Consider the following 71,190-nt stretch of genomic DNA (forward strand, 5'->3'; position numbering starts at 1 on the left):
TTTGTTTGCATATCGCACATCTGTACGAACATCTACGGGAGCAACTCCTTTCTCTCTGGTTTATGGAATGGAAGCTGTGCTACCTATCGAAGTTGAGATCCCTTCTCTACGAGTCTTAATGGAATCAAAGTTAGAAGAAGCAGAATGGGTACAAGCTCGATATGATCAGCTGAACCTCATTGAAGAAAAGCGTCTCAGGGCAATTTGTCACGGGCAGATGTACCAAAAAAGAATGATAGCAGCCCATGACAAGAAGGTACGACCAAGAGAATTCCATGAAGGAGAACTCGTGCTGAGAAAAATTCTCCCAATACAAAAAGATCTGCGAGGGAAATGGGCACCAAACTGGGAAGGACCGTACGTCGTAAAGAAGGCATTCTCAGGAGGAGCTTTGATCCTTACCGAGATGGATGGGAAAGAGTTGTCGAATCCAATGATTCAGATGCTGTGAAAAAATATTATGCTTAAGATGAAAACCCGAAAAGGACATCTTAAAAAAAAAAAAAGGGATCAAGGCGAAAACCCGAAAAGGGCGTATTGATTAGTACAAAAAGATTAGGATGAAAACCCGAGAGGGCGTCCTAATGAAACAAACCTGGCGGTCGAACGATAGATCAAGCAGTGAGGCTACAGTATTTGAAGCATTTCTGAAAGCTCAAAATCTTTTACACAAGAAGCCGCGCTCGAAAAGATTTTTGATTGAGGAACGAGGAAGAGTTCATGTGTTGAATATCTAGAGCATTTGTATCCGTTGAATACGATCCTTTCTTTCTTTTTGACATTTTTTACTCTCATTGTTTAACTTGCTTTGTTTGCCACATTTGAAATAGATGAATATGAAATATCATTTTTGTCCCTATCTGACCTTTTTCATGCATCTCATTATTTACATGATAAATAGTGAAATGACATACTCTAAACAAAAGAAAGATTAAGCATTACCTGGATGAAAATTTGATAAGCACAAGAGTCTCAAAGTAAGAACAAAGTTCAATCGAGGCGGAAGAGTGATATCGAAAATCTGATTATTCATGAAGCTTGAGGACGGATACATAGCACGAAGAGAAAGTCAAGAATCAAAGCAATGAACACGGATCATCAAAAATCGTGACGAAAAGGGATATATGACAAACATGCCTAAAGCTCATATCATAATCATGTAGGCATAAATGCATTTAAGATAAACATGTGCATATCATGATAACATCATGCATGACATTTATAGGTATGCCAGTAGAGCAAGAAGATGTGATGATAGCTGAAAAGACACATGAGTTCCTCCAGGATGACATGTTTTGGTAATCTAATGTTTTATTTCATTCCAAAGATCAACTCATATTGCGAGAGGTGAGTTGAGCCTCGAGGCACGCCGAGGTAATTTCAATTTATTTTTTCAATTTCGCTCTTCAAAAAAATCAACTCATATTGCGAGAGGTGAGTTGAGCCTCGAGAACGCGAGGTATTTTCAATTCTGTTTTCAAAAAATCAACTCATATTGCGAGAGGTGAGTTAAGCCTCGAGTAGTGAGGTATTTTCAATTTCTGTTTTTCAATTTCTGCTCTTCAAAAAAATCAACTCATATTGCGAGAGTTAAGTTGAGCTTCAGGGCACGCTGAGGTAATTTCAATTTATGTTTTTCAATTTCTTCTCTTCAAAAAAAAATCAACTCATATTGCGAGAGGTGAGTTGAGCCTCAGGGCACGCTGAGGTATTTTCAATTTCTGTTTTGAAGCACGCTGAGGTATTTTCAATTTCTGCTCTTCAAAAAAATCAACTCATATTGCGAGAGGTGAGTTGAGCCTCAGGGTACGCTGAGGTATTTTCGATTTCTGCTTTCCAATTTCTGCTCTTCAAAAAAATCAACTCATATTGCGAGAGGTGAGTTGAGCCTCAGGGCACGCTGAGGTATTTTCAATTTTTGTTTTTTCAATTTATGCTTTTCAAATTCTGCTTTTTAAAAAATCAACTCATATTACTAGAGGTGAGTTGAGCCTTAGGTCACATGTCGAGGTATTTTCAAAATCTGTTTTTCAAATTAAGTTTAAAAAAAACCAACTCATATGGCGAGAGGTGAGTTGAGCCTTAGCTCACGTGCTGAGCTATTTCTGTTTTAATGTCTGTTTTCAGAAAAAAAGCCAATTCATATTGTGAGAAATGAGTTGAGCTCAGGATCACATGCCAAGTAAAGAATAAAGATTGGAGCTGATTGAAGACACAAGATTTTTGTTTCTTCAAACTTTTCGTTGGAGCTGATTGAAGATATTAGATCTTACCTTTCTGAAGTCGGAGAAGAAAACACCACAAAACCTTGTCCCACTAAAGCGATAGAAGAATGGATTGAAGTTGTAGATCTTATCTTTCTGAAGTTACAGTGAAGCGGGTTGAAGCCACAAATCTCATATCCTTGAAGTTACATTGGAACAGATTGAAGCTACAAGGCATATCTCCGAATTTGCAGTGGATTGAACCAAAGCTACAAGATGCGATGGACTGGAAAAAGACTACCTGGATGAGAAGAGCACCAAAGAAGTCCATACTTAGCAAGACCGGGCAAAATTGGCCTTTCTTTGTATCTTTGCTCTATTCTCGTTACACGATAATAAGCAAAGAGGGACAGCAGTTGTAGGCCAATTTTAGCCCATTTACATCAAAACCCAATTTAGCCTTACCTAACCCACTAAAATTAAACCCAAAACCCAAAATATTAACTACCCAAAGCCCAATTTACATCAGAACCCCAATGGCCCAAACCCTAAGCCCAAATCAAAATAAAAAAATCCTAGCCCACAACTTAAACTTTTCTCAACTAAATCTTAGCCTTTTCCACCACCAACTCCACTAGCCACTCCTTTTCCACCACCAACTCCACTAGCCACACATTTTCCACCACCAAATCCACTAGCCACACTTGCTCCATTACCTACTCCACTAACCACACTTGCTCCACCACCACTTGTACCTACAAATGAAGACATAAACAATAAAAAATATTTTGTAAATGGCTATATAAGCCTTCTCATATTTTGTATATGGGGATTTTTTTGGAGAGTTTTGAGAGAAAGTTATTGTAAAGGATTTTTGGAGAGGTTTCTTTTTAAAGTAATCAAGGAGAAGAGTTATTGTGAAGGCTAGTTTTTGGAGAAGCTAGTTTTTTTTGAAGATTAATCAAAGATCAAAGCAAAAGAGGTTTCTTTGTCTATTCTCATTTTAAGTTCTTTGTTTACTTATTGTTTTCCTTTCAATCTTATTTTGTTTCTTTTATACGAAAGTAAAAAAAAAAATAAAAGGAGGAAGCTTACCCATTTTTACCGAAAAAGTTTTTTTGAAGTCCGGCTGCCGTGTACGGTGGCGCCGGCGGCGGTCCGGCGACCGGACGATGGCCGACCTTGTGGCCGAAAATCACCCACTCTCTCCCTCTCTTTTTTTTTGTTATTATTATATTTCTTAATATTATATTATATATATTCTTTTAATATATTAGGTATATTTTAAATTCTATATTACGTATATATATATTTTATACTATTTTATTTATATATCTTTAATATTATATTATTTATATATATAAATTTTTTTCCTACATGTTATCTTATGTATATATCTTAACTATATTATGTATGTATTTTAACACTATATTATGTACATATTTTTAATATTATCACGTATTTATTTTTATATATGTACATATTGATGTAGTATTATTAATAGTATTTTTTAAAAACATCATTATTATTTCTAATATATATATTATGTACATCTTTTTATTTCTATTTTATTTTTATTTGTCAATATTAATTATTATTATTCTAATATTTTGATATTTTAATATTTTATATTTTATATATTTTATTATTCATATCATTGTTCACATTTTTGACAATAATATTCTTGGATTTTTTTACTATCATTTTAAAAACTTTTTACATTTTAATTTTAAAAATAAGGCAATGTACCAATTTTAACATTAAGTCATCAATTTCATCGCTATGTTGGGTGAAATTAATCGGCTCGTGTTAAAAGCGGACGTCCTTCTAAAAACAAAAAAACTTGCAACTTCTCATTTTCTTCAATCGGATCACACTTAAATGTCAAATTGAATTCGTATTTTGAAAATCAAGACAACATGTGTTTAATAAGATACCAATTTTGGGCGTCGCGAGGTGCTAATACCTTCCTCGCACGTAACCGACTCCCGAACCTTAAATTTTCTCTGGATTTTAACGTAGACTTAAACTCAGCCTTTTATTTGTTTTAATAAGAGATCTAATAGGTGTCCGATCACACCTAGGAAAAAAGATCGGTGGCGACTCCCTGTTTATTTCAAAAATCAAACGTCAAAATTCAAACTTTTTTTCAATAAATTACCACAATTAGCGACCAAGCTAAGCTAAAATTTTTACGTCGCTACATATATATATATATATATATATATATATATATATATATTACTTCATTACAATAGATATTGTTGAGTTGGGTTGGGAGTCAACTCAATGCAGTATTTGAGTTTAGTGTTTATGGGTCGGGTTGGGTCGAGTTTAAGTATGATATTAGTTTATTTTATGTTTGTTTAAGTCTGGTTCGGCCCGAAATATGAGTTTAAAATTTTGTCTAAATCCACTCATATTTGTAAAATATTAACTCAAGCCTAATTTAGACCTATCCATATTATAATTTAAATATTTTTAAAAATATTTATATTATATTATATTATATTATATTAATATTAATATTAATATTAATAATTTTATTTTTATTTATTGAATTTTTATATATTCATCTTAACATTATTTTAATGCTTACATTAGAGTAGTTTTTATATTTAGTATAAGTTTTTTTAATGTGTTATAAATTATATAAAATATAAAATGACATTGTCGAAACCATTTTTAAAATTTAAAGAAAAACGGGGAATCGACTTTTTGAAAATAAAAGGTGGAGCCGCCACCAATCTTTTTTGTTTAGGTGTGATTGGATCACCAAGAATTTTGGTCATTTTAATAAAACATTTTGGTTTACCAAAACAACGATTTTGGTCTACGAAATTTTGAGAAAACAGGTTCGGGAGTCGGTTACGTATGAGGAAGGATTAGCACTCTCATTACGCCCAAAATCGGTACCAAATTAATTAAATACTATCCTTATGTTTGAGATTTAAAAGAGTTTTTGAAATGTGATTTCTTTTGAAGCATTTGAATGGCTCGAGTTGGTTGTCAAAATTCTCTTGTTTCGGAGGAATGCAGCATCACATCCAGCACGATAGGACACGATCCTTTATACCCCCGAAAACAACGATAAATTTTGACTTCCGAAAGTTTAGACGTTGAAAATTACAAAAGGATGCCCAATTATTAAGTCCAACAAAAAATCGAAACCCAGCACGGTAGGGCACGATTTCTCGAATTTCCAAACTTTGAACATTGTCTTATTTTAGAATTTAGAAAACGTGAGTGAATTTCTAAAGGGATATTCGATTGTTTTGAACAAACGGGAAATTGCAACCCAGCACGATAGGGCACGATCCCCCAAATTGCCAAACATTAAACGTTGCCTTCGTTTTAAAGAATTTTTAAAGACATGAGTGAAATTCCAAAGGAATACTCGATTATTTTGAACAAACGGGAAATTGCAACCCAGCACGATAGGGCACGATTCTCCGAATTGCCAAACATAGAACATTGCCTTCGTTTTAAAGAATTTTTAAATGAATAATTATAAAACTAGCTTAAAACATATTAATTTGACTTGAAATAGAATAGAATAATTAGTTAAAATTTTTTTTTAAGAAAGAAGTTGAAAATCATAATGCGACATTTGTAGACTAAAGGAAAAATAGAACTTGAGGTAATATGCACACATAAAATACAATGCCAATTGACAAACTAATAACTAAGCATAACTGATCAAAAAAAATATAATCAAACTCGCAAGCATGGATGACAAACAATTAATATAACAAATAAAACAATAAATAAATGATATACAACAATGTATGGCACCATATAAATCAATCCACAAAACATGTACAAAACAAAATAGAATTTAGAAGTTGATGTGGTATAAGATATTTTCCAACATAATGATGAATTAATGAACACATAACTTATAATATATGAATTGAAGAATTTAAAATAATTTGTAAAAATAAACTAGAGATATACATACAAAATTGTTAAAATACGTGTTATAAAATAAATATTTTAAAATCAAATAATGTACAAGGTGTCAAAATAAAAAGTACATACAATAAAGGAGAACTTAATAATATATAAACATGAATGGGTGGCCAAGATGCATGATAAAATAGAATTTTAGAAAATACACACAATAGATTTACAATACATTTGCTTAAATAGATTAAGAAATAATTATTTGTAAGAAAAACTTGTACTTAATAATATATTTAAGATTAAATTAATTTTATTATAAATTATATATGATAGATTAAAGAAAATACTTATATATAAAGAAAACTATATGTACAAAATGCATGGGTTTAGTAATGTATATAGATTAAACATAGGCATCAATAAATATATATACATATATAATAATAATTTAAAAGATATATTATGTAGGATTATGTAATACAATATAAGAAAATTTAAAAAATATATATATATAAAATAATATAAGATTAATAATATGCATAAAATAAGATTAACTTTATTATAAAGTGTATATATATATATATATATATATATATATATATGATAGTGTATAAAAAGAAGCATTACAATAGTGATTTTACAATCATGAAAATAACTTAAAATGTAAATAATAAGTAAACAAGGATCAAAAAGATGTTGAATGTATCTAAAAAAAAAAGGTGATAATGAACCACAAAATAAATAAATAAAAAAGGGAAACTCAATTAAAATAGAATTAAAATGGAAGGGACAAATTATAAATGTAATAAACTGTTAAAAAATAAAAAAAAAACCAGCGTACAACATGTGTGAATGCGCAGGGACCAAATCTGGAAATAATCCAAACCCCAAAACGCAGCGCTGAAGCACAGACCAAAGTGCAAATAAGCGCAAGTTACAGGGATAATTTAAAAAAAAAAAAAGAAATACAAATGTAAACTGATTGAAATGCAGCGCAAAAGGGGGAGGGCCAATCTTGCAAATAACCCATCACCGTAAAAAACACGCGGGTCCTGAGGGTATTCGGGAACGGATCGGGTCGGGGCTTTTATCAAACGACGTCGTTTTTGAACCATTTAGATTGGTTGAAACGATGCCGTTTTTGTTTCCTTAAAAAAGCCAAATCATGCCTTCATTCAGCCAAATCTCTTATGCAACCCTAGCCTTTTCTTTCTTCCTTTTAGCCGAACCCTAAGTCCCCTTCTCAAGCATCAAACCGCCATCAAGAACGGCGCCTCGTGCTTCTGGCTTCGACTTGTCGCTCTTTGGCTTCAAAATCCCCCATTTAGCTTCGATTTCGACGAAGCAAGAGAGGATCAACAGCGGATTTGCAAGGTCAGGTCTCGTTTTCCCTTTTCTTTTGTTTTTAAATGCAAAAAATGAGAAAGAAAAAATGAAGGAACGCAATAGATCCAGAGACTCAAAACAGAAATCACCTTTCTTTGCTTTTTTCTATTTGATCGTTTCGTATGCGTAGTGTGTCTATATTTCGTAACCCCTTACAAAGATTAAAAATCTTGGCTTTATAGCCGGAAAGAAAGAAAGAAAAAAAGTAGATAAAAAATACAATATTTGTTCTTTGAAGAAAAAAAGTAGATAAAAAATACAATATTTGTTCTTTGTTTTGCTGTGCGTTCATCCTTTTTGCAGGTACAGGTGTGCGTGGCGAGAGTACGGGGTGTGCTGGCGTACGGAGCGCAGGCGTGGCTGCTGAAATGCTGGAGCGTACGGAGGTGTTGTCTGGTTGCGGCGCAAGCATTAGGCTAGGGTTTGCCTTGGCTGAGATTTGGTTTAGGCATTGGGCCTATTGGGCCATCAGGGTTTTGGGTTAGGGATTTGTAATTGGGCTAGTTATTTTTTTGGGTTTTGTTATGTAATTGGACATTTAATGGACAATTTTGGTTTTTTTGTTTCTTTATTTGGTCTTGATGTGAACCCGGGCAAATTGGCATGCTTACAGACATAATATAAAATATTATAAACTTAAAATCGGGTCGTGCTAAGCTTGAGGCCTAAATGTTCAAGCCCGGGCCCGACCCATATTTTAAATGGGTTATTTTTCCTCAAACCTTCTCAAATTTCAAGCGGGCTTTCGGACCTAGAAAAATAGCCCGATCCATGAAAGTATATTTGAGTCCTACTTAATACTCCTGTATGGGTTTGGTTTGCTTAATTTTCACTTTTCTTATTTGTCCTTTGTCTCATTTGGTCATTCACAACTTTTTTTTTGGTTAAATCATCGTTTGGGGTCTAAACTTATAAATATTATCATATTGGGATTTTTTTAGTTCAAATTAGGCTCTGAACTTGGCAATTATTTCCGTATTGGGGCATGAACTAGACAATTATTCCCACACTGACACTTGAACTTTTTTTTTGTCCAAATTAGTCTTTGAACTTGGCAATTGTTCTCATATTTTAGCCTAAACTGGGCAATTATTCCCACATTGGGGCATAAACTTTAAGGTTTTCAAAGACTAACTTTGATAAAAAAAGTTCAAGCATTGATGTGTGAATAATTGCCAAGTTCAGGGCCTAACTTGAATGAAAAAAATTTAAGCCTCAATGTTGGAACAATTGTTGAGTTCAAAGTTTAACTTTGATAAAAAAGAATTCACACCCTAATGTGAGAAAAATTGTCAAGTTCAGATCCAAAAACACTTCTAAAAACACTCTTTCTAACACATAGTGTTCAAATGAATCATTGTATGATGGAAGTAGTTGTTTTTAAGAAAAATCCATGTCAATGTTTTAACTGAAATAGTTAACGGTGCTACCTATTTAGACTAACTAAGCATTATAATCAACCACACTAGATCACTTCGAATTAATGTGCTATATGACAAATAAAAAAAACTATAATTAATGTGAATTTTGAAAAAAAAAAGCTATCATTGTTAGTAAAAATATCATGAAGGTCATATATTAAGAGTTAAATTGCATTTTATCATTTCTACTAAAAAAATAGACAAATTAATCCTTCTACGTTAGATCAAAGAGCAAACCGGTCATTCTAGTAGAAAGTCCATTCGTTTTTACTATTAAGTGTAAGGTGACTAATGGAGCAACAAGACATTGACGCTTGGCATTTCACATGTACCTCGTGTTAACAAAGAGAGGCTAGTTTAAGCAAAAAGGATGAAAATTTTAATATGGATGGACTAATTCAAGCAACTAGAAAGTAATACATAATCACGTAACAATAGATATAAATATAATTTTTAACAGAATGACCAATTTACTCTTTAATTCTTGAACAGCAGATTCTAAAAAACATCGAATCATAAAACATCATCTCTTGAAGTTTCAATTGCATGGTGATTGGCTAACAATCACTTACAAAGCCGAGTTGTTTGACTAAATTATTATGTAGATGTGTTTTTCAATCTCAGCCGCAAATTATTATGTATTATTTAAAATAGAGTGCCTACTTTTCTTTTGTTTGATTGCATAATATCACATGGAATTTACAAGAATCGACTTATTGTAATATTTTCATTTTTCTTTAGTGATAAGTAATTGGGTATTAAAATTATGATTTAAAATTGACATTTCTTGGACGGTTGTTATTAAATATCAAGATTAGACACTCTCTAGAACTTATAATATACAATTTGGTTAAGTAAGTTTGGAGGTTGTCACTTTTTAAGTGTCTACTTAATCGAGTCACACTTATTCATATGCCATTAATTAAGAAGTTTGAATGAACAGTGCGGTACGTTTTGTTTATTTTTTGTTTTACACTACAGTATAGTTACGATTGATTTTTCACTAATCGCAGATAAATACACCGTCCATTCAAATTCACTCTGAAATAATACATATTTTTATATAATTTAACATGATGAGTAATTTTTTTTTTAAAATGTTTGTATTGTGTTGTTAAAAAAATGGTAATCAAAATTTCTGATTGATTTATTTGAAGTTGTCTTTTGGGCGAAATTCTATGATACATTAAAAAATGTTCATTAAAATTTCTAATTATTTTTTTTGAAATGTAACAAATAATCACAAGTATCAAACTATTACAAATGAATTGTTCGAGTGACCATCAAGTAGAATCTAAATTATTACAACACAAATGAACTAAATACTGGTATAATCCAAACTGTAACTGACAATTACACACACATTTCAATTAATGCTACCCTACCCAGGCCTAATTTTTTTCCTAGATTTTCATGGCTAAAAAAAAAAAAAAAAATCTTTTATTGTGTTTTTCTTTTATATTTTTATAAGATTATTATTTGATATATTTGCAGTGAAATATTTTGAGTTAAAAATTATCATATATATTTTATTTTTAAAATATTAATTAAGGACATATATAATGAATTTTTAATTTTACTAGTGAAATTTTTTAAAAATTTTATCATTAATATACCAAATAATTATTTTTAAATATTATATATAAAATTATAATAATAACTACTAAAAAAGAAAGTAACATGGTATCTGTATTTTTTTAATATAAAACTTATATTTGACAAAAGTTATATATTTTGGTACTTAAAGGTACTAACATTAACTTTTTAATTTATGTTTTAAAGTTAATTTGAAGATTCATAGTTAGCTAATAATATTACCAATTATCTATGATCAAATAAAAAAGGCTAAAATTGAATTTAATCACATCTATTGTACTGTATTTGACAAATTAAGTGTAAAATTAAACAAATTCACAATTAAAACTAAATTTATTCTATTAAATAAAATCATGAAAAATTTAAACCTAATAATATCAGTAATTAACTTTCATAAAATTACTTCTAAAATCCATATTAAATACTAAAAGATACCAAAATATATAGCTTTTTGTAAAATACATATATCGGAGACTTCAAATAATACAAGTATCACATTAAAAAATAACAAATACCGAATGATGTATTAAACGTTTATTTCTCCATTGAAAATAAAATAAAAGATAAGTTTGTACTGAAATTAAACTGTTTTTATGTTTAAAATATTTTAAACATTATTATCATGAATATAAAAAATTAATTTTTAAAAAGAATTTGCTAGAAGAAGTATAGATGCAATCATAAATAATATATTTTAAATAATTATAATTAGAATCAAATTAGTAGAAAATACGTATGCAATTAAAAGCCACATTATACTTACATATGATGGTTATATCAAAATTTCAAAATCTCGATTTCAATCAAGTCTTCATTGAATATAAAATTTGAATTTTAATAACTCAAGTTTGTTATAATATTAAACACAATTTTTTTGGTCGATTGAACCTTAGTTTAGTAGGTGTTACTGGAGTCGCAACAATTACAAGAGTGTAAGTTTGAGTGTACTTAAGTATGTAAAAATATACTTTTGTGTATAAAAAAATACAGTTTGTTTGGTCACATAAGCCTATCATCCAACCAAATAGAATCCTATCCAAACTAGAAAAATTAAAGCTAATTTTGGGTTTATATACTATTCGATATCTGAATTTGACATCAATGTCTAATTTGATACCTGAGTTTAGTTTTAATATTTATTTTAGTACCTAAGTTTTTCCAATTTGATATTTTAATTTTTTCTCCCAATTAAATATCTGAGTTTGATTTTAATGTTCAATTTAGTCACTAAATTTTTTTATCCTAATTAAGTACTTATATTTTTTTAACAGAGTACACGTGTCAAATATTCATTAGATCACATGATGCAATTTAATATAAATACTAAATTTAACGTTGAAACTAAACTCAAATACCAAATTAAAAAAAAAAAAAAAACTCAAAACTAATAATTTTCAAACAAACAATTAATTTCAATTCCATCCCTTTCCATTTATGTTCATTTATTGCCTAAAAGATAAAAAAAAGCTTCAACATTTTATGAAGAGAATGGTTTGCAGCCGTTAAGATCACACAATCACTGGGTCCTCATTCCACGTGTCACAATCATGCCCTTCTAAGTTTCAAAATTCTAATTTTTTAAAATGCTAAAAAAGGAATAATTTCTAGTGTATCCATGTTTGACACGTGGCAGGTAATCATTTACCTGAAACTCTCCCTCCTCGCTGTCATATGTGGATGACCGTTACCTCAGGTAAAACGTATTTCCCGAAAATTCCAAAAAATAATTATTTCACAGCCTGTCACTCACCAATGCCTTCCAAATAAAAATATTCCAATTTTAGTATTTAATTTAATTTGGGTTTAATTATCACTTAAATGTAATTATTTAATATTTTATTTTATATTTAAATTAATTAAAATAGCTTAAAATAATATATAAAAATATCTATATTATTATTTAAACTATTTATTGAATTAGTGTTATGAGCGAGTTAGATATTAATAATATTACAAAAATTGTTTCACCTGCATTGTTTGTATATATATTGATAATATCGTTGATTAAGTTAGTGTCACAAGTTAACTCGATATTAACTCAAGAAAATAACAATACCATTTAGGAGGTCGAAATTAAATTGAACTTTTTTGTGAGGTTAAAATGTAATTTTTTTAATATGATGTATTCATTTATTTAAAATTTTCACTCATAATTAGAAATAATTTTATTATTTAAAATATTATATTCTAAATACACACGTGGATTTTATAAAATATTTTTTAAAAATTGATTTACCGAACATCTAGCACCTTCAATAGCCACAGTTATTTTAACCGGTAACGGGCTATTCCCGGTGACCAAGGACCACTCCTTCCAAATATAAGTAAGGCCTTAAGCTGAGAAGTGGAAAACCAGAAATACTCTTGTATCATCACTCTCCCACCCCGACCGCTTGATTTTGATCAGACGGTAATCATGCCGATCAGAAACATAGCCGTTGGCCGGCCTGAAGAAGCTACTCATCCAGATGCTCTTAAAGCAGCTTTAGCTGAGTTCATATCAACGTTAATCTTCGTTTTTGCTGGATCTGGTTCAGGCATGGCTTTTAATAAGCTGACCGACGGCGGTGCAACAACTCCGGCTGGTCTCGTTGCCGCCTCTCTAGCTCACGGATTTGCGCTTTTCGTCGCTGTCTCAGTCGGTGCTAACATCTCCGGTGGCCATGTGAATCCCGCCGTTACATTCGGTGCTTTCGTTGGCGGGAACATTACTCTTTTACGTGGTATCCTTTATTGGATTGCTCAACTCCTTGGCTCAACCGTCGCTTGCCTGTTACTTAAGTTCGCCACTAGTGGCCTGGTAAAATTTATCATAGCTACCTTTCCCTCCAAATCCTACGCCATTTCGTTACTATTTAATAGTTTAGGGTTAATTACATCATATGCTCTCAAACTATGGGTTAAATTCTAATTTAGTCCTTAAATTTCAGAATACACAAACTAAAGTATTGTTTCGATCAGGACTTCTCGTTAGATCTGACATTTTCAGAAATATTTATTAGTTCAATCTTCGCTCGTGAAAATAAAATATATGTTAGTTTTTCTCTTCGACGAGCATCTCTAGAATGATCATTGTTATCGATAGTAAATACACTAATTTCAAAAAAATAAAATAAATTTGAGATGATATTTTGACAACTAAATCAACAAAAAGACTTAATCAGATTTCAAATTAAAATATGATTTCAATCAGTTTCTTTTACTGATTCAGTCATTATCTTTCGCAAAATACCAGTTCGTATTTATTAATTCATTTGCGTTTTGTTATGGTGCTTCGCAGGGAGTACCAGCTTTCGGACTATCATCCGGCGTGGGAGCATTAAACGCGTTCGTTTTCGAGATCGTGATGACTTTCGGACTGGTGTACACCGTTTACGCCACAGCCGTCGATCCTAAACGAGGCAACTTGGGAGTGATCGCACCGTTGGCGATCGGTTTAATCGTGGGAGCCAATATTTTAGCTGGTGGGGCATTCGACGGAGCCTCAATGAACCCAGCCGTTTCATTTGGACCAGCCTTGGTTAGCTGGTCCTGGGAAAACCACTGGGTGTATTGGGCTGGACCACTTATTGGTGGTGGGCTCGCTGGTCTCGTCTATGAGTTCATCTTCATTAACCAGACCCATGAACAACTCCCCAATTATTAGTCAATAAAATTTCCGGTGTATTTAATTTTTGTTCAGCTTTCTTTTGTGTTTAATTTGTGGCCGTTGATCTTGTTTACTTTTATTATTATAATCTTCTATCAATGATCATCGTGCATGGCTGATGGTATTTTCAATTTGGAAAAAAACTGGTATTTGAGTGATAATATTTATTTATGAAAAAAAAAAAACCTTGGCCGTAAATGTTTTAATTTGTGTTGGTCGTTTCTTTTTTTTTAAAGATATATATTTTTCATTTTAATTTAATTACATTTATAAAATCATAAAAATATTAAAAATATTAATTTTGTTAACTAATGAATGATATTTTTAAACAATAATTAACTCGATTTCAATTTAACTTTATCTAATCCTTTAAATTAATCCTTAATTAAATCCTTTTATGATGAATGCTCTTGAAGGCTGTAGAAGCTACATAATATCACACATACCTTATATGATGACCAAGTACACCATATTACCTTTTTTTTATTTTATTATAATTTAAGATAAGCTACAAAATAGTCAAGCATATTTTAAATTATATTTTGGTCATTAAATTTTAATTTATTATGTTTTAATCGTTAATGTTATTAATTTATAACATTTTAATTATTGTATCGTGATATGATATTTGTGGTGTAATAAAAGTTTGATGTGACACAAATTATGTCGTTAAATGCTGACATATCATCATGTAATCACCGTATAATAAAAACATGTTTTTTTAAATGAACTTTTTTCTGATTTTTTTCTTTAATTCTATTTTTATATTTTTTTTTCCTTATTCTCATCGGTGTTCTCTTATCTCTCGAACTCTCCCTCTCTCAAAGCTACATTCATGATCATTGGTCGCTCGCTTCGGTGCTGTCATCGACGTTGCCTCTAGTGAAGATACACTAAATGCTCCCTTGACCGCTTCTCCACAAATCCCGATCCAGTTTTCTTCAAAACATACTAAAATCGTTAGATATAAAACCGAACTTTTGGACTATCCAAGCCTAAATCTCCATCATCTGTTGTTAGATTGACTCGAATTTTTTATATGTGCTCTTCACCGATGCCTTCTTCACTATCGGGATCAGCAAGCAAGTTGTCAAAGTACCTCAAACCCCTTGACCTGAATCTGACCCCTTTTTTTGCTTCGTTGTTCTCTTCTATTTTTTTGACACCTTTTTCTTTGTTGCAAGTTTGATCTTTGACTCAATGTGGTGTTTTTGTGTTTATTAATTGTTGTTTGTTTCGGGGGGTTTTGGTTGATTTAAATATAGATGATGTTGTTGGGGTTTGCTGTGAGTGGTGCTAATAATCTCTTGAACTAGTGATAAGAATAATTTTTGTAAATATGAGAGTTTAGGTTTAATACTAAGTAAACCCATTTCACACATCCAATTAAAAGGAGATTAGGAGTAGTGGTGAAGGTGACATTGTTGGAGAGGTTGCTCGTATTGAATAGTGGGGAATTTTGTTGCAAATTCAAGTTGGACTTCGTGACTGTCCCTGTGACGAAGCTGTCATTGTTTTGTTTCCATCTTGTTTGGTTTGATAGATTACGAGGGACTTATTGAATTCATTTTTTTTATAGCTCCAAGATAAAAATTAAGATTTATTTTTAAATTTATATTTAATCACTTTGAATCATATCCATTAAAAATGTAGATGAAGCTTGAGTGAGGAAGTGTGTTTCGAGAGGGTGAGTTGGAAGAGACAAGAGAACCATAAAAAGAATGGAAAGAACAGGAAAAAAAAAAAGGCAAAATAAGAAAAAGGAAATGAAATAAAAAGGGGAAAAAGTTCATTTTTTTTCTTAAAATTGTATTTAAATTATGTGGTGATACGTGAATGACATGTTAATATTTAATGATATAATTTATGTCACTTTAAACTTCCGTTACTCCACTAACGTCAGATAACGATACTGTAATAAAATATTACAAATCAATAATATTAATGATTAAAACATAATAAATTAAAATTTAATAATTGAAATATAATTTAAATAATACATAGCGATTATTTTTATAATTTACCCTATAACTTTAATCATTGCTGAGCAAAATCAATACAATTGTGGATTGATGTTAAGTGTGTCCCACATAATGGTGAGCATTGAGGACATAGAGATTCTTTGGGTCTCAATAATGAGAGGACAAATGCAACAAGGCACGTGAAAGCTTCAGAAAAATCTGGACCGATGCCCCATTTTACTGAATTCACTTTGTTACCAGAGAAGAGGACCCAATTTTGTTTGTCACATTGCTGCCATTTCCATGCCACTTTTTGGGGTGACTTGTTTTCAAACCCGTAAAGCTGAGAGAACTATAATCACTAATTCAACTTTTACTATCACTCTGTTAAATTATTTGGATTTTTATTACTATAGGTTGAAAGATTAGTCTGTATTGCTGTTGGTGCAATAATTAAAAATGTGAATTCGAGCACGTTTTAGTTTAAGTTTGAGGAACGATAGATAATAGTAGAAATTGTATCAAAAAGGTTATAAAGTGTATTAAGGGTCTGTTTTTTTAAGAGAAATATTCGAAGTGTCATTTGTTGAATAGTAGGTTGAAACCCCAACAATGGTAGGTATTATTCTTGTGGTGGGGGATTTGTCTCCTACCTCTACAGAGAGCCTTGTAGGGTTTAAAGAGGGAGAGTACTTTGATTGGTAGAGATATAAAGATATGACCTACCAATTTAGTGCATAATATTAATTTTGTAGTCACATGTGTGTAGGGGGATTTGAATCAGTTGGTCTATATGCCATGCATATGTGATTACATAATTAATGTTGCGCACAATATTGACATATCTCCGGTGAGCCTTGTAGATTGTATCTCTCTATCTCTACCCCCAATATATAGGTGGTTTTTTTAATTAATGTTATGCACTATATTAACACCTCCCCTGTGAGCCTTGCAAGTTGTATCGCTATATCTTATAAACTAAGACGCTTTCTCTCTATGACCCTACTACAAGACTCAAGGCAAATGTAGGAGACAAAAGCTTGACATCAAGACAATACCTTTCATTATTGGGGGTTTAATAAACTATCCAACAGATAACACTTCAAAGATTTCTCTTAAAAGAAACAACCTCCTCAATAAGATTTTAAATTACCGTAAAATTAACCATTAAAAAGTATGAAAATTTAACTTCCTAATTTTTTCTATGTCATGACAAGTCATCATGTTTAATTTCCTTACCATTTATGATTTTATCTATTCACTTTAAAAGTAAATGCATAACCATTAAATTGTTCATTTTTGTAAATGTGAATTTAATTTATTCCTAATCTTATAATATCGAGACTCACAAAATAATTTAACCCCCTCATGCTTTGCATCTTTCCTAACACGAAACCCATATTTTAATTTTACATTTTATATTTAAGATTTGCTGTAGCCTCCTTTCAATAACCTATATTCTTTCTTTAAAAGTGCAAAATATTTTACCATTATACCAATTTTTAAAAACTATTATAACACAAAAATATACATAATTATACTCTTTGACACCTACCAATACAATTTAGAGGTGTGCATGGGCCGGACCAAACCTAGACAAAATTTTAGGCCCATTTTCTAGGCTCGGGCCTGGCCTGAAAATGGGCCTAAAATTTTCTAAACTCAACAAAATAAAATTATTAAGCCCAGAGCTGGCCCGACCGACCCATATTAATTTTTTTTAGCATATTTCATTAAATAAAAAATTTTAAAATATAATAAATCAAATATATTTAAAAACATAAAAAAATATTAAAACAAGAAACAAATAAAAAATGAGATTACAATAATTCTTAAAACAATACACAAATTGAAAATATAAAAAAAAAGTGTTATATTAAAATTGAAAATAAAATTTAAATATGATTAAAAATAAAAAAATATATTTAGTATATAATTTGGGCCGGACAGAGCCGAGCTCGAGCCAAAAAAGGTTTACCCAAGGCTCGGCCCATTTTCTAAACTGGACTCATTTTTTTGCCCAAACCCATATTTCGGGCCAATATTTTTACCCGAACCCTCCCATTTTTCGGGCGACCCTTTAGGTCAGGCCGGGTAACTCGACCCATGCACACCTCTAGTCCTATTTTTAGTGCCTAATAAAGTAAACAATCTTTATCTCCTAACCCTAAAAGCTTTAAAGTAGCCTTTAGGGACATTTGACACCTTGGTATAGGACCCCTTTTGATTCCTTTTTTTAATTACTTGAAGCAAATGGGTGGGATATGGTATAAAGGTGACATTAAATTGGGAAGGGCCATTGTCCTTGAAAAGGATGATCAGGGTGGATTATGGAGCCTAGTGTACATAAAAAATTTCATATAGTATGGTGTGGCTGTTACAAAATAAATGTCTTTTATCACACAATGTTGTTGGGACACTTTCAATGAAGGATAGGCCATTGTTCCTCAAGTTTTAAATATTTAACAATATGTACACAATAATGGTACCTAAAAAGGTATATGTATTTATATATATAATGCCGAAAGTTAATGGGAGAAAAAGACAACTTCATTTGAGGTGACCCTTACTCTATTTTCACATGGAGTGATGACCCAATGACTTGGATTTGTGAGGGAGTGATATTGAATTTAGCTTTGGGAAGCTGGGATGAAATTGTAGTGCAAAGGTAGAAGTTAGAGTTGTAATATTATTTGAAGAGGTAATTATGAACCTGAAATAAATGAGTTTTCATGGATCATAAAATAAATATGAAGATAAAAAAAAATCAGTTTATTTGTATATTTATGTAGATTGGGAATCAACTCATATAAACAACGAATAAGAAAAATTCTTCTAAAGAGGATAAAAATTACGGGCAAAGGAGGCTTCGCTATTACTAAAATTTGTATTGTAAGGTGAAAAGAAAAGAAATATAAATAAGCTAATTGAACCTTAACTCAATTGTTAATATTGTTATTGTAAAAATGAGGACGTGAATTCAAGCGCGTTTGAATTACATATTTTCTTTCGATGAGGAGATTATGAGTAGAAATAAATATTATAAAAAATTATTTAATTAGAATTTAATATTCAAATATACCAACATTTATATAGCATATAAGATACGTAAAATGATGTAGTATATACAAAGTTTCATATTTTCAGCTGTTGGGACTATGAAGTTCCATCTCTCGTTCATTGTGTGGCTGCACTGGTCTTGCATTTTGTTCTGCATACTGAAAAAAAAAAAAAGAAAAAAAAAGAAGAAGTTAGAATTGCTTTGTGAATTTCAAATTTCAAATAATGTTCATCATGGTTTAAGTTAAATTCATGCACACGTACATCATGAACAGCCTCTCGAATTGTATGTACTTGTTCCTTCGAAACAGTTGCTATCTGGTATTATAGGATCGCATTTTCAGACAATAAATTAAAAAGGAAAACCAAACATGACTAAAAAACGCTTTAAAACATGACAAGTCATTATTTCTTAAGATTGTACACCCTTAACTAATAGGCTAAACTCGTGGGTCCAATTTGCTTCTTATTCAATGGTCGAATCAATTAAATCATCAATTTTCAGTTTGATTGATTTGATTAGTTTGTCTAATTCAACCATCAATTTAATTGATTGTATTCACAAATCAATTAATATTTTATCTTATTTCAAATCAATATATCAATAGATTTTCAATCTAACTAATTTGATCAACTAATTCAACCTAACTCTCGAAACAATACTTTTACCTTCTTGTTAATAATCCAAATGACATTTTCAGTGCAAGGAGGGACAGTCAAAGAACCAATGTATCTATAATATTCCACGCCATCAATTTCTATAAGGTTTGGATCAGTCACCCCCATTGATCTTTGTTGGACCTCATCAGTCATATCTGTAATGTTGCTTATGAGCTGCAAAATTTTTCATAATCAAATTAATGATAAAATCATATTTCCATCATCTACTAATTCTCTATAATCATCATGGAAAATTTTTTTTCACCTTGCATAGGAAATCATTAGGTGAACCATCTTCGTAAAGTAGTGCAGAAACAGCTAATCCGCTCTTCACATTAGGGTCCGCGGCTTTATGCACCATATGTGCCTCCAAGGCATACCTGATTATACATATATATATATATCAACGATATGAACTTTGTGAATTATATAAAAATTAGGCCACATTATCACATAAAAAATATATTTTCTCTAAAACAATTTAAGTGATGATATAGCACAATATTAAAATGTTACATTATCACAAGGACCAAAATTGAATTTTTTTAAATCAAATTTAAAGATTAATATAGAAAAAAAAATTCATAAACAAAGTATGGGAAAGTTGCCAATTAAGGGATGTGACCTTTTGCCATTAATGGTATGTTCAGAAGGTGAGTGCCAATGAACTTGTAGGAGAACATATTCGATTCCATCGATTGTAATTGAACCTGCTTTATGATCCGGCCATTGAAGCTACATATTCAAAGAACAAAATTGAAAAAAAAATATTTCACAAAGTTTTATTAATTCTCTATTATAATTAATGCTATGCTTTAGTTCAAATCAAATAATTAATTAAATTTCTTTTAAAATGATAAATTGGTAGAAAATAATATTTTGATATGTATAATTTCACAGCTAAAAGTATCAATGGAGGCCCCCAAAATTTAACAAATTAATTCAAAAAGTAAACTAATCATTCATTTTTACTGCTAAAGACCAATCTCTATATGTTAGAATGAGTTATACATGGCACATTACGCGCAACTGTTTAGTTATTCTATCAACTAGACCAGTTTTTAACAATAGGAATGGATGAAATGTTTAACATAAAAAACCAGTTTGCTTTTTGATCTAACATATATATAGGCTAATATTCTTATTTTTGTTTTTTTGAGTGAAGGAGGTAAAATGCAATCTAATTCCTTTACCTAATTTTACATTATAAATGACATAGGAAATATAGTGAATAAATCCTTAAAACGAATATAATAGGGACTAAAACCAGAATTTGACCGTTTTTAGAAACATGGAAACAATGATATATATAGTTTATCGTGTGTGTGTGTGTTGGATTGTTGAATTTGTTACCGAAATATCATGGCCTCTGTTTTTGATAATTGATTCTGCAGGCTTGTAATTCTTCTCTATCTTTACAGATTTCGTTATTATTTTCACTCTATCATTTGTTAAATCGATTGGAGACTGTATGGCACCATTTTTGCAAGCAGCCCATTCTTTCTTAAGATCTCCCCAATGATGTGGCCCTTTCGCACCATTCTCATTGTAATCGAATTCCCTCTCATCCTCTGCAATTCATTTCATTCTCACACACATATATATATATACAATGTATGCAATCCAGAAAAAGAAAAGAAGAAGATAAATGTAGTATGTTTTTGACATTACCTACTTCTTCGTCGTTGTGGGCAACAGAAGCAGAGAAGCAGAGAAACAGAACTGAAAATCTGAGAAAAAGTGGAATGAAAATGGGTTGTTTTTGGCCCTTCATGCTTGATCTTTTTGAGCCTAAAAAACCCATTGATTCTCTAAAAATGTTGGGTGAGATGGTTTGTGGGGAATGATTATGGAGGATATTTATAGTTTTCTTCGGAAAATAACAGAAGGTGAGATTTCCTAGGAGTTTCAAGGTAACCAATTATTGTTATTGATTTAAGTGGACCTCAACGAAGATAACAAAAACATTTGCCAAAAAGATACACATGGTTGTTACCATGGCCAAAGATAAAAAATTTATAAGGGTAAAATTAAATTGTATAATTTTACGATAATAAAAATATAATTTTATCATATTAATATCTATAATTTTATAATTTTAAAGGATTAGATCAAATTTTTATCATTTTAGAAGGGTCAAAGTGTAATTTTATCTTTATCAATTTATTTTTTTAAATTTTAAAAGGACCTAAATAGAAAATTTTCCACTTACTATTAATAGAGAAACTTTAAATAAGGCAAGAGGTTGTTTGATTTTGTTTTTATTTTATTCAATTTTATTTAAATACAAAGGCAATTATAGAGGTAGAGATTGAATTTTAAATGTTTATGTCAATCAACTTGAAATTTAATTAAGTTATTATAGTGAACCAGTGGAATGATAGAGTTTTTATTTTAATTTACCACAATGGGGCATGAGTAAATACAATACAATAGACCCGTAAATTTTAATATAAATATAAAAATTAGAATTTAAAATTGTTCCAATCTAGCTAAATCTTTAAAAGTCAATTATCCAAATTCGCTCAATTCAAACTTGAAAATGATTAAAACCAGGAACAACTTGAACTTAAAATTGACTTGAATGGACTTCAAAATTTGTTCCATCTATTCATAGGAAAAAAATCTAGTTGCTCAATGATGTGCTATAATTTTACATATGCAATTAGGCCATTTTTATGCTTACTTTAACTTGTATTTAAATGGAATTGAGTCTTTTAGTTGTTGGTAATTAGAGACGTTGCATTTAGCATTAGTTGCGTTTTTATGTCGTTTTTAGTGTTTTTAGGACTATTCTAGTTTTATGTAAAAAATGGTACTTATGTCGTGCTTAAATTGGTTATGTAGGAGAGCTAGGAGGATCATGATAAGCAAGGCTTGAGATATTTTGGTGAAACAAGACAATGTCTCAACTTGATATAACACCTCTAATTTGAATCCGTCGCCGGAACAGGGTTACGAAGCATTACCAAAGGTTACAGAACAAATAATAGACATTTCACATCATACAGTGTTCATATCAGAAATCAATCATAAAGTCCCTTATAAGAGCCCTCGAGGCCCAAAATACGCGCTAGAATCGAGTCGAGACTAAACCGGGAACTTAGAGAACTTTTTTGTAAAACTTCAAAATTTTTCCTAGGTGCAGGGGACATACGCCCGTGTGCTAGTCCGTGTGAACATTTTAATTTACATTAATTAGGTGCAGGGGCCACACGGCCAAGTCACACGCCCTTATGCTAGGTCGTGTGCCACACACGGCTGAGACACATGCTCGTGTCTCTGCTCGTGTGAAAATACCTGAGCATTTTGTTTTGCAATTTTAAAGATGCAGGGGACACACGGCCGAACCACACGCCCGTGTGTCCCACACGCCCGTGTGTCCCACACGCCCGTGTGTCACACACGGCTGAGACACGCCCGTTTGGACAAAAATAGGCCATTTCCAAGGCCACATTTCTCACCCAATTTGTCTTGTACCTACATCAACACTTTAACACATTCACCAACCAATTCAAAACATTTAAACCAAGCCAAAGCCAAGTCTTATGCATGACATATCATATATATTCAAATATCCAACTTTGCTTTTTTCCGAACAAACCAACTTACCAAATTGATCAAATATTCATTTAAACATGTTTATACCTAATATACTAATCCAAACACACACATTCCAAACATAATGTAATCTCTTATATATACATTAAAACATGCCATCACTAGCCATTCTAATGGCTAATTACAACCAAAAATTTCATTTGTCAACATTGGTCTATTAACCTATACATGCCATTATACCTAAAGGAAATGTTGCTACTTATACCGAATGAGCCGATGGACGGTGTGATGTAACTCCGACCAAGTTCCAACCTTTATGAGCTTCTGAGTACTATAAAACAGAAGAAATAAAATAGAGTAAGCATTTAATGCTTAGTAAGTTTGTATAACGGGAAATTAACTTACTATTCATTTACGTTTAAGGTAAGCATACAAACACATTCCAAACAACTTGCCTAAAAGCCTAAGCACATAATTTCACCAAACATGTTAGTTATTTATTTCACATGAATATCAAGAACTTATATGAGCTCATAACATATCAATTTCCATGTATTTTATGTATATGCGGGTAATGATTCATTTTGAATTCATATGTTCTCATGTCAAGAATTTCACCTGTTGAATCATTTGAAATCTCGATGGATACATGGGTAGTACACATAAAGTGTACAATGCCGTAAATCTTTTAATTCATATTTAGGAATGCTCATACGAGTACATAAACAGACAGCTCACTCTCAAGCCATATAACAGGAAGCTCATGTGAGCCATGTAACAAGAAGCTTATCCGGGCCATATAACAGGAAGCTCTGAAGAGCCATATTCAGGAAGCTCATTCGAGCCTATAATAGGTAGCTCCGAAGAGCCATTAATCGGGGAGCTCCAGATAGCCATATATCGAGAAGTTCAAGTGAGCCATATAGGGAAGCTCACAAAGAGCCTTTAATTGGTAAGCTCGCGAAGAGCCATATATCGGGACGCTCATAAGAGCTGCGGTGTGTCCACAACACATGTAAGATCACAACCGATTAGGATGCTCCAAAGAGCTATTAATGGGAAGCTCGTAAGAACAATATAATGGGAAACTTGAGAGGGCTTATAACGGGACGCTCTTTCGAGCTATGGTGTGTTCGCAACATATGCTAGATGACAACCAATCGAGAACTTTGTATCCAATCGAATTTCATTCATTCAAACGAGACATAATATTTGTCGGATATTTCCAGATATGTAATCAAATTTCATATACATGGCCATTACACAATTTGCATGTTCAACATTCAATTCAAATATATAATTGTACACAATTTAGTTACACGAACTTACCTCGATAATTGTTCGTGTTCATAAGCTACTAATTCGATACTTTTTATTTTTCTTGATCCAATTCTAAACTAGGTCTATCCGAATCTATATGAGTAAATTTAACTCAATTTAATGCAATTCACATTCAATTCAATCCAATTCACGTCTTAGGAAAAATTACCATTTTGCCTCTATACTTTCAATTAATGACGATTTCGTCCCTAGGCTCAAAAAATGAAATTCATGAAATTTAATTCTTGTTACAAGCTTAGCCGATTTTTACATATAACATTTACAGCCCATGTATTTCAAAAATTCAGAATTTTTTCATGAATTTTACATCTTCTCAATTTAGTCCCTAAATTATAATTTCATCAAAATTCATTTTACAAAAGTTATTTATCTATAAAAAATCCTTTCATTTTCTACCATAAATTTCATAATTCATCTATATTTATCTATGTAAAAACCCTAGTATCTTGATAATTTTGCAAATTAATCCCCGAGATAGCTAAATTAAGCTACTACGATCTCGGAAATGTAAAAATCATTAAAAACAGTACAAGAATTCATACCTAATCAAGCCAAAACAACTTTCTTGAACTCAAGTCTCTATGGATTGGGTTTCCATGTCTTATTTTAGGAAATATGATATAAAATGATGATATTTTATTAATTTAATCATTTATCATCTTTTATTTTTCATCTTTCCAATTTAATCCTTTTGCTTTTCTTAATTTCCCATGATGACTAATAATCCTTATCCACTAACTCCACTAAATGGTCTATTTTCCATATAAGGACCTCTAATTTTGAATTCCATAGCTATTTGATCCTTTTAGCTACTAGAACTTAACTTTTGCATTTTATGCAATTTGGTCATTTTTATCGAATTAGACATAAAATCAGTAAAATTTCTTTACGAAATTTTCATGCAATATTTTAATCATAATGCAAATCATGAAATAATATTAAAATAAATTTTCTTTCGGACTCAGATTTGTGGTCCCGAAACCAATCTTCTAATTTCACTAAAAACAGGCTGTTACACTTGACATTGGTCAATATTGCAACTTAAGTTACTTTTTTGGAATGCTAGGAGATCCTCAGATTGAACGTCATGACATTGACGGAGATGAGGTCGCGACTTGAAAGATTGTCGAAAATGAGGAGTTGATTTTCAAGCCTGACATCACAACATGATTTGATCGAAGGTGTGATATTGAGTGGCCATAACTTGAAGGAGACATGGATAGAGAGTTAAGTCACGACGTGGAAAGCATTGAATTCTTGAATTTGGGCCGCAATGTTGTGACATTATGCTCCATGAAGTCGTGACATCGATACCAAAGATTAACCAATGAGGAGTCTTTCGAAAATGTCACAACGTTGTGAGGATGGGGGTCGCAATGTGTAATAGGGAAAAAATAGCCATTTAATATCTTTTAGCCTCCTACTATAGATATATGGTTTGTATCAGAATTAAAGGGTTTTTGGAGAAAAAGGGAGAAACTTTTAAAGACTTTTGAGAATTAAAAAGAATAGAACAATTTCTGAAGTTTGTTGAGGTTTTCATTTTCAACTCTTTCTTGTGGATGGCAATGTGATTATGGATATCAAAGCAAGCTCTAGCTCTGATTGTGGATTCTTCTTTATGAATGAGCAATTCCAAACTCTTTTCTTTGATTCATTTCCATTCTTTTAATGTTTTGAATGGTTGCATGTGCTTTGAATATCATGATGTGATGGAAATATTTGATGGTTGATTGGGATGGTAGTTGTTAATTGTAGTTGAGATGCATGTCTGATGGTTGTTTGATTGTATTAATATGCTTAGTAAGCTAGAATTGGTGGCTCTAGTTGAAAAAATGGGTAGATAAGATCAAACAGAGAGTCTATTGTGTAAAATCTTAATACAATCATACCAAATAGTGAGACTGAGAGGTGAACTATTAACTAGGTGAAAACACGAGGAGATCCTAGGTGATAATTATTAAGAGTGATTGAGATTGAGAGGAGATTTCCATTTAGGAATGGAAATCAAGACAATCTTACATGTATGTTAGCTCAATTAATAATTGCACTAATAATCCTTAAATCAAGTTAGTAATTGGCTAGCTAGTAAGTTCATAGCAATCCATTAATCCCTGTGGAGATGATCTTTGGAATGCTTACAAGAGTATTTCATTGAAAAAATACTACTATATTACTATTTGACACCATTATGCTTGTGAATATTCCATGTTGAAAAGTGAGAAATATGTGTTTTAGAAGTGAAAAGTACATAACCTTCGTTAATAATATTCTCTCATTTTCTTTTGTTTTTAATTTTAGTCCATTTATCATAGTTTTTGTCTACACTTTTTGTGTTTTTGTTTTGTCCACTTCATTTTTTTTGAAAATAGTGGTGGTTTTAATTTTAGTTTTAAATTTTTAGTCATGTTCTGGCATATATATGAGATTTGTCAAGGTAAGGGTGTCGCCATACCTATTGAGAACCATTCTTAGAGGGCTTTAGCTTGATAGAGCACAATGATGCAATAGGTCTCTTAAGACTCTTGGTAGTGGTTTCTTTGGTGATCAGAGTTTATAGTTAAGTTGGTCTAATGATGTTAATGCTAGGATGCAATTTTCAACCTTTTGATTAAGATGATGCATTTCTAAATTCTTGCAGTGTTGCAGTTATTACCAATTTTTCTTTCTCCTTTTTTGGGATAATTCAATAGACGTGGCATTTATGCATCAATTTTGTAATGTCATATTTACCATTTGTATTATGTGTCATGTCTTTGTATTTTTATTGTTTATGGTTCCTATTAATGGAAATATTTTCTTAAAAAACAAAAGACTTGAACCCAAAATCACTTGAATTCTAAATGACCCAACTCAGAAAACTCAATTGACAACTTGAATGAACCGAACCCAAAATAACATGAACTTGAAATGACCTGAGCTAATGATAACCCAAATTCTAAATTATCCTAACTTGGACTTGTTTGAAAATTTTAGAATCAGAACTGATGAAGTTGAGATTGACCTAATCCATAATCAACTCAAACCACTCAATTAACATGTTCACAATACATTTATTTCTCACTCTTTATTTATTAAGTGTGTTAGTTGACTAAATATGAGTTTGATATGTATATTAAATATGATTTTTTTTTTTTTGCAAAAAACAATTGGTTTGGGATTTTCCAAAAAGAAGAAGGGAAGTTAAAAAGAAAAAAAAAATTCAAAAAGAAAAAAAAACATACAGATTATTTGTGAAAAATGACCAAATTTTTTCATTTGAAATTATGATTTAACGTGTCATACCATGTAACACCCCTAACCCGTATCTGTTGCCAGAATAGGGTTACGAAGCATTACCATAAATACGTAACTTAAATCATACATTTCCAATCATTTCATTAAACATAGAAAATTCCATTCATACACATATGTATCATCCTATAATCGAGCCTTTTTGGCCCTAGAAACACTTTAAAAACGATTCAAGACTAAATCGAAAACATTTGAAACATTGAGGAAAAAATTAGAAAATTTCACACTGGAGGGGTCACACGGCCATGTGACTCACAAGGTTGAGACACATGCCCGTGTCTCAGGCCGTGTCACACTCGAAATAGGGACATACGGCCTTGTCTCAACCCGTGTCCGTGCTCGTATAACTCACTGACTTGGGTCACACGGCCAAGCCACATGCCTGTGTTCCAGGCCGTGTAACTCTCGAAATGCAACCTTTAAACCAGTAGGGGACACACGACAGTGTCACATGGTCGTATGTCACACACGGCTGAGATACACGCCCGTTTCTTAGGCCGTGTGGACAAGAAATAGGCCAATTCCAAGCCATTTAGTACACACCTACAAGCCTTTTTCACATACAATCAAGCTTCAAAACATACCTAAAACATGCATAATAAGGTGAATTCAAAATGACATTTATTCATACAACTAATATGCCAATAGACAACTCAATCATAACGATCAAATATACTTAAACATATGCATAATTTAGCAATTCATCAACCATACATTTCTAACCTAATTCCATACCAATCTTACCACAATGACCATATGCCAAAATCACATTCAAACATACCAAATTGGTCATTCAAAACATAAATTCAATTGACCATTTCAACACCAACCATTAAAGCCCTCAAAATGACATAAATCTAGCCATTTCCAAATGGTTCCAACAACCAACATATATACAAACCATATTTCAATCATGCACATCTATTTAAAACGTTTCCAAAGCATACCATAACTTGACCATGTTGAGGTCAATTCATTAACTACCATTTTTGGCCATTCAAGCATGCATTAACACATTGTCAAAATAACACACATCAATAAGGCATTAAAAGTACCAAGGTTACAACAACCAAAATGACATATACATGCCAAACTCATCAACTAATATAAATCACAAGTCCACCTATACATGCCATTATAACCCTGATCAAGACATCAAAATCTACCAATATAATCGCTGGATAGTGTGATAGATCTCCGATGAGCTTCCAACCTGATCGAGCCTTCGATAATTTGTAAAGTAAGAGAAAGATTACTACGTAAGCAATGAATGCTTAGTAAGTTCGTATAAGCTTTAAATATAACATTTCATTTTAACAATGAACTTTACAAAATTGGATAAACCTTTACGAATGTCATAAGATTAATAAAGCCTATATAACACCATCAAACTCATAAGCTAGCATAATTGTTCAAAATACATATGAAATCAATCGTATATATATATATAAACATAACATTTAATTCATCATTGATACCATATGATCATGTTTCATTCCTTTTGCTTATTTGACGTTTCCAATACCAAGAGTTTAATATAAGCCTATTCAAGCATCATCAAACTCACATGTTAGAAAATTCATTGACAATCATATAAGCTCAATTATAACACAAATTAACTTTCAAAGGATACATTACATAAGCACCACCATTTTCCTATAGTTATGAACCTTTTCATTAAGTCACTTACTGTTCTATTCCTTTTCTTACTTATCTCATTGGCATAGTACAAAATCAAAACATAAAATTTACCTTATATGTTCCTGTCATCCACAATATCATCAAGTGAATTGAAATATTCAATTCAAACTCAAATATAATACAATTCCATTAAAATTACTAAACAAGTTACCTTACCAAGATTTAAAATCAGATGAACGACTTACGGATAAGAGTACATCGTCAGTCCAACCATAACACGCTGACACTCATAAGAACTGGTCCAACTGAATCACGCCAATGCTCATAAGAGCTAGTCCAACCGTAACATGCCAATGCTCATAAGAGCTAGTCCAACCGTAACATGCCAATTCTCATAAGATCTAGTCCAATCAAATTACGCCAATGCTCATAAGAGCTAGCCCAACTGTAACACGCCAATGCTCATAAGAGCTAATCTAACCGAAACACACCAAAAAGAGAGTATAACACAAGAGTTCGCAACAAATGCTGAACCTCGGTTTACTCGAGAAATAAATATATACATCCTCCAAACCATCTCCACACCAATCCACTACAACATACCATATCACGACTGTACTCTATCCCGCGTTCAATCCAATCGGAGCAATCAAATTCAATAGCATCTCTCAAATAATAATTCATTATCAACAATTGAATATGTATTTTATATCATGTTATACTATTCAAAAATTCCTATAGATGTTAAATTTTAACCGTACGAACTTACCTGGCTAAATTGCAGAAATATCAAAGTATATGGGGCTTTTTGATAATTTTTCATTCTTCTCGATTTTCCACTTGATCTTGATCTAAATTAATAATTCCATTCAATTTATTAATTTAGATACTAAAAAAAATTATTTTATATAATTTAGTCATTTTGACATTTTTACAAAAGTACCCCTAGCATTTTACTTTTATTCAATTTAGTCGCTGAGCCTAAAATATTCAATCCAATCGGAGCAATCAAAGTCAATAGCATCTCTCAAATAATAATTCATTACCAAAAATTGAATATGTATTTTATATCATGTTATACTATTAAAAAATTCCTATAGATGTTAAATTTTAACCGTGCGAACTTACCTGGCTAAATTGCAGAAATGTCAAAGTATATGGGGCTTTTTGATAATTTTTCATTCTCCTCGATTTTTCACTTGATCTTGATATAAATTAATAATTTCATTCAATTTATTAATTTAGATACTAAAACAATTTTTTTATATAATTTAGTCATTTTTGACTTTTTACAAAAGTACCCCTAACATTTTACTTTTATTCAATTTAGTACCCCTAACATTTTATATAATTTAGTCCTTCCTTAGTTCCAATTCATGAGGGGCTAAAAGATTAGAACCCGAAATGTTCATTTCCTTCTGAACCGTAGAAAGTTTATGAATCAAGTTTATCCTACGAGTAATGATGTGGCCATAGACCGACTTATTCCAATCCTTTAGATCATCCGTGAATAGGGCTAGAGATTCTGACATAGAACCTCTAAAATCCCACCGACCTTTAACAAATTCCCCAAAAGCTGGATGTTCAGTCCACCCCGCAAGAAATCGAAACGGTCTTCCTCTAGGCAAGGTGAACTCTGGTTTTAGATTTAAGAGAAAGGGTCTATGGTCAGACTTAATCTTTGGCAAATGAGTAATCAAGCTACTTGGGAAGTTTTTAAACCAAGCTTCATTTTCCAAGGCACGGTCCAACCTTTCAAAGAGACTGCCCTGGTGCCAAGTAAAAGGAGGACCTTTAAATCTCAGGTCATGCAACTTAGACAAGTCCATGAAATCACCAAAATGAGGACATCTCTTCCCCAGTGAGAGGCCCCTTATTTTTTCATTAGAAGACAAAATTACATTGAAGTCACCGATAATCACCCACGGAATATGACCCATATAACCCTAAAAGCTTTAAAGTAGCCTTTAGGGACATTTGACACCTTGGTATAGTACCCCTTTTGAGTCTTTTTTTAATTACTTGAAGCAAATGGGAAGGATATGGTATAAAGGTGACCTTAAATTGGGAAGGGCTATTGTGCTTGAAGAGGATGATGAAGGTGGATTATGAGGCCTAGTGTACAAAAATAATCTCATATATTATGGTGTGGTTGTTACAAAATAAATGTTTGTATTACACAATGTTGTTGGGACACTTTCAATGAAGGATAGGCTATTGTTCCCTAAGTTTTAAATATTTAACAATATGCACATAATAGTGGTACCAAAACGGTATGTATTTATATATATAATGCCGAAAAATAATGGGAGAGAAAGACAACTTTATTTGAGGGTGACCCTTACTCTATTTTCACATGGAGTGATGACCTAATGGCTTAGATTTATGAGGGAGTGATAACGAATTTAGCTTTGGGAAGATGGGATGAAATTGTAGTGGAAAGGTAAAAGTTGAGTTGTAATATTATAGCAAGAGGTAATTATGAACTTGAAATAAATGGGTTTTTGTAGACTATAAAATAGATATGGAAGATAAAAAAAAATCAATCTATTTGTATATTTATGTATGTTGGGGATCAACCCGTATAAACAACGAACATAAAAAGTAAAAAAGATCGAACACACATATTTTACATGAAAAATTTCTTTAAATAGGATAAAAATTACAAGCAAAAGAAGCTTTGTCACTGCTAAAACTTGTACTATAGGGTGAAAAGAAAAGAAGAAAAGAAAAAGATTGGGTGTTCTGCTGTAAGGCTTAGATTTATTCAATCTAATTCTCATTATTTTTATTTTAAAGTACTCACTATAATTGTCACAATTAAAAGTACTATAAATAAGCTAATTAAACCTTAACTTAATTGGTAACATTGTTTTTTTTTTAACAATTAATTGGTAACATTGTTATTGTTATAAAAAATTTGAGCATGTTTGAATCACATATTTTCCTTCGATTTATGATTTGCGGAGATTATAGATAGAAATAAATATTATAAAAAATTATTTAATTAGAATTTAAAACTCAAATATACCAACATTTATATAGCATATACGAAACGTAAAATGGTGTAGTAAATACAACGTTTTAGATTTTCAGCTGTTGGGACCATGAAGTTCCATCTCTCGTTCATTGTTTGCCTGCACTGGTCTTGCATTTTGTTCTGCATACTGAAAATAAAAATAAAATTAGTTAGAATTGCTTTGGGAATTTCAAATTTCAAATAATGTTCATCATGGTTTAAGTTAAATTCATGCATACTTACATCATGAACAGCCTCTCGGATTGCATGTACTTGTTCCTTCGAAACAGTTGCTATCTGGTATTATAGGATCGCATTTTCAGACAACAAATTAAAAAAGAAAACCAAACATGACCTAAAAAACGTTTTAAAACATGACAAGTCATTATTTATTAAGATTGTACACCCTTAATTAATACGCTAAACCCTAGGGGTCCAATTTGCCTCTATATCTATAGTACTTTTACTCAATAGTCGAATTAATTAGATCATCGATTTTTAATCTGATTGATTTGACTGGTTTGTCTAATTCAACTATCAATTTAATCGATTGTATTGTTCACAAATTAGTTGATATTTTATCTTATTTAAAACTAATATATTAACATATTTTCAATCCAACTGATTTGATCAACTAATCCAATCTAACTCTCGAAAAAAAGCTTTTACCTTCTTGTTAATAATCCAAATGACATTTTCAGTGCAAGGAGGGACAGTCAAAGAACCAATGTATCTATAATACTCCACGTCATCAATTTCTATAAGGTTTGGATCAGTCACCCCCATTGATCTTTGTTGGACCACATCAATCATATCTGTAATGTTGCTTATGAGCTGCAAAATTTTTCGTAATCAAATTAATGATAAAATCATATTTCCATGATCTACTAATTCTTCATAATCATCATGGAATTTTTTTTTTTTCACCTTTTGTAGGAAATCATTAGGTAAACCATCTTCGTAAAGTAGTGCAGAAACAGCTAAACTGCTCTTCACATTAGGGTCCGCGGCTTTATGCACCATATGTGCCTCCAAGGCATACCTAATTATACATATATATGAACAATACGAACCTTGTGAGTTATACGAAAATTGTGCCACATTATCATATAAAAAAATATATTTTTTCTAAAACGATTTAAGTGATGATATAGCACAATCTTAAAATGTTACATCATCATAAGGATCAAAATTGAAATTTTTTTTATCAAATTTAAAGATTAATATGGAAAAAAAATCATAAACAAAGTATGGGAAAGTTGCCAATTAAGGGAAGTGACCTTTTGCCATTAATGGTATGTTCAGAAGGTGAGTGCCAATGAACTTGTAGGAGAACATATTCAATTCCATCGATTATAATTGAACCCGCTTTATGATCCGGCCATTGAAGCTACAAATTCAAAGAACAAAATTGAAAAAAAAAATATTTCACGAGTTATATTAATTCTCTATTATAATTAATGTTATGCTTTAGTTCAAATCAAATAATTAATTAAATTTTATTTAAAATGATAAATTGGTAGAAAATAATATTTTGATATGTATAATTTCACAGGTAAAAGTATCAATGGATGCCCCAAAATATTGACAAATTAAATCAAAAAGTAAATTGATCATTCATTTTTACTACTAAAAATTGATCTCTATATGTTAGAATGAGTTTTACATTGCACATTACGTGCAACTATTAAGTTATTCTGTCAACTAGACCAATTTTTAACAACAGGACTGGATGAATGTTTAACATAAAAAACCAGTTTGCTCTTCGATCTAATATACATAGGTCTCAATTTTTTTTTTTTGAGTAAAAGAGGTAAAATGCAATCTAACTCCTTATACAAAGGCTTTCATGATACTTTCACCTAATTTCACATTATAAATGACATAGGAAATATAGAGACTAAATCCTTAAAACGAATATAGTAGGGACTAAAACCAGAATTTGGCCATTTCTAGAAACATGGAAACAATGATATATATAGTTTATCGTGTGTGTGTGTGTGTGTTGGATTGTTGAATTTGTTACCGAAATATCATGGCCTCTGTTTTTGATAATTGATTCTGCAGGCTTGTAATTCTTCTCTAGCTTTACAGATTTCGTTATTATTTTCACTCTATCATTTGTTAAATCGATTGGGGACTGCATAGCACCATTTTTGCAAGCGGCCCATTCTGTCTTAAGATCTCCCCAATGAAGTGGCCCTTTCGAACTATTCTCCTTGTAATCGAATTCCCTCTCATCCTCTGCAATTCATTTCATTCTCATATATATATATATACAATGTATGCAATCCAGAAAAAAGAAAAGAAGAAGAAGATAAATGTACTATGTTTTTGACATTACCTACTTCTTCATCGTTGTGGGCAACAGAAGCAGAGAAGCAGAGAAACAGAACTGAAAATATGAGAAAAAGTGGAATGAAAATGGGTTGCTTTTGGCCCTTCATGCTTGATCTTTTTAAGCCTAAAAAACCCATCGATTCTCTGAAAATGTTAGGTGAGATGGTTTGTGGGGAATGATTATGGAGGATATTTATAGTTTTCTTGGGAAAATAACAGGTGAATTTTCCTTGGAGTTTCATGGTAACCAATTATTGTTATTGATTTGAGTGGACCTTAATGAACGTAAGAAAAACATTTGCCAAAAAGATATACATGGTTGTTACCATGGCCAAAGATAGAAATGTAATTTTATTATTTTAATATTTATATTTTTATAATTTTTAAAGGATTAAATCAAATTTTATTATTTTTAGAAGGGTCAAAGTACAATTTTACCTTTATTATTTTAAAATTTTTAAATTTTAGAAGGACCTAAATAGAAAAGTTTCCACTTACTATTAATAGAGAAAACTTTAAATAAGGTACGAGGTTGTTTGATTTTGTTTTTATTTTATTCAATTTTATTTTAGTACAAGCAAGCAATTATATACATAGAGATTGAATTTTAAATCTTTATGTCGATTCAGGTGTCTAATAAGTTTTTCTATTCACCTTCTTTCATTGTTTTTTTATCTTTTTCATCTTATTCTATTTATGTTTCCACTTTTCAAATTTTTTGTTAGATCAAAATTTGATTTCACTTTAAATTGTATTTGATTCTATTTAATCGGCAGAATTAAAATAGGATGTATAAACAATATCAGCTTGAAATTCAATTAAGTTATGGTAGTGAACTAGTGGCATGATAGAGTTTCTATTTTAATTTACCACAATGGGACATGAGTAAATACAATATAATAGACCTGTAAATTTTAATATAAATATAAAACTTAGATTTAAAAGTCAACTATCCGGATTTGCTCAATTCAAACTAGAAACAACTCGAACTTAAAATTGACTTGAATAGATATCAAAATTTGCTCCATATTTTCATAGAAAAAAAATTTAGTTGCTCAATGATGTGCAATAATTTTACATATGCAATTAGGCCATTTTAATGCGTACTTTAGCTTGTTTCTTTAATGAAATTGTGTCTTTTAGTTGTTAGTAATTAGAGACGTTGCATTTAGCATTAGTTGCATTTTTATGTCGTTTTTAGTGTTTTTAGTACTATTCTAGTTTTATGTAGAAAATGGTATTTTTTTCGTGCTTAAATTGGTTATGTAGGAGAGCTAGGAGGATCATGACAAGTAAGGCTTGAGAGATTTTGGTGAAACAAGACAATGTCTCGACATGACATTGGTCAATGTTGCAACTTAAGTTACTATTTTGGAATGCTAGGAGATGCTCAGATTGAATGTCACGACATTGATCGAGATGAGGTCGCAACTTGAAAGATTGTCAAAAATGAGGAGTTGATTCTCAAGCCTGACGTCACGACATGAGTTGATCGAAGGTGTGATGTTGATTGGCCATAGCTTGAAGGAGACATGGACAGAGAGTTAAGTCGCGACATGGAAAGCATTGAAGTCTCAACTTTGGGCCGCAATGTATGCTCCATGAAGTCACGAAGTCGATACCAAACATTAGCAAATGAGGAGTCTTTCGACAATGTCACAACGTTGTAGGGATGGGGGTCGCGATGTTTAATAGGGAAAAATGGCCATTTAATATTTTTTTAGCCTTCTACTATAGATATATGGTTTGTATTAGAATTAAAGGACTTCTGGAGAAAAAGGGAGAAACTTTTAAAGACTTTTGAGAATTAGAAAGAATAGAACAATTCTTGAAGTTTGTTGAGGTTTCCATTTCCAGCTCTAATTGTGGATTCTTCTTTATGACTGAGCAATTCTAAACTCTTTTCTTTGATTCTTTCCATTCTTTTAATGTTTAGAATGGTTGCATGTGCTTTGAATATCATGATGTGATGGAAATCTTTGATGGTTGATAGGGATGGTAGTTGTTAATTGTAGTTGAGATGCATGTTTGATGGTTGTTTGATTGTTTTAATATGCTTAGTAAGCTAGAATTGGTGGCTCTAGTTGCAAAAATAGGTAGATGAGATCAAGCAGAGAGTCTATCGTGTAAAACTTTAATACGATCATGTCAAATAGTGGGACCGAAAAGTGAACTATTAACTAGTTGAGAGTACGTAAGAGGAAATCTTAACTGGTAATTATTAAGTGTGATTGAGACCGAGAGGAGATTTCCATTTACGAATGAAAATCAAGACAATCTAAGCATGTATGTTAGCTTAATTAGTAATTGCATTAACAATCCTCAAATCAAGCTCAATTAGTAATTGCATTAACAGTCCTCAAATCAAGTTATTAATTAGCTAGCTAGTAAGTTGTACAACTAGTTCATAGTTATCTATCAATCCTTGTGGAGACAATCCTTGGAATGCTTACAAGAGTATTTCATTGAAAAAATACTACTATATTACAACTTGACACCATTATGCTTGCTGTTATTCCATGTTGAAAAGTGAGAAATATATGATTTATAAAATAAATGTACACGGGCTTCGTTAAAAATATTCTCTCATTTTCTTTTGTTTTTTCAATATACTTTATCATAGGTTTTTGTTTACATTTTCGTGGTTTTTGTTTTGTCCATTCTTTTTTTCTGAAGATAGTGGTGTTTTTAATTTAAGTTTTAAATTTTTAGTCATGTTCTAGGATATATATGAGATTTGTCAAGATAAGGGTGCCACCAGACCTATTAAGAACCGTTCTCTGAAGGTTTTAGCATGATAGAGCACAATGATGCAGTAGGTCTCTTAAAACTCTTGGCAGTGGTTTCTTTGGTGATCAGAGTTTATAGCTAAGTTGGTCTAATAATGGTGAGGTCAGGATGCAATTTTCATCAGTTTGATCTAGATGATGCATCTCTAAATTCTTGCAGTGTTGCGATTACTACCAACTTGTCTTTCTCCTCTTTTGGGATTATTCAATGGATGTGGCATTTGTGCATCAATTTTGTAATTTCATATTTATCATTTGCATTATGTGTCATGTCTTTGTATTCTTATTGTTCATGGCTCCTATTAATGGAAATATTTTCTTAAAAAAAGAAAAGACTTGAACCCAAAATCACTTGAATTCTAAATGACCCAACTCAAAAAACTCAACTGACAACTTGAATGAACCGAACCCAGAATAACATGAACTTGAAATGACTTGAACTAATGATAACCCGAATTCTAAATCATCCTAACTAGGAATTGTTTGAAAATTTTAGAATCAGAACTAATGAAGCCGAGATTGACCTAATCCATAGTCAACTCAACCCATTCAATTAGGTGACTATTGATGCAGTTTACCCTAATTCATTATTTAAAAAACTTTTTATTTAATTGGTTTTTTATGAGAGAAAAAAAAATAATGGAATAAAGTCTTAACTTAGTTGGCACCATTGTTATTGAAACAATTAGAAGAATGTGGATTTGAGGTCGCTTAAGTGTGTGTTTTCCTCTGATTTAAAGGTTGAAGGGGGTTTATGAGTAGAATTAAGCATTGCATCAATATATATATAAAATTAGGATAGGATATACAAATGTCTTTGTTACAATTTTTAAGAATCGAGATCAAATTACACAACGTGTAAACACTAAGTGTTAAAATTTTCAGAACCAATACCAAGTTGGCATAATGTGGGAACATTGAGGGTTAAAAGTGTTATTACAAAAATTTTGGAACTATCACGTCATGTTTCAATTAATGGCATTTAATGGAAATGGACAAAAAAATAAAATTGATAATTGAGTGATCATTTTGATGTAATTTACCCAATTCATTATTTTAAAAAACTTAAATTTATTTTATTTTCTTAGGAGAAAAAATTAATGGAATAAATTAATACCCAATTTTTAATTTTACCTAATCAAAACTCATAAAATTTTATTTTAAGCATCCTAAAACTTAATTGCTATTAACTCTTAGCATTAAGCAAATTCTTTTTGTTAAAAAGTAGCTTAAGATGAGAAGATTTTGAATATTACATTATATAGAAAAATAATTAAATTAAGGTATTAAAAGTGATATAAATAGATTGATTGAATTTTAATTTTAGTTAGTATTGTTATTATTGTATAGTAACGAAACTGCAGGTTCAAACGGACTTAACTGTATTATTTTCTATATTATCAAAAAATATATATAAGTAATATAGGATATACAAATGTATGGACATTAATATAACATAAATGATTAAAAAAATAAAAGAATTTAAGGGGAAATTTCAGTATAAGCTTCTAGATTTCATATGGGACTGTAAAGTTCTACTTCTCTTTGATTTAGTGGCTGCACTGGTCTTGCATTTTCTTCTGCTTTCTGAAAAGAAAATGGATTACAACAACAAAAATAAATGTTAGATTTGCTTAGAAATTGCTTAGAAATTGCTCATTTCAAGAAGGTTTAATGCCTATTTTTGCCCATAATGAAATTCTCACTTTAACTTTTTTACCATTTTTATTAAAAACGATTTCAATGTGAATAGGTGAAAGATTAAAGTGAGAATTTCACTACAAGTTAACGGGCAAACACATGAGAATTTTTTTAAACAGAGATGATGAAGGAGCTAACATGAGCAGAAAAATAATAGAAAATGACAACATGAGAAGAATTTCATTATAGTAAAATCCAAAACAAGTATTAATCCTTTCGAGAATGTCGACCATTCTTAAGCTTAATTGATGTTAGAATATCAAATTAATAAGCATCTTTACTTACATCATGCACAAGTTCACGGATTGCATGAACTTGCTCCTTTGAAACTTGTTTTACCTACGTAATATAGATTAAAACAATCAAATGAGTAAATTATTTTTCGTATGTTTACTTAATAATTACTTTAAACTTGAAAAAATGTTAATTTGTCGTGTTTAAGAAACGCGAGGAAAGAAAAAACCCAAAATTACTAAATTTTTTAGTTGCCGTTTACAAATTTACCTGTTTGCTGCATAATTAAACATACAAGGAGTGAAGTACTCTTTTTTTTTTTTAATATTAGAGGGACTAGTTTACTTCTAAGTTTATAGTAAAGTAACTTGTAATGTAATTTGGGCTTTCCTTAAGGGTCTATTAGATATTATACCTGCTTCTGGACTGACCAAATGACACCTTCAGTGCAAGGAGGGACAGTCAAAGAACCAATGTATCTGTAATACGCCTTGCCACCCATCCTTATATCAATATGGGTTGGATCAACAAACCCCAATGGCTTTTCATGGATTTGACCATTCGTGGCACTAATGTTGCCTAAGAGCTGTAAAAGAAAATCATAAGCAAACTTAATGATAAAAACTGTTGATGACAAAATACAGGTTTGACGGTTTATAACAGTTCACTCGAAAAACGAAAGATGGGTAAGAATTTGGGGAGTTTCTGGAGTAGCCGAGAAGAGCTATCCTTTCTCCTAGTTTTCTTTTGGGTTAAGGATGAGACCTCGTTTGGGTTAAAAGGGGTAATTTATTTAGCTCTTAAGTCTCGTCGGACAAGTGTGGAGCACAATGTAGCAGTTTGTGAGGTAGGATGCCGGTGAGGTCATCCTCAATATTGACAAGGCAAAATTTTCATAAGCAATTAATGATAAAACCTATTGATGGGGAAATACATGTTTGATAGTTGATGGTGGTTCACTCGAAGACCAAAAGCGGCATAGGTGGATAGGGTTGGAAGAGTTTTTGGAGTAGCGGAGAAGAGCTATCCTTTTCTCCTAGTTTTCTTTTATGTTGAGAATGAGGATTTGCTTTTTAGGTCTCCCAAGTCCCCTGGGACAAGTGTGGGCTGTAAAAGGCCATGCGTAGGTCATGTGTCAGTAGCCATGTAGTATTTGGCGAGGTAGGATGTTGTTAATCAAGCAAAATTTCCGTGCGTAATGATTGATTTGACGAAGTCTTTCAAGTACGAAACGATGGAAACGTACACTAGCTCCACAAATTGATTTGAATTTGGAAGGCATCATAATAATCTCATGTTTGTCTAATTATTTTGGAAATTGATGTGTTTTTGTTTACCTTCGAGAGGAAAGCATCGGGTTTACCATACTTGTAAAGTAGTCCAACAACAGCTAGATTGTGCTTCACTTTAGGGTCCTTGGCTTGGTGCATCAAATGTACCTCCAAAGCGTATCTAATTATTGTCCAAAACCATAAATACGTCAACATGGTGAGTTTGGTATAATGACATAATCTTTCCTCAATCGAATTTAAACTTTCAATGCTACAATAATAACTGTACCAACTAAATTAACCTCAGTAGACTGATATATAAACATTTTAAGTGTTTGTTTAAATGAGAAGAGAGAAAAGGGACCTTCTGCCATCAATGGCATGTTCAGAAGGAGAGTGCCAATGAGCCTGTTGAAGAAAGTATTCTGTGCCATTGATTTTGATAGAACCCGCACTCTTCAGCCAATGAATTTGCAACTATCAAAAAAAAATATATTTAATGTATTTTATATCTGTTTTACAATCCATATAATGTATATAATAACTTTCGATTTCTTACCGAAATATCGTGGCCTCGGTTCTTAACAATCAATTCTGTGGGCTTATATAACATCTCTAGCCTTCCAGGATTCTTTATTACCTTCGCCTTACGACTCAGAATATCAATTGGTGATTGAATTTTTCCAGTTTTGCAATCAGACCATTCTTTCTTAATATTTCCCCATTGACTGGGTCCTTTCCCACTTTCCTCCGAGTAACTAAATTCTTTTTCATCCTCTGTGCATTCAATTCATATCCATATATATATATATATATATATACATCAAAATGTACAATGCATGCAAATAAAAAAAACAAAACAAAAAATGTTGTTTGGTTTTGACATTACCAACTTCTTGAGCTGAAACTGAGGTGGAATGGGAGTGAAACAGGGCCGAAAAGATAAGTAAAACATGAATAAAAGCTGGTATGGTTCGGTTCTTCATGTTTTGATCTTTCAATGCCAAAAGATCAACGGTTTTCTTTTCTTTTTTGTTGGGGGAAAACAGAGTGGAGAAATTTTCTACGATTTTCTGTTCTTTTTTTCTCAGCAAAGATTCGAATTTATTAAGAAAATTTTTACGATTTTCATGCGTAACCAACCTTTATTATTAATTTGAATGGACCATAAGAAACCCACTTATTGCTGGCTGTTTTCACTAAGTTAATAAGAAATTCTATATTATTTAATTTTTTTAATTATTAATTATTAATATTTATTCTAGGTGTGCTGGAAACTTTAATTTTTGATGACACATTTTGTTAAAGAAATATTTTGATACCAATTTTGCATGGTAACGTGGCTATGTTGTCCATGTCCCTCGAAATTACTGTAATTATAATGATATTATTATAACACCTTAACACGAGTTAATATTGAGTTGAAGATGTATAACTTAAAATTATATGGTAACAATATAATTTAATGTTGAAATGGTTGATAACCTTAAATTTAAAATCACCAGATAACAAAAATTATAATGTTAATTTTAACAGAGAATTAAGTAGAAGTCGACATCTTTTGTCTTTGAGTTTGTCATAAAAACTTAGCAAAATGGCAAGGATCAAGGTAGAGGTTGAGGTCAGGGTCGGGGTGGAGGTCGATACAGAGACAAAGATAGAGGCATCCTTGTTGAAGCTATGCTGGGCTATTTGTACTTTCCGGTCCAGGTGAAGGACCTAACTTCGTAAATGTAGAGGTTTATCCTAGATTGCTCGAATAATGGATGAAGGTTTGATGCACAAAGTAGACCATTAATGTAAAATTTTTTTTATACGGTTGCACAACTTGGTTTCCTAGCTATTAGTTGTATTTATGTTATTGTACTAAATAAACATTAAAATTTGTCGATTGAGTCTTAACTCAATTGGTATGGGTATTGTTGCCAATGCAGGAGGATATGGGTTTGAGTGCTCTGAAACTCATTATCCTCCTAATTATAGGTTGGGAGAGAGACTCTGGATAGTTTTAACCATTGTGTCAAAAAGACAGACATAATCAGAAATCTATAATAGAATTATTAAAAAAATAAATATTAAAACTTGTCATAATTCATTTCCACTTATTTCATTTTACGATCATTGTGTTATTCATTTATGCTACATATTATCTATAAATTCTTTTTTTAACAATCTCATTATAGATTCTGATCATATTTGTTCTTTTTGACATAATGTCTAGAACTACCCATAGTTCCATCTCAACCGATAAATAGGAGGATAAGACTGAATTCACGTCATCCTACATTGGCAACAATGCGCATGCCAATCGAGCTAAGACTGAATTGGCATGTTATATCTAAATTCTAAAATTTATATATACACCAAAAAGAACTTGAAACTTTGAGAGTTGATATGATCCTTATGAAAATGTAATTCTCGTATCTTTTATCTACTTTTTCCTATGCATTTAAAATAAACGTGTTAGACTACGTGAATAGCTTAGTAAGTACTCAACTGAATTCAATCTTACCATTTATAACTAAATTAAATTTATAACTAATAGTTTTACTTTAACACATATAATCACTAATCAACTTTCATATTCATATATCAAAATGTTTTTCCTATGTCACAAACATAACATAAACACTTAATTCACATATTTCTTTTAACATTTAATCGAATGTATTATTGGAACCTATATATAATTAAAACATTATTTTTACTTTTACATATATGTTTTGCAGTCCTTAGTGAATCGTAGAGGAGTTAATAATTTCAATACATTGTAGGGATTTAGGCTAAACACAAACTCCTGGCCTAAAATAGAATTTTGATAACAATAATTCAAAAAAAAAAACGAGAACTCTAGTAAACATATCACATAACCCAATACTACTCTCCTAATCCTTTTCGAATCCCTGTATCACCAACCCGATTCCCATCCAAATCCCCAACCCCTCTCAACTTTGAAATCATTTTATTCTCATATATCGTATTTTCTCTGAGTTCATTAAGGCATTTATTCACATATCACTTTCATATAACATACTTGATATGTCACGCATATATCACTTTGTATCATATAACTTATTTACTTTGAATCACATAAATACATTTACTATAGTTTTATTTCACATATTCACTTTATTCACAATTCATCATAATACTTAGCATTTTAAGTTTCGATTCACAACCATTAAGCACTTTACTTTCTTACAACTGTTGGACAAAACACGTTAACGAACAAATATAAATATAAATATTTATATTAAATACAATATCTAAACAAATAATATAAACAAATATTTATATTTATGTAAAACACCGATCTAAACAAAACAAATTAAATAAATATTTATATTTATTTAAAACATCGAATCTGAAAAACAATTAAATCGATGCTCAAAGTAAGCCACTTGAGAATGATAATATTTTTTCTTTTTGACACAATGCCTAGAACTACTCATAGCCACACCCAACCCATAAATAGGAGGATAATGTGTTTCAATGCACTTGAACTCATGTCCTCCTGTGCATGCCAATCGAGCTAAGACTGAATCGACATATTATATCTAAATTCTGAAATTTAGATATGAGACCTTTATAACGGTATACCATATGCTCAAAATAAATTAATGAGTGATAAATGAGAAATTGATGCTCAAAGTAAGCCATTTGTAAATATTTGTTGAGGAAAAGAAAATTTTAAATCCCACATTGGTTAAATACCAAGTGTGAGATATGTACATATATAAGAACGTAATTGAAAATTATTAAATGACTAAGCTTGAAACTCTAACTCGCACGTAAGTAAGCTTAAAACTCTAACTCGCACGTAAGGGGGTGCAATCCAAACCTGCTAAGGTTGGGGGCATGCTCACACGACATGGGGTGTTTGGTTGAGCCATTTGGTTCACCATATTATGGGATAATAGTAGACTTTAGTGGGCTTTATTTTGTGGGCCTTAAACTGACCTTTAGACCTCTTAGTAGGGCCATTGATATTTCTCCCCAACAAAAAGCAAATGAATAAACAAGATAATTTTGATTATTTATAGGTTACCATATCTATAAATAGTGGTGGAGTCAGAATTAAAATGTATATTTTTACGATAGTAAACATATAATTTTATTATTTTAATAGTCTATATCTTTATAATTTTAAAAATATTAAATCAAATTTTTATCATTTTTAAGGACCAAAATATACTAATTTAAAATTTTATAAATTATACAAGACTTAAATTAAAATTTTACCATTTTGAAATCATAGAACCTAAGTTTCAACTATGCTCGGCCACTGTCTACAAGGGTCTCCAGATTGATAGATAAATTATGATGCTAGTCTTATCCCACATTTCACCATGGCGAATCATTTTCACCAACTATTACTAAAAAGTTTATATTTAACATGACACCCATATAAAATCTTATTTTAATCAATTTATGCCTTATGAATTATGATTGGGCAGTTCCAAAGGCAAAAACATATGACAATATTTTTTGTCTAAACAAAATACAAATTATTAAGTAGAGATTGAAAATTATTACTTGTTCCCTAAGTTAGATGAAGATACACTAATTACCCTAAATTTTATTTATTAATTAAGTCTTAACTATAAAATAAATTCTTACTACATTTATTGGAGGTGCGCTTAGAGACTCAGAGGTAAATTGGCTATATAAATACTCGATGATATTTAGTAAGGATACTATTTTTAAAGTAGAGTCAAGAGAGATTTTGAAAGAATTTCTCATAGCTTGAGAAAAGGGATTTAGACAGGTAGAGGTCGAATATGATAATGTATTACTAGTGGACTTGCTTTTGGCTGGTGGGGGAGATAATAGCAATTTAGTCAAGTTACATTTGTTGCTTAAGAGAAGGAGGTGAAAAGTAAGAATTTACCATATACCGGTGAATTATAATGGGGTTACCGATCAAATGACTAAGTATACTGCAACCAGAAGTTCAAGTTTACAGGTATTCAACAATCCCCTAATTACGGCGAAAGGCTTATTGTTTGTTAATCGAATTGTATCGATGTCGAGTTAGATTTTAACTAGTTAATATTTTCGCTTTATGGTATTCCTTTCTTCCGAAAAAAAAAATTCAGCCTTTATTGATTACTTATTGTTATACTATTTTTGTATTTCCATTCTTATTTATTCACTAATTTTCAATATAATTAGCTATAGGAGTATATTTAAACTATATATAAAAGTCCAATAATGCTGTTTATCTTTTGGATAAAATTTACTGACTATATCTTGACTTAGATTGTCCATAAAAGAAGAAGAAGAAGAAGAATGCTTATATAATTACAAAAAAAGTAGAGTATTATAATGTATATCTGACATGCAAACATTGAAATAGTGTAATAATTTTCAAAGTTATGGACCTCACCCTGCCAAATATTAATCAAAAGAGTCAATAAAGTAATCTTTCAGTGGTCCCTCATGTATTTTTCTTTAAACAAGTGGGTCCATTTACTAAATAATTTTATAAAACACAAAATCATGTCTCCAGTCCATTCTTTAAAAAATGGGTATAATTCATTCTTTACAAAAATAAGATTAAATGCCTACCTTGAATACATAGTTGGTTTAAGATTCATATTTAAAATTTGTGATTGTTTTTCTTAATGATGTCGCCTTTAAAGTTTAAATTTATAATTTTTTCATGAATGTAGTATGTCTTATTATTATATTTAATATTTATTGGCATATTTAAATCTTATTTGTAAAATTATTCTTTTCATTAAAATAATAAGATAAAACTCGAACAACAAATGTAATTAATACTATTTAAACTTAAACTATATCAAAACGATAAATACTTTTGACGATCGTGCTATCACATAGAGTTTAACATCTATTTGTGGTTTTAGTTCTACTTGAGTGGTTGCTTTACATATTGATGAGGAAAAGAATATGAAAACAGCTTGTTTATCAAAAAAACAATAATAATATTCAAAGGAAGAATTTCGTTATCCATGATTTGATAGTATTCGGTGCTTTGCCAGTTTTTTGGATTTTACTTTTTTTTTCTTTTTCTGAATAAAACAATGTATATTACATCAACCACTTTGACAAATTTATCACAAGGCATATATATGGGTGAAACTCCACATCAGCTATAATTTAATTCGAATGATTTTAATTTTTATATTTTTCGAATTTTAAAATTTTAGTCTTGATAAAATGATAACGATTAAATTTATTTGATTAGATTTTATTAATAATCTCGTATTATGCTTAAAATTGTAGATTTTGTCATTCTTAGTCGTTATATTTTTGAATTTTTAAAATTTCAGTTTTAGTGTAAACAATAGTTGTTAAATTTATTAACTAATTTTTTAAGTACTATATGAAAATAGTAAACTAGTATAACATTACACATATGATAATAAATCTGCCACATCAAAATTTAAAATAATAAATTTTAATAAATTTAATAATTATCATTTAATTTTAATTAAAATTTAAAAATTTAAAAATCTAAATTAAAATATAAAGACTAAACTTACAATTTATACTTGACAACTAACACCAAAATGTAATCATTATAAGTTACAATTAAATTAATTAATATATAGTTTAAAAAGTATAGATAGATGCATGTTAGACCTATTTCCTATGTTGGATATAGCTTTTGACTTTTGGATAAACGAGTGCTTAAATTCTTTTATATAGTCTTCACTTGGATTAATGCTTGCTATATCAATGCTATTGAGCACCCCCAAGCAATTACAAAGCCGAAAGAAGAAAATATATATTAGGTATCGAATTAAGTTTTAGCTTGATTAATATTAGTGTTGTTGTTAGTATAGAAGGGTGTTGATTCAAGACGTTAAAATATATTATCCTCATATTTAAGGGGTTGGAAAGTGACTATAAATAATTTTAAATATCATTTAAAAAATAAATATGATAAAATTTATAATATTATGATAGTGAAGTAAAACTTCTATTAAAATATAGATTTTATTTATATTATTTTAAAAAAAGTAAAATAAGATTTTGTAAATATCCAGCAGCCATTAGGGCCGCAATGGTGGCTAACGCCGCTGCTTTTCCTCCCAAGTTGTACAATCTCTTTCTATGTTAGTAGGGAATTAAAAAGTAAAGTGTGAAAAATTTAGTTTTTATTTTTTTTTAAATTCAATTTTAATTGTTAACATTATTAGAAAAATTTATTAAAATTGTTCATCTGAAATTTTAAAATAAAAAAAATATTCTATTTTGTTTCTTTTGGGTTACTTTTTCTTGTTTTATTAAATGTTTTCATAGTGGTATTTTGGTGGATAAATTTCGTTAGGTGATAATAAGTGAAAACCTGTGTGTAAGTAAAGTTTGTTTTGCTTTGCAATAGTCTACTCTATTTGCTCTAAAAGCGGTGACATCTAGCATTGTCATTGTTAACCAGAGTTCAGTATTAGCACAATTTAACTGTGGCGGGGGCTAAGATGCTATTATTAGTGATTGATCACGATGGTGCATTTCTAGTAGTTTTTCGGTATTGCTAATTTAATTATCCTTATTGTGTATATATCTCTCTTCCACATGGACACAACATCCAACTATTAGAATAATGTGAATAAGCTATTACTAGCGGTTAATTATGATGATGTATTTTTTTATCAGACATTTTTTTTTGCTTATACTTAGTGAACTGTATCGTCAACATAATTTATTAACACGTTAATTTTTATGTTTCATTTTAAAAACTTTTACAAATGATTTACCACTAAACTAATAGATTGTTGGTAGAACTTGGGTTTAACTTAAATTGATAGTAGGGTTTCATAAGTTTAAAATTGAGGAATGAGTTGCACTTTCTTGAGGGATACATAAAAATAAATAATAACAAAAAGTATGAGAAAAATGGCAGTTAACAGTTAGATCCATTCATGTTTTGTTTTATTAAATTGAAGAGAGATTGATAACGTGGCATTAGTTATGTTTGTTTATTTGTCCCCATGAATGTCCATAAAAAGAAGAGCATTGAATAGGCAATGCCAATGCCCAATGCCCTTTTGGACAGACCCGGATTCATCGCTGACCACGCCTCTCTTCTATTTTTTATTCTTTAATTTTAACCTACATAAATCATTATTTGGGTTTAAACTTATTTCTAAGTTGATACTTGATACTTGAATTTGATAAATATTTTTATATTATGGTTTAAATTTGGTAATTATTTTCATACTGAAACTTGAATTTTAGGGTTTTAAGGAAATAATAAGGACTAACTTAAAAAAGAATTCAAGTCTCAATATGAAAATAATTGTCAAGTTCAACGCCTAACTTGAAAAAAAAAAGTATGATAAGGATATCCAATTGAGCTAACTTTTAATAAAAATTGTTGATTATATTTATTGAAAATGTTGATTAAAATATTAATTTTTAATAATGTTAGTGCTAATTGCTGGTGTTTATGTAAGCAATTTAACACCAAAGTTTGATAAGGAAACCCAATTGAGCAAACTTTTTAGTTTTCATAAAATATGATAACTAGATTCTAATAAACTGAAGTAAAGAGAGTATTAAGAAGTACACATAGACTGTTACGCAGGTAAACTTGACTATAGGTCGGATCGGGTCACTACAAAAATGGGCCTAAAATTTCACTCAAGCCCAACCAAAAAAAAAATACTAAACTTGAGTTCAACTTACTTGTATTAAATTTTTTTATTTTACTTTTTATATAAAACAAATTTTAAAAATATAATAAATTAAATACACTAAAAATATTAAAATAAATGTTTCCTAACAAATTGAAAATATATTAAAAAAAAGTTTTTATACTTATATAATATCCAAATAATAACAATAAATAGTAGCAATACAATAGCAAAATGTCAGCAAAACAACCTAAAAATGCCAACAAACAACAACAAAACAACATTAAACAATAGCAAAAAGAATTTACGTAAATTCAAACCAAGTCAAACCCGGGCCAAAAATCTTACCCAAGGCCCAACCTGTTTAGAAAACGAGTATTATTTTTTTTTGTTCAAACCCATTTTTCGAGCCTATATTTTATCCAAACCCTTTCAATTTTTGGACGGACCTTCAAACCTGAACAAATGACCTGACCCATTATCAGATTTACATGTCAGTTACCATGCCAACATCATTAAAAAATTAATATTTTAATCAGAATTTTTATTAAATATAATTTTTATTTTTATTTTAATATAATATCTAAACCACAACCGAAATTAATTGACTGTATATTTTTCCGCAAACAATTTTTTTTTTTGTTGTTGTAAAGTCTAGATTCTAGAATCTATGCTAGTCAATTTTATTAGAATGTTCTTTTTTCTTCAATGGAAATTTCAATAGGATCTTTTCTTTATCCATTTTCTCAAATTTGGCACATCATTAATGTTGCACTCTTTAGGGTCAGATATGCAAAAATATCATATTTTGATGGACATTGTAGTGTGTGCATATATATGATCAACATGTAAAATGTTCAAAATAGCCGAAAATATATAATAATAAAAAATTTCAAACTATTTAGAGATAAATATTAAATTTATACATAATTTTTTGTCTAATGTATAATTTGATATCTGAATTTTGATTTGGTACAATTATATATATGGAACTTGAATTATGGTTCATATGTATACATAAAATTTGATTTTATTCAATTGTACACACTCAAAGAAATTAATACATACATTTATTTTTATATTGGATTAATATAATTGTTTGATGATGCAATATATCAATGTAAATGGTGTTAGTTCGATATTATTGTTAATGATTTGTAAAAACTGAATCAAGTCAAAATTTTGTGTATAAAATCATAAAAAATCAAAGTTCATGTATAATATTACATATCGGATTAAAGTTCATGCATAGTTTTTATATTTAACCTAACTATTTAACTACTCTCGACTCTTGTTTAATGTGTTGTAGTACTTTATTGTTAAGAGAACGGTCTCTTTTGAAGGAAACTTCATCCTAATAAATAAAATGCCGAAATTTGAAGAATTCATGTGTCCTAATCTTAAATGAGGCAATTTCGAAAATTCTAACACATGCATTATGTGAATGTCAATGTTACACATGTCAGATGGAAATTTATACTATGGTAGATTGTTAGCTGTCCTTCAAGTATTGTTCCACACTTCATACTCTACAACATCTGAAACAACTTTGAGCTCAGAAATAATTTTGTCTCAACGCTATCGGATAGGAAAGAAAGGATTAATTGATAATATTCATAGAATTCAAGGAAGCCAGAATAACCCATTTCACTTGGTCGTTGTATGAATATGTTAAACAACATTATCTTGAAATTAAGAACACAAAGACTAAGTTTTCAAAGTTGGAAGAATATAACCGATTAAGTCTTAACTCAACTGGTATGGGCATTGTTGCCAACGCAGGGGGACATAAGTTTGAGTGCGTTGAAGCGCATTATCCTCCTATTTATGGGTTGAGGAGGGGCTTTGGATAGTTTTTGGTATTGCTCAAAAAGAAGTTGGGGCAATATTGAACAATTTTGGAAGCATTAGACATGAAACCAATGTTGTCTGAAGCGAACCGGACCGATTCGGGTATCTATCTAAAGAGAGACAAAAAAATTTAGTTGAATGGTTTTTATAACTTGGTAACTTTTCCTACATTGGGCCTGAACTTTTTCTTTTATTCAAATTAGGCTTTAAACTTGGCAATTGTTCCTATACTGGAGCTTGAACTTTTTTTAGGCATAATGTGAGAACAATTGTCAAGTTCAAGATCTAACTTAGATAAAAAAAAATTCAGGTTCCAATGTAAAAAAAATTACTAAGTTCAAATCCTAAATGGTTATTTAATTTTTTTATATTTTTATAGTATTTTAAAAAAAATTAATAATTTATTTTTTTCTAAACGAGTTAGACTAGGAATTAATAGTTCGACTAGTTCAACCATACAACAAGACATTGCATGAAACAAGGAAAAACAAGTTTGGGAAGTGGGAAGTGGGAAATGGATAGAGGAATATTCATGCTAGTATGCAAGAAGCTTGACTTTAAAACAATATCTCTAAAGATCTGCTCCCTGTTCCCTGCTCATAAACGGCTCCTCCATTTCACTTATTACCCACTCTACTTTAAACCAACTATACCTTCCAATAAAATGACTAAAAAAAAAACTCCCTCCATCACCCACCATTATCAATAAAGCTTTTTTGCTACAACACCATTTTCCTCGAGTGAAGTGAGCCTTATTTCTCTCCCTTCCCTCCCTCTTTTAGTCTCAATGAAACCCCAAAAAGTCCATTATTACAATGATTATAAAGCAAAGTGCATATGAACCACACTGTTACTAAAACAAACCCTAAAACCCCCAAACACACACTAGTGTTGTAATAACCAAACAATGTTGTCCATCAGCTGCATTGTCTTGTTCTTCCTCCTCTCCTCATTTTTTCCCTTCACTATATCCACATTCAACCTCACCGTTCCTATCCCACATCCCAATCCCAACGAAGTTGCTCAAGAAGTTCAAAGGTATGTATATATACATATATGTATGTGTAAAGATATATCAATGTTCATCACAATAGTTTCGTTTTTTTTTTTCACATGTTGTAGGAGAGTAAATGCTTCGATTTCAAGAAGGGAAACCTTACAAACAACCCAAAAAGATATATCCAGTTGTTTAACAGGTAACCCCATTGATGATTGTTGGAAATGTGACCCTGATTGGCCTAACAATCGACAACGGTTAGCCGATTGTGCCATCGGTTTCGGTCAATACGCTAAGGGAGGCAAAGGTGGTGAGTATTACATCGTGACGGATTCGTCCGATGACGATGCCGTGACACCAAGGCCAGGAACACTTAGGTATGCAGTGATACAAGAAGAGCCATTGTGGATTGTGTTCCCTAGTAATATGCACATTAAGCTCAAACAAGAACTTATATTTAATAGCTATAAGACATTGGATGGACGTGGGGCTAATGTGCATATTACCGGCGGTGGGTGTATTACTTTGCAATATATCAGCAATGTCATTATCCACAATGTACACATCCACCATTGTTATCAATCAGGTATGGAAAGTGTTTTTTTTTTTTTTGCATTAAATTTTCTGATATGAAATAATTTCACTGGTAAAGTTGGTTGTAGAAATTGATTATCGGAAATATTTGTGTTTTTTATAATCATGCTCGACATTTTCTTCTGAAAACTCTTTAAATACATGAAAATTTTCAAATTAAAAAAAGTTAAAGATACCCACATCTGATACTTTCACCTGAGTCCGAGTAAGATAACTCTCGAGCTTTGCTTTGCTTTTTTTTTTTTTGTAATTTTTCAGCTAAATTGGAATTTGATTGTCGGGTGATACTAACTTAATCAATACTTTAAATATAGATTAAAAATTTTATGTAGATATAAATTAAAAGTTAGGGACTTATTTGAATATAGGTTAAAATTAATAGTTTCTTAAGTAACAAATAAAGTTTAAAAGCTATAAAATAAAAATATAAAACATCTCCAAACAAAGTGACAAACTTTAAATACTTAAATAAATATTTTAGCTTTATTCACTGTTGTCTTCATGAATATAACAGTCCAGTGGTAGTGAAGGAATACAAAATTTTAAGGAATACAGTTTATGTTTAAGGTTTGTGACTATTTTTATATTAATGTTGTTTTAATATTTGAATCTGTTATTTTTCTTTTGAAAATATAATGTGCCATTGATAATGTAGATTTTCTAATACAACTGGATTAAAATATATCTATAGTAAAGCACGTTACATCTTTAAAAGAGGATTCGGGTTCAAATTTTAGACATCATATTGTTAAGAGTAATATTTTAATTTCAAAAATAAAATATTAATACAAATTTTATGGATATGGAATAACTTGCTAATGCAGATTATATGATTGATTTCCTTCACTTTTTTGAACCAAAATATCCTATACTAAAGTTGTAGGGATCTTTTCCTTTTCTTTTCTGAAAGTAGGGGTCCCAGATCAAAAACAAAAAATTAGGGTAAATTACTGTGAAAGTCACTTAACTAAGAGTTTTTTTTTTGGGTCGTCCATCAATTATTCAATTTGTTTTTTTTATCACTAGCTGGTTAATATAAAAATAAAAATACCTAAAATTTTAAGATAGGTGGATGACCAAATAAGACAAAATTGAATAGTTAAGTGATTATTGATGTAATTTTTTTTTAATATCTTTGATGTTGGAGTAATGAAAATGTTGGATTACAGGTGAGGCAAATGTAAGATCAAGTCCAACACATTTCGGGTGGAGAACAGAATCTGATGGTGATGGGATCTCCATCTTTGGAGCAAAAGACATATGGATAGATCATTGCTCCTTATCACATTGCAAAGACGGGTTGATTGATGCAGTGATGGGATCAACAGGGATCACCATATCCAACAATTTCTTCTCTCATCACAATGAAGTGATGTTGTTGGGTCATAGTGATGACTATGAGCCTGATTCAGGGATGCAAGTCACCATTGCCTTTAACCATTTCGGTGAAAAGCTGGTTCAAAGGATGCCTAGGTGCCGACGAGGGTACATTCATGTGGTTAATAATGATTTCACTCAATGGGAGATGTATGCTATTGGTGGTAGTGGAAACCCCACCATTAATAGCCAAGGGAACCGTTATACTGCCCCTAGTAATCCCAATGCCAAACAGGTAAAAAAATGGGTTAATATAAGTTTTAGTCCCTGAATTTGGCAATAAGTTCACTTTGGTATCTATTTTTTTTGTCCACTTTAGTACCTGAACTTAACAACTGGATCTGTTTTGGTCCTTGAACTTAGCAAAAGTAAAGTTCGATAATTTGAGTGTTATGTCATCAAATTTTGATCAAATCCAAGTTCAAAGATCAAACTAGACTTAGTTGCTAAGTTCAAATACAAAAATAGATTTTTAAAAAAAAAGTACCAAAGTTACCTTAATTGTCAAATTTAGGGACTAAAAGTTATATTAACCCCAAAAAAACCCTTACACTTTTTTGCTTTTTATTATATTTGAAAATATACTGTAATAATAGAAAATTAAGTTCACTTTGGTACTTATATATATTTTTATCTAAACTTTGACAATTAGGTTCATTTTGGTCCTTGAACTTAGTAGAGGTACACGTCATTGGAATTCAAATTCAAAGACGAAAATGAACCTAGTTGTCAAGTTTAAGTAACAAAGTAGGAAAAAAAAAAAGAAGTATCAAAGTGGACCTAATAGCCAAATTCAGGGACTAAAACTTATATTAACCCGAAAAACCCCTTACACTAATTGCTTTTTTGGAATGTTTGAAAATAAGCCTGTAATTACGGGAAATTATGTTTGGTTGGTTTTTCAAGGTGGGGTCTTTTGAAAGTGAAAGCACTTGAGATGGTTTTGAAGGGTCTGTTTTTATTTATTTATTTAAAGCTGGAAACCATGGCTGCAACTTTGGACATAGTTTGGAATCTTTTTTACACTTTTCAATGAGAGATAAGGTCTTTCATGAAACAGTTACTAGCATCCTTCTTGGTTCATTAAAACAAAAGGGTTCCATGTAGCTATATCTTGCTTTTCTTTTTTCTTAAACCTTTGGTTAAATTATTTGATGGGTCCTTGACGGTGGTATCTATTTAAAGATTTCATTACAGTGAGATTTTATAGGATTATTTTAAATCAAACTTCAATTAAGTCGGAGTTTATCTTTTAACCAATTCAACTGGTTTCTACACTAAAAAAGGAGAGAAATTGATTTCCAAGAAAAAATAACGTACTCAATAATTAATTTAACAAGTTCTAAGCCACCAGCATAATTTTTTAATTTTTGACATGTTTCAATCAAACGACTATAATCTCTTCATTTTTGCCTTTTTAACCATAGTCGTTGATTTAGAAAAGATCCTTTGGGGTCTTACCCTATTAAGATCTCACCTTAAACATTATTCTCCTTGTACATTATGAGCAATTTAGTATTATTAAGATTTTTAAAGTGGTAATGACGGTGGTGTAGGTGACAAAGAGAGTGGATACAGATGAAGGAGATTGGAAAGGGTGGAATTGGAGATCAGAAGGTGATGTGATGGTGAATGGAGCTTACTTTGTTGCCTCCGGTGAAGGTGTTGAGTTTAAGTATGAAAAAGCTTATAGTGTTGAGCCTAAATCAGCTGTCCTCATTGACCAACTCACCATGCACTCCGGTGTTCTTGGAGTTGGTGGCAGGTATGTTTTTGAGTTCGAATTATTTCGAGTTTAAAAATTTCAACTCACTTTTTAAATTTTTTGAATTTGATATCTGGACTGTTTGAATTTTGAGCATTTGGGTTCAAGAGGGGTTAGCTCATATAACATTTTGTTGGGGATTACGGCTTTTTTCTCAAAACCCTATATCCTTTTAGACATAATAATTTATTATCTTTCTAGTCCCTTGGCCATCCCCATCAACCATCTTTGGGTCCCAACTCTCAACAAGGTTGGTGGGAAATGATTTGAGCTCAGGCGCCTTAGCAATAAAAAGAACAATATACATGTTTCAACAATAATAAGTAGATGAAAATCTAAAATTTTGAAATGAAATGATGAAAACAGGGACAACAATTTGGGGAAGTGGAGCAGCGGAGCCAACGGCGGTGGAAGCGGTTTTGACTCGGGTGATGACGAAGACGACGACTATTCTGATGACATGTCGGGAAGCGACATATCGTTATCAACTCCATTTTTACCTCTTTTCATTGCAATGTCAAGCTTTTTGTTGTTGTGTTTTGAACCTATTACATCACCCATGTTGTGACAAAGAGGACCAAGTTTAAAATCACTTGGTTTCACTTCTAAATTGTTGTACCAGCTTTCAAAGAAGAAGAAAATGGCTGGCCTTTTCATTTATCTGAATTCACCAATTAACTTCCTCCATTAATGCTCCCTTTTTCTCTCTCTCTCTCCTATTAAAAAGATTAGATAGTACCTGATTCTTTCATGAAGTTCCTTTAATGGTTGCTGACCAGATACGATTAGATAGATGTTTTCTGTTGTTCAATCCTATTGTTGCTCGTAATTGATATTTCTTTTTAATTTGTTACAAAAAAAAAAAACCGATAAAAAGACTTTTTTTTGTTTCTCTCAATTTTGATGTTAAGCAATTGGTTTCTTTTAAAAAAAATTTGAGTAATTTAGACTATATCAATTTCAAAAAGTGAGAAACTAAGGATTAATAATCATAACATTAATATTTTTTTTGTCGATTGTACATTTTTTTGGTATAATAATAAATTTAGCCTTCAAAATTTATACATTTTGTCAGTTTGGTCCTAATTTAATAAATTTAGCCCGTAATATTCATATATTTTGTCAATTTAGTCTTGATTGTACAAATTTATCTCGAACATTTACACGGAATATATAAACATCGAGGGCTAAGTTTGTTATTATACTAATTAAAATTAGCGTAAACTACCAATATAGTCACTTTTATTTATCTCATGTTACATTTTAGTCACTTATGTTGAAATGAGCGTTTTAGCCACTTGCATTATTGCGTTGTAACATTTTAGTCATTGAGTCATTAACGGTGTAACGGTAAGCTGGCGTAATATTTTTTTTATTTTGAGCAATTTAATTTTTTTCTTTTATGTTCTTTTAGCTTTTCTTTTCTTTTTCCACTATATTTTGTTTCCCCCTCTGTTTTTCTCCCTTCATCATTTCTTTTAACGTATTTTTTCTATGTTTTCCATTTGTTAAAACTAGTCCCTATACTTTTATTTTTTTTGAACAATTTAAATTTTTTTGAGTGAGGTAAGCTTGTGAACTAGTTTTAACAAATGGAAAATATAGAAAAACAACGTTAAAAGAAATGAAGAAGGGAGAAAAATAGAGGGAGAAGCAGAAGAGAATGAAAAAATAAAGAAAAAAATTAAATTGCTCAAAATGAAAAAAATATATGAACCAATTGTAGAATTTAACCTAAAATTTTCATTTAAAATGATGATTTAACGTGTCACGTCAGCTCATCATTACATCGTTAACGATAATTAACGGCTCAATGATTGAAATGTTACAACACAGTAACATAAGTGACTAAAACGTAACATTTTAAACATAAGTGACTAAAATGTAACATGAGGCAAACAAAATTTACCCTTAAAATTATATACAAGTGACAAAAAAAATTAATGTCATGATTAATTGTCTCTAGTTACTCACTTTTGAAATTGACAAGGATTAAATTGCTCCAAGTTTTTGAAAGGGACCAATTTGCATAATAACAAAATTGTTTGTATAATAACAACATTAATATTTTTCATCAAATTTACATAAACCTATTGGTATAATAACAAATTTAGCCTTCAAAATTTACACATTCTATTTTTTATATATATTTTTGAATCTTTTAATTTTTTTAAATCTTATATAATTTTGATAATTTTTCAGAATCAAGATCAAATTGATAAAATATGTAAACATTAAGAGCTTAATTTATTATTATATCAATTAAAATTATGAATAATTGACGAAAAATACTATCATCATAATTAATTATCTTTAATTACTCACTTTTAAAATTAACAGAGATTATCAAACTATTATTTTATTAAACCCAACCTAACAAACTAGTTCAAAGTATTTCTATTCAATCACGGATTCAATTTATCATTAATTTCAAATTTAATCCCGGAAAAATCTCTATTTTTTTTTCTTATTGACAAATTCAAAGAACATGTCCGTTATTGGCATTTAAATTGAATTGTCTTTGTGTCCAATCTGTTTCCCAAAACATGACATGGCACTGTCATACAAAAACATTTCTAACAGGTATAAGTTCTTGCAAAAATGGCTGTCTTGTCAGGTTTTTTTTTTTAATTATCTCCAGTTACTTCAATTTGAATAATTTACCTTTTTCTCCTTTTAAAAAGAAAACTTAGAAAAATGAAAATTTCAAGAAGTTCATGTAATTTTGAAATTTAATTTTATATTTTAATTTTAAAATTTTAATTTTTTTATTTTATAATTTTTAAAATTTTAAAATTTAAATTCAATTATTTATTTCGTCATTTTTAATTATATGACTATCAAATATATATATATTTTTTAATTTCATAATATTACACAGACTAATTTAATAAAAATTCAATAATATTAACAATTAAAGGTGAATTTTGAATTTTAAAATAAAATACAATGATTAAATTTATTTTTTTAAAAAATACAGAGATTTATGATATATTTTAACATATATTCTAATACAAACAAAAAATATTGATTTTTTTGGTTAAATTTAAAACTCAAAAGGCCATTCTTCATTTCAACATGTTTGTTATTTTTATAGTGCTTCATGTTTTTCTATTTAATTATAATTATTTTTTAATTTCAAAAGGAATCAGATATTGTAGTTTAAATCAAATCCTCATAAATTTGAGCTCTTTGTAAATATTTTACTTAAAGAACCTAATTGAAAGAACTGCCCTTCTTTCTTAAAAAAAACCCATAATTTTAATTAAATTATATATATATATATTTTTACATAATTTTTAAATTACTATTCTTTTTAAAATGTATCATTCATTTAAATTATACATACTTTACATAATCTAATTATTTATTAAATTACATTTAAAAATTAAAACCATTACCAGCACCTCTTACCCAAAGGAATCCCCTCCTCATATTGTAATTAGTACAAATACATGTATAAATTAATGATTTTATAATATTTTAATTTTGTTAAATAATGTGCAATAGTACTAATTTATTACATTAGACCTTATATTTTTGTAAATTGATGATTTTGTAATATATTAGTCATTGATGTTGGTCCAATTTTAATTAATAAACCAATATTCTAATTATAAAGACAACATACATAAAAAAAAAAAAAAGACAAGTATGCCAATTTATTTCTATACATAAAAGCAAAATTTAACATCTACTATAAAATTTTCAAATTGAGCCTTAACTCGATTGACACCATTATTATTGCAATAATTAGTAGAATGTGAGTTTATATTGCAATAATTAGTAGAATGTGAGTTTATACATGCTTAAATGCGTTTTACAGAAATTATTGGCATTAACAGGGAAGAGGAAGTGAAATACAAACCATAATCGAACCCTTGACTTCATGCGAAAATAAAACTATCAAACAACCTAAATGTTATGCTTCAAACATTTTTAATATCCAGCAATCTACTTATCAGTAATCACATTCCATTAAAATGAGGAAATTATAAGGTACCAAATGCCTACTTTAGTTGCTGTAAAGTTTATGATTCTAACATTTTAATATACAGCAATCAGATTCCCAGTAATCAGATTCCAATGAAACTAGGACATGGTAAGGCCTCGAATGCCACCTTAATCCGGGTATTTTTCAATGATCAAATTGAATACAAATTTGGGGAGAAGAAAAGAATAAAGAGAGGGTTGAGAGAAGGAATACCATTAAAATGGAGGAGTCTGCTTGAATCTAACTCCAACTAATCGGTTAGACTGTAACCATATGGTCTCCACCTCTTTCCGCTGCTGCATCCGCTAGTTTTTTCCATATCATTTCTCGTTGCTCTTCCAAATCTCTGGCTTTGGCTTTTTTCTCTGCAAACCGTGCCTCGCACTCATCGAACAACTCGGCATCCATTTCCAAGAACATCTTCAACACATTTGCTGTTAACCCATGAATGTCCTCATTCCAATGATGTTGGATATTCCGTTCCAATGCCTCAAAGATTATCGGTAATATCACCCGCCGATTATGGGCAATTAAGCCCACAATGTGCTCATTATTCCACAAGAAGAGAGCTCTTTCTGAAACCTGCAATATAAAAGGGTTTTAGGAAGAGTCCTGAAGAAAAGTTCTTATGTTATAACTAAGACCAAAAGCAAGTCTTAAAGAAGCCAGTAACTTCAGATTAACCTGCGATTTTATCATTGTATTAACTTGTAATTTCATAAATTCTAAACGGATTAAGTTGCAATTTTACCATTTTGAGCAATAAGGCCTCTACCTCCCCCACCCCTACTCTGCCTTTGAACCTGCTCCCTCCCTCAATTCTAAATTTTGATCGGCACAGTAAGATGCTAACTCGTAAACATAAATTCCAAAACAACTCAAAACTCCTTTGTATCCTTATTGACAAAAGGTAAGCTATCATGTATGAAACTTAGCTCATAAAAAAATGGTTAAGCAGTGTCCTGATTATATGGTATTTAAGGCAAAAAAGTCATCTAAAAAACCAAATGAAAAAGGAAAAGAAGTACAAAGACTGAAGGAGAGTCGATCAATTAAGGTATAGTCATCAGATAGAATAGTTATAGTTAAGGGAGTCATGATGATGCCACAAGGTCTAGAGAATATACAGCCGAGAAGGTTTATTGAGCCAATCAATAAGTAGTGTGATATCTAGAAACCAGTAAATGTAGAAGAAATTATATTCCAATCTTGGTGAAATTATGTCATGAATTCGTGATTCAAGCAGCCATGCAAGATCAACACATGTAAGAGGAAACAACAGAAAACTTCCTAAGCAACCACAAGTAGATGTTTGGATCATCATATATCGGTTCGTAAGCTCTAAAATAAGTGATTGGTTGGCAATAAGATATTAACTATGGATAAAGAGGAAGACAGGAAAAATCAATGATGTAAGACATTCTATAAAGCAAAAGAAATTGAATTTTGTTTGATAAAGTACCATGGAAGCCCCTATACTAGGAGTCAGATTGCATTTTGTTCCCCCCAACTAAAAAATTGGTCAAATTAATTCCTATACGTTAGATCAAAGAGCAAATCGATCGCTCTATTAAAAATTTCATCCATTTCTCCTGTTAAAAATTGGTCCCTATACATTAACATGAGGTACATGTGTTACACCACGTCTCTATCAAGTTATTCCATCGTACACGTCAGTTTTTAACTATACAAATGAATGAAATTTGCAACAGAAGTGACCAATTTGCTCATTAATCTAAGGTACAGGGACTAATTAACCCATGTTTTGAGTAGAGGGAGCAAAATGCAATCTGACTCCTAGTATAGGGGCCTCCATGGTAGTTTTACCACTTGTTTTCTTTCTGACAGAATCTCAGCCAACACAAAACCATGATAGAAGAGCCCTATCAAAAAAACATAAATAAACTACACCATGGGAGAAAATAGAAACTAGTAACTTACAACTTGGACACTGAGCTATTCTATAGTCCTCAATGAGTGCAAGTATAATGTTCAAAACTAGGCAACATCCTAACACAGTTGGCATCAAAATCAATTACTATCACAATGGTTTCTAAGGTGATTGACTACTTAAACTATTGGTAATTAGTAGATACATAATGTCGAACTCAAGATACAAAAAGGCCCTTAAAGTTACCTGAAAATGAGCACTATTGAGGCATCGTGCAATCTGTCTGAAAAGTGGAACAATACATCGTTGGAACTCGGCAGTCTGCGTTGCTTCGAGTACTTCCTCAAGTTCTCCAAGGAAAAGAACTTCCTTTTGACAATTAATCATTGGCCAATACTTCAATAACCCTCTAATAACTTTATCAGCAAGCTTATAATCTTTCTCAACAAACTGTACTACACAATAAGACAATTGCTGGTGATATGTCGAAACAGCTTTTGGCTTATGCAAAGGAATCAATACTCTAACAAGGAACAACTTATGTTCTTCTTTCATGGGCAAAGTGAAACCATGAATAATACTTCCTAAAATCTCCAAAAGCTCACCAATACCACTATGTCTCTGGGTTTCATATATAAACCTATAGAAAATGTTATTTATGGCTTTCCTAATTAAGGGTCTATGCACCATGAATTTACCGTAAATCCTATGAAGAACCATTTTTAAATACTCTCTTTCCCTGGGATCCTCTGAACCAAACAAATCAATTAACTTGGAAACAAAGGTATGATCAATGTATTTTTTGGCAACTTTGGTGTCTGTATCTGAAGAAACAATGTATCTCAAAAGAAGCTCGTAAACAAGCTGTAAATGCGGCCACGAGGGTTCCAAATAAGGTTCCTCGTCTTCAGGATCCTTGGCTTCTTGCCCCGTGTTTTCGTGAGACGCCGGTGGGAGACATCGGAAAATGTTGACTACAACCATTTTAATCATCTCTTCCTGACACCGCTCCGTGATTTTACTCGACCCGGATTGAATGAAATCGACGAGTTCAAGCAACGTTTGCCGTTTGATTTCTTTCTCACGGACCAATTTCAAGGTATTAGAGAAATCCAATCGGAAGCAACAAATTTGCAATTTCCGCAGGAACAGGTTTTGCCTATCGGAAACGGCTACGTCTTTGAATAACGGCAAGGGTTCAACGGCGAACATCGGTGGCAGTGTCGTACGGGGGCAGGGATTTGAGGATTTTGCGTTATGTCCAGGCCGGGAAGCATAGTTGACAACTACAGAGGAATTCGTACCCGAAACGGGATGACCGGAGCCGGGTAAACCGTACCCGTGTAAAGATCCATCAATGGAATCTGATTTCGAATGCTTCTTATGCCCTCCTTTAATTATTTTCTTAAACATACTGAATCCCACGATAAACGTTAACAAAATCCTAATGAGGATTAGGAATTCGACGGTGTGATTTAGCGCTTTCAATGGATCGGCATGCATGGAATGTTGGTCACCGTTGATTGATCTAAAGAAAGGAGAACGGAGACTTCATCGGTTTTGTCACCGTTGGTTGATCGGGAAACTGGAGATCGTCATCAGAAAAGGGAGTTCGCCGGAATGTTGGTCAGTTGATCTAACGGCGGTGGTTTTTCCGACAATTAATCAACAAAGTAATTTGTGGTAAAACAAAAAAAAAAGGAAAAAGGTGAGTGAGATAAGTGGAGGGTAATTAAGGGAAGGAAAGCTTAAAAAAATGGTTGCAATTAACGGATTTTTATTTTACAAATTAAATTATATTATTTTTAAAATATTTTTGTTATTTTATATTTTTATATAAAAATATAAACACTTACTAACTTACTATAATTTAAATAAAAACTTTTACTCTTTTAAATTCCGTAATTTATCCCTCAATCAAAATCTCATTTATTATTATATTTATTAATATAATTATGCTTTTTACCCGCATAACATTTCTAAATCTATTCATGAATCGAAACAAGCTATAATTCGATTTCAAAAATATTTTAAATTCAAACTTATTTTCAGTTTGATTAATTCAAAATAATTATTTCACTGTTAAAATTATTAAAACATTTTATATATTTTTATAATCAAATTCAATTTTAAAATATTTTTATTATTTAAAATTAAATTCGAAACATAAAAATGGGTTGCCGGATCATAGACAGATCAAATCTTGTCCTAAATGAAACACATTTGGTTCAACATGTTGAATGGATAGGGACAAACTACATGTGAACGTTGAAAAGACTAATATTTTGGTTCAACTATGAAAATATTTTGGAATAATATCAAATTTAACCTTCCTCGTTTATAATTTTATCAATTTAATCTTTATTCTTTTTTAAGTTAAATTTATTCTTAATTTTTAAAAATAAAAAAAAAATATCAACATTTCAAAAAGAGTCAAATTGTTGTTTATAATTTTATTGTGTTCTAAAGACAACGAAAATCTTCACATGCAACATGGCAATATGCCGAAATGAGATTCTGATGTTCATTCAACATCTTCTGCATTTTTATGTACAAGGAAACGAAAATTGATTTAGACATTTAGTCGGTTTGTTTTCGAATAATAATCGAACCGACCCATCGAAGATTACTTGCGTAACAAGATATGCATATGATATTTACCTCTATGATACAACTTTCTAATAGACATGGCCATGTAACTCCTCGATACCGACTTGTCCCGATGCAAAATTTTAATGATATATAACCCGGATATTGTCATCATATTTGTTCCCAACCCATCAACAGCTTCCAAACACCTTCCTCAATTTTTCGTCTTGGAGTAGATAAGCTAGCTCCTTCATCGAGTAGGACTCGGTATACCTCCCACTCTTGATCTCCGATCACGTGTCTCCCAATCTCCGCCTGGAAAAGAAAGAATGCGAAACGTTAATCTGAATATTATAAATGTTCGAGGACACGGCATACCCATCAAGTACACCATATCCTACGACACTTTAACAGCAAAAAAGAGGAAAACCAGGAAGCATATATGCTTACCAAGAAGATGCAAGTGTTGAGCATCTTTAAAGCAAGGGTAATGTCATGAAAAACGAGCGGTCGACCCTTGCTCGATAACTCAACAGGGTTTGCCACTAGAAGCTCTGTATCAGGACCTCGGCTCACAACAACTACACGGAGTGGTCGAAGCAGTTCCATCTGTAGCCGTGAAGACAATGCACGTTGCATGCTAGGATCAATGATCTTCTTCCCATCGGCTTGTGTTATAAACAAGTCGATCTCGCACTTTCTTCCTTGTTTTATATAAAACCGTCCATATGAGATCTAGTTTACATCATATAAACAAGGGCAGTAAGATGGCGATACTTGTGTTTCGGTTTTACATAGGCTAAGAATTTTACCTGAATGTTGTAATCCTTCAGAGTTCTCATTATGTCATAAAGAAGACCTTTATGGTCTTGACAAACGATCTGAACGAGCGTGTGAGCCGGACTGAACGAGTTGTCCATTGTGACGGAAACGTTGTTAGAAGTACGTAATACAACATCATTCGTTATTGCGGATGAGAGAAATGGAGATGCTTGAGAACATGCGGTAACTTCAGGTCCAACTTTTTCGACATTGCAGCTAATTATAGCAGCCTGCATAACATCTACCAACGCTTCATACGTCTCCTCCTGCCGCATTTTTGTATGTAATAGTTCCCTAGGAGAAAAACAATCGAATATATACAAGATGCATTAGCTTATCGAAGATAGTATCTTCGTAAAACCGATTTGAATCTGCAAAATACGAAGTTCAAGCATATACATGCATTCCCAATCCATTTTTGCAGTCACTTAAAAGAAGCCTAACTGATCAAAGCAAATCGAACATAATACGTATATAACCAAAGGGAACTTGTAATACAAAACCTTGTATCAGTGACAAAGAACAAGTTCATCACCGTCCCGACCGGAGTTGTCGATACCTTCACTTTCTTTATATCGAGTTCGAGATTACAAAGAACTGTTGTGATATCTGCCATGAAAAAGCACCTATAATTCATTCACTAAATATAGTTTAGACCCACATTTTCAATGCACAAATTCATCTATGATTGACGAAACTAACAAAGAGGAAAGTTAAAAGTTAAATTCTGATATCAGTCCCTGTACTTTTGACTTCTCAAATTTTAAAATTTCAGTCCTCAACAAACAATAAATTGTTAAATTCATTAAGTTTGGTTATTTCCAAAATTTTATGGTTATTTCCAAAATTTTATGGGACAAACATATTATCATAAGTCTCATGCCATGTTAGCTTGTTATTTTCATATAGTACTCACTAAAACCTAGTTAATAGATTAACTACCGTCATTTGCAACAAAATTGAAATTTCAAAATTCGAAGATATAAAGAACTTGGAATTTCAAATCGGAGAAGATATACTAAATCTATAACAGTTCGCATAGCAAAAGACTAGTAATTGATTTTAACCAAACGAATTTAACTACTAGCGTTTGAGTCAGAGTAAAATACAGGGACTAAATCCACAAATTTCACAGAGTATAAAGACTAAAGAATTTAACCAAAAATAAAAGATCTTAGCAATCCTAAAATTCAATATAATGAAAGAACCCCGAATCAAGAACAAAAGCTTACCATGTGAAAGGCCTTTTCTATCATAACAAAAAAGCTTGATAAGAAACACATCTGTAACCATTGAAGACTGTAATTCAGAACTGTAATATGAAATACCAAAAGCTGAAGAACAAGAAGGGCAAGTCCCAATTAATCTGTTCTTCAACAATTCCCATCTACAAGTATCCCATTTTATAATTGGCTTAGGAATCACCCAAAGCACTATGTAACACCATTTCCCATCTGTTGACACATCTTCACAAAAAAAAAAAAAAGACCATAAAAAAGTCAAAATATCAAATTCTCAATATCTTCACAAAATCAAAACTGAAATACAAAACTGGGTTTTTAGTTTTTTACCCCCTCTAACAATGGTGAGACCAAAAAAGAGTAAGATACGGCATAAATCACAGCCTAAACCGGTTTTGTCAGGGCAGTTAATGGTGATGACACTGGGTTCTGCTTCATTCTTTGATTGATTTATGATCACTACGTCGTCGTGTAGGATACCCATAGCTTTGTTCTTATTCTAAGCTTTCAGAAAAACAAAAAAACCATTGAATGATTCTTGATTTTTATTCATTCGGGGGCTGGGAGTGCTTTCATTTGGCTGTTTTTGAAGGTCCCAGAGAATATTAAGTGTAAAAGTACTTGCATTTTTACTTCCTAATTAAAAAAATTAGTAAATTAATTTTTCTACGAGTAAATCGCTCTTTTCTTTTCTTTTTTTTAATTTTCGTCCATTTGTGCACCTCATACTGGTGCTAATGTAATGGAGGAAATTTTTAATAAAATAATTAATTTACTTTTTAATTATTAGAAAATAGAAAAGACAGTATGCAATCTCCAGAACACTTTGGTTCATATTGCATTAGTGACGAAAATAAATTATTAAAAAATTAAAAAAATTAAAAATTATAAAATTAGGTTCAATTATGAGCTTAGTTGATTTTTAACTCAACTCGATCGATTCTTCTTATTGTTTCGGATTGATGTATTGGTCGATTTTCAATCTAAATTTAATTTCAACATTATTGAAAATAAATATAATTATTTATAGGACATAAGTTTTGCTAATTTTTTATATGTATATAAGTTTTAATAAAATTACTATTTCTATTAGATAAATTTTGAAACAAAATTTATTCATGCCATATTTGTATAATAATATCTATTTTATTTCATATTTTAATCATTTTATGGTAAAGTTATCACGGAAACCTTTATACTGGAGCAAGATTATATTTTATTCCATCTACTCAAAAAATATCTAAATTAGTTCTTGTAAGTTAATTTAAAGAGCAAATTGATCATTTCTATTAAAAGTTTTATCTATTTATTCTATTAAAAACTAGCGCGGCTGGCGCAATAATTAGACATTGATACGTGACATGCCACATATATTTCATACTAATGTATAGGGACTAGTTTTTAATAACAAATAAATAAAATTTTTAACAAAATGATTATTTTACTCTTTAATCTAAAATATAAAATTAATTTAATAATTTTTAATAAAATAAATAAAATATAATTTAACTCTTATTATCGGGGATTCCTCTATAATTCTACCAAGTTTTTTATGGAATTTAATATCAACCGGAAATGAAGATATTTTGATTTTACCTGTTACTTTCACTCCATTGGGTCAGCATTTACGTTACCCGAGCGTGACTCACCTGCACACGGGCTACCGCCATCACGTGTCGTATTTTTTGGATGGTCCCCATTGGTCACGTGACTTTCTAAGGCTTTAAAACCTAGGTTCCTGGGAAAAGTTACCTTTTGTCATCTGTCAACTATACGTCACCGTTTCGAGTTTTTTTTTCTAATAATAATATTAAAATTAATACAAAGTTTCTCATCCAACAAGATCTCACCACTTGTTAATGATCAATCCAGCAAAGCACAAGCGAAAACTACATTTTTTATTTTAAATACATATTTTCATTATTTATTTATTTTTTAAACTCGATATTTATAGATGTTAAAATCTTCATAAAATTAATTTTCCATAAAATTTATACTCAAAATTTATGAAAAAGTATATCATACTTGACCCCAACACTCACAGATGTCAAAATTAGAGTACTTTCATAAATATATGGCAATCTGATTCTCATCATTTAGAACATATTAAACTAACCTTGCATTAACTTCGACATTATTCTCTCAAGAATCTTGTACTTACACCGATACAAATTTAACTTATGATATACCAAGGTTAAAGTATCTAAAAAGTCCCTATAATATAGGGGTTAGGATTAAATTAATACTAAACCCCACACCGTAAACTCTAAACTTTTAAGCCTAAATCAAAACAATTACTAAATTGCTAGACATTCATATTCAAGTTTCAATCCCTTGTACCCTAACTCTACCGATACAAATGCTTTTCATCAATGTTGTCTTTCACAAGTGTTTAAACATTATTTGGATACAAAAGTATATTCAAAAAGAACCCAGAACCCTTAATTGGGTTTATGATTTATCAAATGTTTAACTTTAGTTTGGAGAGGGGGATGAATCAAGATTTAGGGTTAATGGAGTTAGGGTTTAAAGAATATTGTATATATTAGGGTTTAAAGAGTATTGCATATAAATTAATAAAAAAAACTTTGATCTACGAACATGGAATATATTAATTGAATTGTTAAAATATTTATCATACAAAAAATTATGAATGTGTGCGAACTATTTTACTCGTACACATGCCAAGTTGAAAGACAAAAGGCAGAGCTTGGATGAATCAATAACTAAGGCCAAGTTGAAGTCCAAGAGCAGCATGGATAAGAAACAATGCCATTATCCCACTGCCTAAAATCCCATGCACATTTCTCAATCCAGGTTTACCCTACAAAATGATACCATCATAGTATAGAAAAATAAACATAATAATGAAAAAGAGATTGTCTGTTTAAGGATCAAACAAAATGTTTTCATCAATTTACCTCAAACAATGTTGGCAGAATGGTTTGGATTGTCAATAGGGTAAGACCAATGAAACCTGTAACAGCATGTGTACTGCAAAAAAACACAAAGATGACATTCATGCTGGCTTATATACATTTCAAGAATTATAAAGATGGAAGGTAAAAGTACCATGGAGACCCTTGTACTAGGAGTCAGATTGCATTTTGCTCCCTTTATTCAAAAATGGGCAAATTAGTCCATATGCATTAGATCAAAGAGCAAACTAATTATTTCTGTTAAAAATTTTTATCAATTTCTATTGTTAAAAACTAGTGTGGCTCACGTGTACCTCATTCTGATGTACATGAACCAGTTTTTAACAGTAAAATAGATATAACTTTTAACAGAAAGACCAGTTTGCTATTTAATCAAATGTGGAGGGACAAATTTATCTCTTTATTAAGTAGAGCAAGCAAAATGCAATCTTACTTTTAGTACAAGAGCTTCCATGATACTTTTACATAAAGATGGAATTATATATGATTACCTTTCAAAAATAGGTTTGTCTGAAGTTAAAAGAGATGTTACTCCACCTGTTGCTCCTAAAGCAAAGAAGAAAAACATACCACCTAGAAGCTTTGGGTGCAAATCTTTAGCCTTGGCCTTTTCCTCCTAACATGATCAGAAAAATTAAAACCATTACGATATGGTTGATCTTTCACGGTTTTCTAGTTTTTTCCGTCATTCACAACTGAAAACCAGTTTGGGTTTTTAAGACTTTCTTACCACATCATCGGAATAACGAATGCGGAAGCCTAGATATGTTCCATACCCTCCCATGGCAAAAAGCACTACTGCCTAATAACATATGAAAAAAAACATAGCTAAGAATAATGTGAAAGGTAAAGCAATTTCCAACAGATAAATTGAGAAACAAGGCATAGAATCTTTATACCATATTGCCTGGGTGCCCCCAATGGACAAGCCAATCAGGTAGATTCCATGATTTCACTAGCTCAACAAAAGGACCAAAGAGAGACCTTACAGTCCCAGCTGCTTGTAAACATATTCAAAGCTTGAAATAATTAGCAATGATCCAAATTCTACCTCTCTATCTACTAGTTTATCCAACACATCAATCAAATTCCATGGAGCTTAACAGCAATCATGGTGAAAAACACTTTGTTGAGGGGAGGTCAGACTCGCTCTGGGAAAAATCTTCTCAAATGACAGAGGTATTGTACCCGGGGTGTTATCCTTGATTTTATCTCCCAACTCGGCCCATGAACCCATCGAGGGCTCTCCGCGGAGTGGAAGACAAAACCCAAGCATAGACACCCGAGGCATGATAACTCCACCGTTTGAAGGGTCTGTCACCTCCTAACACTTGGAAAACATTTCCAGAGAGTCCGACCGCCTATCAGCAACATCCCATAGACTTCCTCTTTGATATGGAACTGACAGAGTATTTCAAACAACATATTACCACAAAAGTTGTTAATACATTCGCATATGACATTTACATTCTCAATTTTTCTACATT

The 71,190-nt window shown here is 31.0% G+C and overlaps 8 protein-coding genes across 10 annotated transcripts in view; 2 read left to right on the top strand and 6 right to left on the bottom strand.

Moving 5' to 3' along the window:
- Window positions 1-12,834: 12,834 nt before the first annotated feature.
- On the top strand, window positions 12,835-14,360 carry LOC108467310 (aquaporin TIP1-1). The gene is made up of 2 exons (XM_017767936.2): window positions 12,835-13,313; window positions 13,794-14,360. The coding sequence occupies exons 1-2, from the start codon at window positions 12,930-12,932 to the stop codon at window positions 14,157-14,159; spliced, it is 750 nt and encodes a 249-aa protein (XP_017623425.1). The 5' UTR covers window positions 12,835-12,929; the 3' UTR covers window positions 14,160-14,360.
- Window positions 14,361-19,163: 4,803 nt separating this feature from the next.
- On the bottom strand, window positions 19,164-21,756 carry LOC108466799 (alpha carbonic anhydrase 7-like). Its single transcript, XM_017767162.2, has 7 exons — window positions 21,515-21,756; window positions 21,197-21,414; window positions 20,469-20,578; window positions 20,109-20,223; window positions 19,853-20,017; window positions 19,448-19,501; window positions 19,164-19,341 (listed from the first exon to the last, which is right to left on the bottom strand). The coding sequence occupies exons 1-7, from the start codon at window positions 21,645-21,647 to the stop codon at window positions 19,267-19,269; spliced, it is 870 nt and encodes a 289-aa protein (XP_017622651.1). The 5' UTR covers window positions 21,648-21,756; the 3' UTR covers window positions 19,164-19,266.
- A 10,913-nt stretch (window positions 21,757-32,669) lies between these two features.
- Window positions 32,670-35,240, bottom strand: LOC108466845 (alpha carbonic anhydrase 7-like). The gene is made up of 7 exons (XM_017767207.2): window positions 35,044-35,240; window positions 34,726-34,943; window positions 33,980-34,089; window positions 33,627-33,741; window positions 33,369-33,533; window positions 32,943-32,996; window positions 32,670-32,847 (listed from the first exon to the last, which is right to left on the bottom strand). The coding sequence occupies exons 1-7, from the start codon at window positions 35,174-35,176 to the stop codon at window positions 32,773-32,775; spliced, it is 870 nt and encodes a 289-aa protein (XP_017622696.1). The 5' UTR covers window positions 35,177-35,240; the 3' UTR covers window positions 32,670-32,772.
- Window positions 35,241-39,193: 3,953 nt separating this feature from the next.
- Window positions 39,194-42,108, bottom strand: LOC108466301 (alpha carbonic anhydrase 7-like). Its single transcript, XM_017766633.2, has 7 exons — window positions 41,924-42,108; window positions 41,594-41,811; window positions 41,399-41,511; window positions 41,101-41,215; window positions 40,179-40,349; window positions 39,815-39,868; window positions 39,194-39,415 (listed from the first exon to the last, which is right to left on the bottom strand). Exons 1-7 carry the CDS (start codon window positions 42,018-42,020, stop codon window positions 39,344-39,346), a joined length of 840 nt encoding a protein of 279 aa, XP_017622122.1. The 5' UTR covers window positions 42,021-42,108; the 3' UTR covers window positions 39,194-39,343.
- Window positions 42,109-52,128: 10,020 nt separating this feature from the next.
- Window positions 52,129-56,918, top strand: LOC108464484 (probable pectate lyase 12). The gene is made up of 5 exons (XM_017764813.2): window positions 52,129-52,532; window positions 52,617-53,077; window positions 54,255-54,697; window positions 56,019-56,227; window positions 56,594-56,918. Exons 1-5 carry the CDS (start codon window positions 52,402-52,404, stop codon window positions 56,793-56,795), a joined length of 1,446 nt encoding a protein of 481 aa, XP_017620302.1. The 5' UTR covers window positions 52,129-52,401; the 3' UTR covers window positions 56,796-56,918.
- Window positions 56,919-60,163: 3,245 nt separating this feature from the next.
- LOC108465034 (serine/threonine protein phosphatase 2A 57 kDa regulatory subunit B' beta isoform-like) lies at window positions 60,164-63,874 on the bottom strand. The gene is made up of 2 exons (XM_017765338.2): window positions 62,359-63,874; window positions 60,164-60,803 (listed from the first exon to the last, which is right to left on the bottom strand). The coding sequence occupies exons 1-2, from the start codon at window positions 63,613-63,615 to the stop codon at window positions 60,480-60,482; spliced, it is 1,581 nt and encodes a 526-aa protein (XP_017620827.2). The 5' UTR covers window positions 63,616-63,874; the 3' UTR covers window positions 60,164-60,479.
- Window positions 63,875-64,533: 659 nt separating this feature from the next.
- On the bottom strand, window positions 64,534-67,470 carry LOC108466303 (ACT domain-containing protein ACR10-like). Of its 2 annotated transcripts, none has more exons than XM_053021738.1 (6): window positions 67,095-67,470; window positions 66,756-66,977; window positions 66,027-66,132; window positions 65,514-65,817; window positions 65,152-65,436; window positions 64,534-65,016 (listed from the first exon to the last, which is right to left on the bottom strand). In XM_053021738.1, exons 1-6 carry the CDS (start codon window positions 67,246-67,248, stop codon window positions 64,873-64,875), a joined length of 1,215 nt encoding a protein of 404 aa, XP_052877698.1. In that variant the 5' UTR covers window positions 67,249-67,470; the 3' UTR covers window positions 64,534-64,872. The 2 variants fall into 2 exon arrangements, with proteins under 2 accessions (XP_052877698.1, XP_017622123.2); XM_017766634.2 differs by having other exon boundaries at window positions 66,756-66,989.
- A 1,881-nt stretch (window positions 67,471-69,351) lies between these two features.
- Window positions 69,352-71,190, bottom strand: part of LOC108466497 (uncharacterized) — a 2,549-nt gene continuing 710 nt past the window's right edge. The window contains exons 2-6 of one of the 2 annotated variants that reach the window (XM_053021749.1): window positions 70,603-70,703; window positions 70,434-70,505; window positions 70,195-70,319; window positions 69,686-69,758; window positions 69,352-69,588 (exon numbers count right to left, since the gene is read on the bottom strand). In XM_053021749.1, coding sequence (XP_052877709.1) covers window positions 69,484-69,588; window positions 69,686-69,758; window positions 70,195-70,319; window positions 70,434-70,505; window positions 70,603-70,703 — 476 coding nt within the window. In that variant the 3' untranslated portion in view covers window positions 69,352-69,483. The remainder of the gene's footprint in view (window positions 69,589-69,685; window positions 69,759-70,194; window positions 70,320-70,433; window positions 70,506-70,602; window positions 70,704-71,190) is intronic. The other variant, XM_017766865.2, reaches the window with a different exon arrangement.

This window comes from Gossypium arboreum, chromosome 2 (assembly GCF_025698485.1).
Source record: "Gossypium arboreum isolate Shixiya-1 chromosome 2, ASM2569848v2, whole genome shotgun sequence".
Classification (NCBI taxonomy): domain Eukaryota; kingdom Viridiplantae; phylum Streptophyta; class Magnoliopsida; order Malvales; family Malvaceae; genus Gossypium; species Gossypium arboreum.

What these genes read in the sequence shown, in the direction of transcription:
- LOC108467310 (XM_017767936.2), top strand. Translation starts at nt 12,930, where the DNA reads ATGCCGATCAGAAACATAGCCGTTGGCCGGCCTGAAGAAGCTACTCAT. An exon ending in AGTTCGCCACTAGTGGCCTG is followed by an intron (nt 13,314 to 13,793) that starts GTAAAATTTATC and finishes GGTGCTTCGCAG; the next exon opens with GGAGTACCAGCTTTCGGACT.
- LOC108466799 (XM_017767162.2), bottom strand. Translation starts at nt 21,647, where the DNA reads ATGGGTTTTTTAGGCTCAAAAAGATCAAGCATGAAGGGCCAAAAACAA. An exon ending in CTAATGATTTCCTATGCAAG is followed by an intron (nt 20,018 to 20,108) that starts GTGAAAAAAAAT and finishes AAAATTTTGCAG; the next exon opens with CTCATAAGCAACATTACAGA. An exon ending in TTCGAGAGGCTGTTCATGAT is followed by an intron (nt 19,342 to 19,447) that starts GTACGTGTGCAT and finishes TTTTTTTTTCAG; the next exon opens with TATGCAGAACAAAATGCAAG.
- LOC108466845 (XM_017767207.2), bottom strand. Translation starts at nt 35,176, where the DNA reads ATGGGTTTTTTAGGCTTAAAAAGATCAAGCATGAAGGGCCAAAAGCAA. An exon ending in TTTGGATTATTAACAAGAAG is followed by an intron (nt 32,997 to 33,368) that starts GTAAAAGCTTTT and finishes CTATAATACCAG; the next exon opens with ATAGCAACTGTTTCGAAGGA. An exon ending in TCCGAGAGGCTGTTCATGAT is followed by an intron (nt 32,848 to 32,942) that starts GTAAGTATGCAT and finishes TTTTATTTTCAG; the next exon opens with TATGCAGAACAAAATGCAAG.
- LOC108466301 (XM_017766633.2), bottom strand. Translation starts at nt 42,020, where the DNA reads ATGAAGAACCGAACCATACCAGCTTTTATTCATGTTTTACTTATCTTT. An exon ending in AGTTTCAGCTCAAGAAGTTG is followed by an intron (nt 41,812 to 41,923) that starts GTAATGTCAAAA and finishes TTGAATGCACAG; the next exon opens with AGGATGAAAAAGAATTTAGT. An exon ending in TTTGGTCAGTCCAGAAGCAG is followed by an intron (nt 39,869 to 40,178) that starts GTATAATATCTA and finishes TATATTACGTAG; the next exon opens with GTAAAACAAGTTTCAAAGGA.
- LOC108464484 (XM_017764813.2), top strand. Translation starts at nt 52,402, where the DNA reads ATGTTGTCCATCAGCTGCATTGTCTTGTTCTTCCTCCTCTCCTCATTT. An exon ending in GTTGCTCAAGAAGTTCAAAG is followed by an intron (nt 52,533 to 52,616) that starts GTATGTATATAT and finishes CACATGTTGTAG; the next exon opens with GAGAGTAAATGCTTCGATTT. An exon ending in GTTCTTGGAGTTGGTGGCAG is followed by an intron (nt 56,228 to 56,593) that starts GTATGTTTTTGA and finishes TGATGAAAACAG; the next exon opens with GGACAACAATTTGGGGAAGT.
- LOC108465034 (XM_017765338.2), bottom strand. Translation starts at nt 63,615, where the DNA reads ATGCATGCCGATCCATTGAAAGCGCTAAATCACACCGTCGAATTCCTA. An exon ending in TCAATAGTGCTCATTTTCAG is followed by an intron (nt 60,804 to 62,358) that starts GTAACTTTAAGG and finishes TTTATATTGCAG; the next exon opens with GTTTCAGAAAGAGCTCTCTT.
- LOC108466303 (XM_017766634.2), bottom strand. Translation starts at nt 67,248, where the DNA reads ATGGGTATCCTACACGACGACGTAGTGATCATAAATCAATCAAAGAAT. An exon ending in TAGAAAAGGCCTTTCACATG is followed by an intron (nt 66,133 to 66,755) that starts GTAAGCTTTTGT and finishes TTTTCATGGCAG; the next exon opens with ATATCACAACAGTTCTTTGT. An exon ending in TCAACACTTGCATCTTCTTG is followed by an intron (nt 65,017 to 65,151) that starts GTAAGCATATAT and finishes TTTCTTTTCCAG; the next exon opens with GCGGAGATTGGGAGACACGT.